The sequence below is a fragment of the Dipteris shenzhenensis genome, chromosome 12 (genome assembly GCF_047967505.1).
Source record: "Dipteris shenzhenensis isolate YYH24624 ecotype China chromosome 12, Dip_SZ_1.0, whole genome shotgun sequence".
Classification (NCBI taxonomy): domain Eukaryota; kingdom Viridiplantae; phylum Streptophyta; class Polypodiopsida; order Gleicheniales; family Dipteridaceae; genus Dipteris; species Dipteris shenzhenensis.
The window spans coordinates 3,582,832-3,654,920 of record NC_141607.1 but is presented as its reverse complement, the minus strand read 5'-3'; the positions used below and the strand labels follow the sequence as shown (position 1 = coordinate 3,654,920).

Below are 72,089 nucleotides of genomic sequence, written 5' to 3'. Positions count from 1 at the left end.
ATCAAGGATACCCACAAGGAGAGATGTGGATGAGAGGATCCCACAAGTGTTGACTATTCTAAGGGCACTCTCTATATAAGAGGCCTATCATGTATTGTTGAGTGCACACATTTGGAATAGATTGAGTATTACCTACCATGTGTCTCTCTCATGGAGTTTCTTCTATGGTTTGATCCTCCATGATCTTTATGCTCATTGAGTGATAGATTAGGTTAAGTACAATCCGCACTTTGTCACCCCAAACTATGGTCCACTGTCTGTCTCTTTTGACATAGTCATAGCTTCCATTATTTCACAATTTCAATGTCCTCACACTTTCCATAATCTCCCATGATGCAGGCACTGAAAAAGAAGGAAACATGTTATGTTTTGAGACAAAAATGGATACATCAATCATGCATTGGCCCCTAGCTATGAAAGCATAGAATCGCAGGTGATTGATCATTGTTATGCTCAGTCAAACTTGTAACTACCAACATAAGAAATTTGCTATTGTGGCTAGGTTGGGGGTTTCTTTTCATGTGTTGGGATTGGGACTTTAGACTACACTGCACACATAACACATTCAATGTATCTTACATAGATCCCTAACTGGAATCAACACAGTTGTTGTTATTTCAACCATAGCACTTGGAAAAAAGTATTGCCTCTCTCTCTCTCTCTCTCTCTCTCTGTCTCTCTCTCTCTCTCTCTCTCTTTGAGAAAAAGAAGATTGGTTCATTCATATATCATTTGTACATCATTATAATCTACATGATAAACAAAACAAAAGCTTTCCAAAGGAAAGCAACATTACTAGAGATCCCAGTTTCTAGCAAATTTCTTAAGGTCCAACAAACTAGTAGCAGATAGTAGTTAGTCCTCTCCCTGATTGACTTTTGAGGTACCAGGATTCTTGTGTAGCTTGGGTGACACATCATCTTTAACTGTGGGAGAGCCTCTAGCATCCGCAGGCATTCGTGGGGGGTTGGTACCTTAAAAGTGCACATGGAGGGGCAGCCTCCAAGTTAGGAGAAGCAACATCATTGCATATGACCTTAGATGAAGGTATATCTATGGTCAAAAGGGTTCTCCAATTCCACATTTAGTTAGGTGTGGGCCTTGTTGTAGACTACTATGGCCTTATCAAGCCTTCTTTGTTCTTGTCTCACCATTCCAAAAACATCACATCAATAAGTAAAATGACATTATTAAACTGAATTTGTTTCTAGCTAGCCAAATATAACACACAGCATGAGCTCTAATCTTATGAAGATGACTACCTCTGATAAAGTCTTCATTATTTAGGTAATCACCCTTGAAAATAACCGAAGCCCAGAGAGTCCAAGGCCATAAAGGCCTCTTAATCTCTTGAAAACCACAAAGGGCTCACCTTCAAGCTACAATGATCTAGACAACATAAGGAAAAAAGTAGTGGATATCTCTTCCATTTTGGGGCTCTGATCGGTCTAATATGTATGGTGTGCCTGAGAAGCAATTGAGCCCAATCATCCAAAGGATTCAATATAGATTTAAGGATTCATGAGGTAGAGAGTTTCCTAGTAGCTTGACGTATGTCTATGAAACTAACCCCACTTTCCCCTTTGGGCTTGATGTAAAAAACCCATCTTACCTTGAAGATTCTTAAGGTTCCTCCCTACACAAAGGACCTAAAAAGATTAATGAGCTTCTCAAGGCCTGTCTTTGAAGGGGAACAACATGACAGGTAAAAAATGGCAACACAAGATAAGCAATTCTCTTAGACCCACTGCTTGCCAGCCAAATTTTCCAAGAAATGTTAGATATCAATGCTCCACTCTCATGTAACTACACGGGAACCACCTAATTCTACTTGTAAGCCCCCCATATGAGGAGAAGGTATTTGAGTAGCTCGGTTATCCGGTAGGTCCTTCATGTTCTACATACGATTCCTACATGCATGTTCTACATGGAAGTCCTACATGCAACATGCAACTCCTACATGCATGTTCTACATGCAAGTCCTACATGCAACATGCAACTCCTACATGCATGTTCTACATACGATTTCCTACATGCCACATGCAACTCCTACATGCATGTTCTACATGCAACATGCAACTCCTACATGCATGTGCAACTCCTACATGCAACTTCTACATGCAAATTCTATATGCAAGTTATACATGTAGAGAGAAAATGTCCTATAATTCCTACATGCAGAGAGAGAAGCTCTCCAACTTGTATAAATACCCCATAATGGAATGAAGCCCACACTCTTTGGGGCATTGTGTTGAGTTCTACTTTGGTATTCCAAGCAATTATCTCCAATTATCCATGCTTCCTTGCACTCCACATACAAAAGCGTGTCCTAACCTTGCAACTCCTCCTCCCCTCTCCTCCAACCTTGCAACCCATCCTCTCCTTCTCCTCCTCCCTCCTCGCCCTCCTCCTTCTCCCTCCTCCTCCCTTCTCCTCTCTCTCCTTCCCCCCCATGATCTTACACCTTCTTCCTCTCCCACTCCTATGCTCCCCCTAAACCCTTAGTCCCTCAACCCTTAACCTCCATGATCTACGAGGGAGACAAGTTCTCCACCATGTACTCTACCATGAACCTTGGATCCTCCTTCTAGCCCTTAAACCCCTTCTGAACCCTGGAACCTCTTCTAAACTCTGGAACCTCTCTTTAAACATTGAAACCTCCTTCTAAATCCTGAACCTCCCTCTAACCCTTAAACTCCTCCTAAACCCTTCAACCCCTAATGAAGGCGAAAGCCTTCATTACCCCAACCATGATGATGCACATTCCTTTCACACATGCATGCACTATGTTTGCTTACCACAATTAAGCCTACGTCCCTCACTGGAATATGACCCAAGGTCCTAAGCTACACTTATACTACAAACAACACCACCAAAATATATGTAGGTGACAAAAAGCCTCAGAAACCTGCATATTGAGAATACCCTACTCTTCCTGCAAAAGTTGTGGGAAAGAGCGAACATTTGGCACTGCCGCCGGAGAGACTAGCATCTCAAGTAATGAGTAAACATACGTAAGTATGTGTAGAAAACACACAACTACAAACTTTCATGAACATAACACTCAAAGGAAAGGAGAGTGAAAAAAGTTTCCAACTCAAGCCAAACATATCAACCCCAAGCATCAACCTTGGGTTACTACCTTAAGAAATTTTCTTTATTTCTATTAAATCAGACATTTGAAAAATAAATCAAGCTAGGTAATGGACACCACTACATAGATCTCACAATTTCAAACATTTCACCTTTTTACAGAAGAGCGATCTGAGCTAACCATGAAAAGTTATGGCCCGGGAAGAGTTTAGGGTTTAACCCTAACCCTACACCCATTCCTATAAAAACCCACTCCACCCCCTCATTCTTCTTCTTCCACATGTAGCCTCCATCCTCTTCCCCCATTCCAAGCCCTACGGAAGACCCTCCTCCCTCTCCATCGATCACCACCTTAGTCCCATCCTCACACAGTGAGTTATTTAATGCCCTTCTCAGAGCGATAACCTAGCCATCCACCCACCATCCATTCACCCTCAACCATCTTGTTACATCGAGAAAGACTTGGAGAGCATTGCAGGTGACCATCTCCTCCTCCCTTTAAATTTTTGTTTGTCAAGTTTCCACCACCACCCCCCCCTCTCTCCACCTCCTTCCCCCCTCTCCACCCCCCCCCCCCTCCATTCCCCCCCCAACCACCACCAAGCCCCCTCCCCCCCTATCACCCCCCCCTTCCTTCCCCCCTCCCACCCCCCCCCCTCCATTTCCCCCCCCTTCTCCACCACCCCCTCCCCTCTCCCCCTCCGTGCCTCCCCCCCCCTCCACCCACCCCCACGACCACCACCCCTCTCCACCCCCCCTCCATCCCCTCCACCTCCTCCCCCCCCCTCTACCTCCATCGCTCCACTCCCCCCCCGCTCCACTCCCCCCTCTGCTCCACCACCCCACAACCCCCCCTGCTCCCTCTCCACCTCGTCCCCTACCCCTAACCCCCCCTCCCTAAATTCCTATCCTAAGGGCCTAAGGCCCTTGCTCTACAAAGGCAGTCGTAGTGGTGGCGTGCCTGCCTCGCCACTCACCTCCGCACTTGCACCTCTGCTCCTCTGCGCTCGCGCCCATCGACCTCCCTCTAGTCGCCTTTGCTCCACCGGCTCCTTCCACCTCCTCTCCTCTCTACACCCCCTCGACTCCTACCTCCCCTCCTCTCCACACCCTCCCCCCCCCCCTACTCCCACCTCCATCCCCTCATAGCCCCCCCTAAGCCACTGTGTCTAGCTACGACACCCCCCTCGAGCTGCTGTCACCCAGCATTCCCCCCCCCCATTTTTTTCCCCAAAAAAAAAATAACCCTAAAATTAACCTAGGTTAGGTTAGTTAACTAGGCTAGGTTAGTGAATCAAGTTAGGTTAGAATTAACTCTCCCTTAGTTAGTTAGGCTAACAGTTAGGTTAGAATAACCTAGGGGGGTTTAGTTACATTCTGGTTAGGTTAGACTAACTGCCCTTCAATTTGTAGACTAACTGTAGTTAGTTTACCTATTCAGTTACCTCCCACTAAAGTCCATTCACACTAGGCTTAAGGAAAACCCCTCCCAAAAAAGGGCCACATTTTCCACCTACTTTTACCCTTTGTAACTCGCCTGTTTCACAGCCAAACTGGATCCTGTTTCAACCACGGTTTCACATACAAAAACACCACGCTACATAGTATTTTTCCAACTCATTGCAACCATTTTGGCATCCCTAGTGCTTGTTAATTCATGCCCCCGTGTGGGCCCCTTTTTGCACTAATTCACTCATAAATTTTATTACCCCCCTGAAATTTAGCAAATCCCTTTGACTACTCCATGACACGACATGGCCGAGCACTTGTCGCGATGATGGGGACCTTGAACTCAAAGCAGAGGGGAAAATTTTCTTTAACCCTCACAACAATTAAGGCAGGTGTCCCCTGGGAAAACTCAAACTTCCCAAATACAATGGTAGGGGCGATCCAGCTTGATTCCTCTAGCATTTTGATGCTGCATGCCGAGCTAGTGGAGATCAATCCAATGAAACTAAGGTCACATGGTTACCCATGGCCTTAACCGATGAAGCCTCAGAATGGTACCTAGACCTCCTAGTGAAAGAAAGAGAGGCGCTTACAAACCAAGAGACTACAAGATGATCCCGCTCTCTAACTAAGCAAGCTCAAACAAGGTCACCGAGAAGATGTACGCACATACTTGGTCAAGATGAAATGCTTAATTGCCAAATGTGACCCATGCCTCGATGCTAAGTACCTCACGGCTTGGTTCATTACAAGCCCAAAGAAGAAAATCCGCAAAGACATGAAAAAGATTAGCAGTTATGAAACATTCCATAATGCTCATGCAGCATCCATTAACATCAAGGATGGCATGACTAACTCTAACACCAACAGCAGCAGTGATGATGGAAGAGCCAGCACGAGATAAGCACTCTAAAAAGGAAAAATCCAAGTCCACTGCCGAAACATCTAATGAAGATTGCTTAGAGTCCCATGACCATGAAGCTAAAAGAAGAAATGATGCAGGCCATGGAACAAAAGCTTCACATGTCTCAACCGCCACCTCAGACTTATCCACGATGAGAAAATGTATGGTGTCCACACTGCATGGCCAATCATATAGCAAATGAATGCCTGGTCCTAAGATCTAGGATCACTGCATAAGCAAATCCACCACCACGGATGTGGTGCCATATCTGCATAGTCGGTGGCCATGGTTGCATCTTCAACATGCGCAACAACCTACTCGACCTCAACAATACCAATTGGCACCCATCCTAGTGTATAGGCAACCGACACTTGCATAAACACCCCTAGCTCCGAGGCTGAATCCTGTTCCCATCGGGACCCAAGTCCCATAATTACTCAAGAATTCAAATCCACGACCATATCTAAGAGCTCCAAATCCATCTCCTCCGGCAGTTCCTATACAACAACTTCAAGTCGAGGAAGTGGATTTGCCATTCGACTATGAAACTGAGTACCCAATGTACTATGTGGAAGGAGCAAAAGGTTTAATACTAGTCTATGCGAATCAAGTTCGGCCCAACACATATCAAACACCAATCAAGTGCTACGATTGTGGAGAGAATCATCGGATCACAAAGTGCCCTCATCGTGGTAGCCCCACTACTTTCCAACCACTCTACAAAGATTGTGGCATTGGCCATGCCTATATGGATTGTCCCATGAAAAATAAGGTCCCACAACAAACTGAGGCTAAGCCTGACATCCTTATTGGGGTGGATCATCAAAGTCTAGGGCCGGCAAGCATAATATCACCACTTGTGAATGTAATTACACGCTAGCAAAAAGAGGCCACCAAGGGCCCTAATATTCCAATTCAATCAAGATGACCTCTGCCAAGCAATGAGCAGCCAAGCTCATCCACATCAGCTCCCGAGCCTCAAATAAAGGAAGCTCCATACCCTAATGCAGAAGTGGAGAAGGCTCAATTTCAAGCACTTCAATGATGGGTGCAAAAGGAACAAGCTCAACTTGAGGCTAAGAAGAAAGCACAAGATCCAATCCCTGACTTGGCCCCATCGAGTATTGACATTGTACTTGAGCCTCTATTCCAACAACAAAATCCACAATATAATGTACCACCATGCCAACTTGAGGATGCCACACTTTCTAACATTCTAAGTTGCCCTGTGTCAATTTCCATTGGAACCCTCTTACAGAATTGTCCCAATCTCTAGGAGAGTTTCAAAGGATGGATTGAACTAGCAAATCCCTCTCCACCTATAGAAGACATACAAGATATCCCTGTGTGGATGGGTGAGAGAGATGACATATGCAACATCATTGTGCCTTTGATTCATAAGGCATATGATGAAGTCCAAGCCATTGTGGATGGTGGAGCAGGTATAAATGTCCTATCCAAGGAGCTCTATGATGAATGGGGTCTCCCACCAATGCAAAAGGCTAATTTCAACATACGCCTTGCCGATGATTCACAAGAAAAGCCCTTGGGAATAGAGAATGAGGTGTCAACAAAAGTCACAGGAGTCCACTTTTCCCTTTAATTCACAATCTTGGATCTCCCCAAGAAATCCTATCAAATCTTGCTACTAGGACGTCCTTGGTTGCGTGAAGCATCAATCCTCCATGATTGGGGAACTGATAGGCTGACAATCCAAAACCACGACACCACAATAAGTGTCAATGTGGGGACAGGAGCATTAAAACCAATCGTTCCTAAATCATTGGATGAAACCTCTTCAACAATGATCTCAAGCAAATCAGCCCCCCTACAACAATATGCCATAGCGGCGAGCAATACACAAAGTAATGTCAATAATTGGATCCAAGAATTGGCAACCATTGACAACTACCATCCCATCTTCTCGCAGATCGATGCTAAGGTCTTGCATGTAAATCCTCCCCTCACACATGAAGAACCAATCGATGTAGAGGTGCCATTCTTTATGGTGGAACAGGGAACTTGAAGATGCTATCCATTCCAATAAGGACTCGGATTTTCCTTGGGACCTTGAAATTAAGGCTGAGAATGCTCAATTTGAAGATCAAGTCTTTGACTATGACTTAGCCATTCTGCATGCCCTAATGGTGGTCGAGCTTCCCAAAGTTGAAACTCCAAAGTTGAATAAAAGTAGAAGATCCCGTAAGGTTGAAAACTCCAAAGTTGAATAAAAGCAAAAGATCCCACAAGAAAGTTAGAGGATATCGTTGTTGCAAAGCCAAGGCCGAACACTTCAATGAGTTTGAACAAGTCCCAACTGGATCATCAAATTATATCTTACCAAGCTAGCTCCCTCAAAATTTGAGCCACCTCCTCTTGAATAGTCCCCTGATGGACTTAAAGGAGTATGCACATCCAATGAACCCTTACTTGGGAATACTTTGCAAGTGGAAAAGCTACCCCACAGTTCCCAATGCAAGAAGTTTTAAAAGTATAAGCCACATGTGTGGATGAAGCTCGATAAAGCAACTTCAGAAGAAGAAAGTCCACAAGAGCCTAAAAAATTGGTTAATAATAATATGCCACCCAGTATCCATAGCACATGTCAGGCTAGTTCAACACCATTAGAGACTGAGGCTAGAGTATTTCAAGCATAAGTGGTACTGTCCCCATAGCAATGCCAAGACCACTAAGAGAATCTGAAGTTCAAGAAATCGATAGCATTGGACAGACTCGCACAATAAATATCACGCATCAAGGGGAGGAAGAAAATTTGGTATTCATTGGGAAACAACTTACACAAGAAGATGAAACAAAGCTCAAAGCACCCCTAATGGAATACCAAGACTGCATAGCATGGTCATACAAGGAAATGAAAGGTATTTCACCAGAAGTGGTAGTACACAGGATACCTATTAGCGAAGGTGCCCACCCTAAGGTATGTGGACCTTATCAAACAAATCCAAAATATGGCACCATGGTTTATGACGAATTGGAAAATCTCTTAGATGCTAGATTCATATATGAGATAGAGCACCCTGATTGGGTTTCACCCATCGTCATCATGCCTAAATGCAACAAGAAGCTAAGAATATGCGTTAACTTAAAGAATGTGAATGCTGCCACAATCAAGGATCACTATCCCCAGCCCTTAACAAAAACAGTGTTGGAAAAGGTGGTTGGATCAGAGATATATAGCTTATTGGATGGCTTTAGTGGCTATAACCAAGTACAAATTGCTCTTGCAGACTAAACAAAAATAGCATTTGCAACAGAATGGGGTATATTTGCGTATAGAGTCATGCCATTCGGCCTTTGTAATGCACTGGCCACATTCCAGAGAGTCATGTTCATAGCTTTCAAGTCATTTCTAAATAAGTTTCTACAAGTGTTCTTGGATGATTTGTGCATCCACTCAAATAAAAAAGACCACTTCAAATGTCTTGAAGCAGTTCTAATCAAATGCGGGGAGTATAACATCTCCCTAAATCCAACAAAATGCCAGTTCATGGGCACCCACGGAGTTGTTTTGGGACACATCGTTTCTCAACATGGGATTCCAACTGACATGGACAAAATAAAAAATCATCATGAAATTGTCTCCTCCTACAAATTCCAAAGGCGTACAAGTCTTTATGGGACATGCCAGCTATTATAGAAGATTTATCTTGTGGTATGCCACGATAGCCAAACCACTTTATAAATTATTAGTGGAATTTTTATGGATAGAAGAGTGTGACCAAGCCTTTGAGATTTTATAGTGGATATTGATTTTCATGTTCATACTGATGGATCCAAGTATGCAATTGGGAGTGTGCTTTGCCAACCTGGTGAACATAAGAAAGACTACCGATTCTACTTTGCTAGTCAATGATGTAGAGATCAACTATACCACCAATGAAAGAGAAGCCCTAGCAATGGTGTATAGTGTTAAAAAATTTTGACACTATCTATTGGTAAATGATTTTGTCTTCTACACCGACCATCAAGCATTGCTTTATCTAGTAAACCGTCCATGTACGAGCCATGTACAACAGGAAGAATAACCAAATGGCTCCTCTTGCTTCAAGAATTCAACTTCAAAATAGTGGTCCACAAAGGTGCTCAACACTACATTACCAATCACATGTCTCATGTCAAGTCGGGAGAAGAAGCCACTAGAGTAGACACTGACTTGCCAGATGCCACACTATTTTAAACAGATGCTGTTCCAGATTGGTGTGCATATATCATTAGGTACTTAATGGCAGGAAGACCACCCTTGAAATGAAAGCATTGGATGCCAGAAAACTAATTTTAAAAGCTGTACCCTATCAACTCATTGCAGGACAGCTATACAAGATGGGCAAGGACCAGGTTTTAAGATGTGTAATGCCTCATGAGATCATGCCAATCCTTAGTGAAGTCCATGAAGGCATTGCAGGAGGACACTTCCAAGGGGAAGCCACAGTAAGAAAAGTCCTCCTCACAGGATACTGGTGGCCAACACTTTGATGTGTATGAATATGTCAAAAGCTGTGATGTATGCCAACAGACTACTAAACCACAACACAAGGACTTCAATCCCCTAACCATAGTTGCTGCATAAAAACCATTTGAAGAATGGGGGATTGATTATGTGGGTCCCATCCATCCCCAGTAGCAATGAAGTGAACACAGGCACGCTACACCATTATGGCCACTAATTACTTTACCAAATGGGATGAAGCTAAAGTAGTTAGAAAGGTTGATGCCAAAAGCATAGCAAGATTCTTATACGAGAATGTGATCACCCTATTCGGATGCCCCATTGAAATTTTGTCGGATAGAGGCACGTATTTTGTCAATGAGGTTATCTAAGAACTCGTATGGCTTTATGGTAATCCACAGAAAAAGCACACCCTACTACCCCCAAGGGAATGGGCACATCGAATCCACCAACGAAATATTATGCATTATCCTCACCAAGGTAGTAGAACCATAGCATTATGATTGGGCAGAGAAACTAAATGTAGCCTTATGGGCATACTGAATCACACTCAAGGTTAGTACAGGGAATACACATTTTCAATTGGTGTACGGCCTTAAAGCTGTGGTCCCACTAGAACTTGTAATACCAAGTTTATGCATAACAGTACATGAACGCATGGGAGATCATGCATCCTTAAAAGAAATACTCTATCAATTAGAGAAGCATACAAAGACCAGATTGGTCGCCTAGCATGCCATGACAATAGAAAAACGCAAAAGAAAGGCATGGTTTGATAGAAACCTTAAAGCCAAAGACATTAAGAAAGGTGACCTAGTCTAAGTATACAAGGGAAAACTCAAGTATCTAGGTCAATGACCCAACCGAGTACAAAAAATGAATCCCATTGGAGCTATGATGCTAGAAAAATTAGATGGAGTCTAATTCAACACAACCATAAACGGGAGTCGACTAAAGCACTACTACTTTAACACACAAGCCATCCTCGACAAAAATGAAGTTTTGGGAACCCCAAGTCTTCAATAGTTAGCACTAATTGTTACACGCACACTCACTAGCATATGCACGCACACTCACTGGCATATGCACGTTTTTGCACATATAGGCAGCTACCTAATCAACAAATCACGTGCACTCACACAATTTTGCATAGGCACCTAATAAATTGCATCAATAATAGTATCCCATGCTTTCATTCCATACTCTCAAAGCATGCAATGAATTCACAACAAGCAGGACAAGAAGCTATGCCAAAACTCAAGTTGAACCGACAAAAGATTCTACAGCCTCAACAATAGCGAGACCCCTGCCAAACATCACAACCGTCTCTTAAATGCACAAATATCACACTTGCATACAAACTTATCTATACAAGCTCAATGATACAAGTGCAATCACATCCAACATGTATGCAAGATAGCAAGAAATGCCAGCCTTAGCAATGAGACTCCTGCTAAACCTCTTTCCAAGAAGATTCGATGACAGAGTCCGCAGCATTAACAACGAGATCCCCTCCAAAATTCACAGCCGTCTACCTCTCCTCAAGAGGAGATAATCTTCCTGACTATAGACCACAAATTGTATGGTGCAAAAGCATTACAACAGGAGCGACTGGCATGCCACAAGCTCAATAGCCACCACTAGGTTCATCCCAAAATCAAAATAAGCCATAACCTGAGGACAGGTAATAAAATGGATTCAGGAGTATGTTGTCTCTGTGCCAACATGGACTTAGGTAGCACAAAATGTGTGTGTAGAGTAGCGGCAAAGCTCCACTTGTACTTGCATAAGGCTAGGAATAATCCCTCTTAGGAATCCAACTTGCATGTTCTACATGCAAGTTCTACATACGATTCCTACATGCAACAGGCAACTCCTACATGCATGTTCTACATGCAAGTCCTACATGCATGTTCTACATCCGATTCCTACATGCAACATGCAAATCCTACATGCATGTTCTACATACGATTCCTACATGCATGTTCTATATGCAACACCTACATGCAACTTCTATATGCAAGTTCTACATGTAGAGAGAATGTCTTACAATTCCTACATGTAGAGACAGAAGCTCTCTAACTTGTATAAATTGGAATGAAGCCCACACTCTTTGGGGAATTGTGTTGAGTTTTACTTTGGTATTCTAAGAAATTGTCTCCAATTGTCCATTCTTCCTTGCACTCTACATCTAAAAGCATGTCCTAACCTTACAACTCCTCCTCCCCTCTCCTCCAACATTGCAACCCATCCTCTCCCTCTCCTCCTCCTCCTCCTCCTCCTCCTCCTCCTCTCTCTCCTTCTCTCCCATGCACTTACACCTTCTTCCTCTCCCACTCCTATGCTCCCCCTAAACCCTTAGTCCCTCAACCCTTGACCACCATGATTTATGAGGGAGACAATTTCTCCACCATGTACTCTACCCTGAACCTTGGATCCTTGTTCTAACCCTTAAACCCCTTTTGAACCCTGGAACCTCTTTTAAACTCTGGAATGTCTCTCTGAACTTTGGATCCTCCTTCTAACCCTCAAACCCCTTTCGAACCCTGGAACCTCTTCTAAACTCTGGAACCTCTCTCTAAACCTTGGAACCTCCTTCTAAACCTTGAACCTCCCTCTAACCCTTAAACTCCTCCTAAACCCTTCAACCCCTGATGAAGGTGAAAGCCTTCATTACCCCAACCATGATGATGCACGTTCCTTTCACACATGCATGCACTATGTTTGCTTACCACAGTTAAGCCTATGTCTCTCACCAAAATACAACCCAAGGTCCTAAGCTACACTTATACTACAAACGACAATAGGAAAGAGCCGAATGACAACTAGTTTGACAATTGAGAAATACATAATGCTACATATAAAAATTGAGTGGAGAAGACTTGCAAATTTGATATAATAAAAGATACTACAATAAAAGGTATGTGGAGTGACAACATGGATAAGAGTATATGCACTTTTAGCCACTTAACATATTCTCATAACCATCCCCTTGTATGCAACAAAGTTTGATGCAAACATTATACTCCTCAATCAGTTGTCATATTTGTATGCACAATAACACAAGATATGTACAAAGTCAAGATAGATATGAGCATATGCACTCTTGCATGCATCAAAATTGACTGAGCAAATTCTCATACCCATCACCTTGCATGCACCAAAATTCTCAAATCCATCCCTTCACATGCATCTGCACTTCCAATCGGATTTTGCTCAACTGCATTTTCAAGTTAACATGGTTCGTTTCGTCGGGGAGATCGCTCAGCATTTGCAAAGATTCTACCAATGGTTTCCACAACTTTTCGACAGAGGACAATGTGATGAAGAATGAAGGTGCCCCTAATTGGCATAACATTGCAAAGAGATTCTTCTTCACATAGTACTTGTAATCAAAAGATGTGCATAGATGAGAGAAGTCTCGATATCCTATGTTTGATTGCAATAGTTTTTCAATGTTTGTATCCAAAAGTGCATCTTTTACTTGTAGAGTTCTTCCATTTGTTTGTGCCTTTCGTATTCAAACCCAAGATGATGATAGTACTTGTCAGATTAGTATTTTCATTGTCTTGAAGAAAAGATTTTCTATGCACAGTGCAAATTGATGATCTATGTTGGTTAATTCCCAACAAGTAATCACTTGGTATGAAGTACATTCTGGAATAGCATAATTTCTAGGACTATCAAAGAACAATTTTGGAAATGCAAGTTCTTCACAATGTTTGTCTTTGAAGATACTCAAAGGGGAGTATCCTTTGGAAGGAGCAATTGCAATGGTTTGGTTTTCAAAATCAACAACTTGCTGACTTCTGTATATTCCATGAACTAAAGTATCAGTTTCAATTTCTTCATCCATTATTTCATTGTATTCGTCGTTTTTTTTCATTTTCAAATTCTTTTTCTTGGAACGATTTTACATGTTTCTCCCAAAGAGTATTTATGGGCACATTGTATTGTATATACAAAGTGCTTTTCAATAGCTCTTTTAGAGCAAGCATTGTGAATGTAGGACGAACAAAGCCACTCATGTAGTTGTGTTTAAATGAAAATTTTCTCTTTTAGAGCAAGCATTGTGAATGTAGGACGAACAAAGCCACTCATGTAGTTGTGTTTAAATGAAAATTTTCACTTGATTGCAACTGCAACTGTATCGTTTTCGTCGAGGAATCTGGGCAACACTTGTTGTGCTCTATCGATGTCTGCAAATACATTAATGACACTACTGTGCAAGCCATATTGACCCTCATATGCCAATTCTCGAATCTGAGCAAATGGTATCCTAATAGAAACTAGGCGTGCTTCAACATTATTAAGTTTTGTTGTATATGTTGTTTTAGGAGACATCTTCATGTTTTTGGAATATAGCAATGGTAATTTATTATTGTTGATGTCTTTATAGCAAATAGAACAAAGAGAAAGATTTGAAGTGGGAGAATTGTTTATATTAATACTATTGCTTTTCAAGAAAATATAATGTTTTTCCTTTACTTTACACAATGTGTATTTAAATTTTAATGATCCACAACAAATGCATGGATGGGTAGGAGTATCTAATATAATTGTTAGATATGCTCAATGCCCCACCTTCCTAGTAACCACCAATGGTCCAAGGTGCTCAAGTTGTAAGGCCCCCATATGAGGAGAAGCATGTGTGAGCCCGAGACACCGGATGGATCCTAACTTGCATGTCAGATAAGGTCTATCAATGAGACCGTTGATGGTAGAAAGGTGATTGTGTGGGAGCCCCTTATTCTTACTAGGGCCTGGGGGCTACTTGGCCCTCAGCTGGGGGGTTTAAGGGTGACAGCCCCCGAGGTAATAGTATAGGGAATATTTCTTAAATATTCCATGGACGACTAGTCGATTACACCGACTAGGTTGACTGGTCGGCTTCACTGACTAGGTTGACTGGTTGGTTCCACTGACTAGGTTGATCCGACTACCGCCCTCATAGCTATAAAGAGGCGACCTCCCCAATCCATTGTACCAAATCAGATCTTCCAACAGATATCTTCTAGCTAGTAGCTCTTCACCTAGTATCTGTCTCGATCACCATCTAAGCTCCACTGTGGGAGCGTACGGGTTGATGGAGTCATCATCTGTACTATATCAGTATTGAAGGAAAATTTTTTTCATCTCCAGTTTGCTGTGTACTCTCTATTCTTTGTTCAGTTTTTGTTCCGCTGCGCCACGTAATTTAACATGGTATCAGAGCTTAGGCGGCTCTAAGGATCAAAGAATAGAAGAGAGGCAAGGCCTTCAACAACATACGGAGTGATGGCAACAGGAAGCGGCTCGAGTTCTCAGCACCTACTACTGCACCAATTGAGGATTTGCCCACCAACCTTCACTGAAGGCAAGCTAGATGGTACGAACTACGCTGTGGAAGTTTAAAATTATTGCTATTTTGGATTCATATGAGCTTCTGGAGACAATACTGGGGACTTACCCAGAAGCACAAGGAATCCTCGACCCAACAAATCTGGGGAGTACAATACCTCCTAATGCCGACCTTCTATGAGCTTGGAAACACAGGAACACAGATGCTCTGTGTGCCCTGGTTACAAGTACTACTGATAGTGTTTTGACCTTGATTCAGCATACATCTAAGGCAACTGTGGCCTAGAACATATTGAAGAGTCAGTATGAGATGCAGAATCAGACAAGGATCCAGAACCTAGAGAATCAACTTGTAACTAAGAAGTTTGATGAAGGAGAGACAGCAGAGGCGTTCATAACCCGAATCAAAAATCTGTGTGACCAAATGGTGCTAGGATACAAAAGACTAGCAAAGAGCTAGCTCAATGGTGTCTCCGGATATGCCCACCAAGGTTTGATGGACTAGTAACAGTGCTTAACAGTCAGGTGAGACCCCAACCATTATCATTTGAGGAGTTCTATGCTTTACTTATGGAGGAGGAATTGAGGCTTAAAGCTCGAGATGGAGGTGGCAATGGGGATGCTACATTCTCTACCACACTGGGAAAGGCAAAGGTGGTTCCTCTACCAAAGGTGAGTCCTCTACTAGTGGTGACAAAAAGAAGAAGGGCAGCAAGAAAAAGTTTCAGGGAGAATGCTTCTACTACAAGAAGAAGGGCCATGTGATTGCAGATTGCCCGGTCGAGAAAGCAGATGAAAAGAATGGTACCCTGAAGAAGACAGATAAGGGGAAAGAGACAACTAACACAGCGGAAGCGGAGTTGGATCTATTTCTGGCCATTGAGGAAGAGTGTTCCTCAGTTCAAGAAGCATCAACCACTAATTCATGGGTGTTGGATAGTGGTGCCTCCTGTCACATGACCTACAAGAAGGGTCTATATTGTTCCATGCAGCCTCTACAGGAACCCATCATCATGACAATTGGAAATAACACAAAATGCCCTATTGAGGGTACAGGTACGGTTTCATTTGTTTCTGTAAATGGAGATGTTAAGAAACTATCTAATGTGATGTATGTTCCACAAATCAAGAGAAATTTGCTATTAGTTGCTTCCATAACTGACCTTGACCATGAGGTGAGGTTCTACAAGATAGGAGCAAAAATTCTGGATAGTGCTGGCAATCTTGTTGGCACATGAGTAGGAAGGAACAACCTGTATGAGCTAAGTGCTCTTACAGCCACCGCTGGAGTGGGAACAAGTAGACTTTGGCACGAGAGATTCCACATCGGATTTGTAGTGCTGAAGGAGATGCAGAAGCAAGGTATGGTTGCTCACTTACCTACAGTAGAGCAAAAATCAAAGAACCATGTGAAGCTTGCATGATGGGCAAGCAACAGAGAAAGGCATTCCCACAAGAAAGCAAGAACAGAGCAAACGCTCCTCTAGAGTTGCATGTTGACTTGTGCAGTAAGATGCCTACACATGCCTTCGGGGGATCTTCCTATTTTTTATTAATTGTTGACGACTATAGTAGGAAGATGTGGGTGTACTTTCTTCGTGATGAAAAGGCTCAAGCTTTTGGTAAATTGAAAGAATGGCTACAACTTGTTGAAAATGAAACAGGGAGAAAAGTAAAGAAAATTAGATCGGATGGTGGTGATGAGTTTGTTTCTACAAAGTTTGGAGATTTTTGCAAGAGCAAAGGGATCAAGCAACAAACGACGACACCACATATGCCTCAACAAAATTCGGTTGTTGAACATCGAATGTGGACCATCGTGGAGATGGGGAGGTGTATGTTGAAAGGTAATGGACTACCAAACCACTTTTGGGCTGAGGCTGTCAAAACTACGGTTTACATCCTTAATCGTAGCTATACAAAGGCACTCAAAGGTAAAACACCACATGAGGCTTTTTGCGGTAAGAAGCCATCTGTCTCCCACTTTAGAACGTTTGGGTGTGAATGCTATGCACATGTACCAGACAAAGAGAGAAACAAGCTACAACCAAAAAGCACCAAATGTATCTTCTTAGGCTATTATGATGAGAAGAAAGCCTATAAGTTGTATGACCAAGAGGCAAAGAAGATCATAGCGAGCCGCGATGTGGTGTTCAGGGAGCAGCCACATGCAGTGGAGGTAGAGAAGAGCTCTTCCACTTTATCATCAAGTGAAGAGGTATTCACTATGGACGTGTCCCAGGAGCTATAAAGGAGGAGAAAATATCAGATAATGAAGGTATAAGTCACCAACCTATTGTTACACCACTGGAAAAGCAATTGCCGCAATGGGTAAGGCAACTCTACGACCATGATAACCAGATGCCTATGTCTGTTGAGCAGCATGCATATGGACCAAGGCAGTCTTAGAGAATCGAGGAGCAAAGGAGGGCTTATGCTCACATTGTCAATATGGCCTTAATGGTGGCTGAGATTATTGCAGAAGTAAAGGAGCCTGCGAGTTTGGAGGAAGACTTGCAGACCGAGATTGGAAAAACGCTATGCAAGTAGAATATGACAGCATCATGAAGAATGAAACTTGGGAGCTGGTAGATCGACCACCTAACATAAAGGTTATTGGCACCAAGTGGTTTGGAAGGTAAAGTACAAGGCCAATGGGACTTTGAAAAAGTACAAAGCCAGATTGGTTGCATAAGGATTTTCGCAAGTTGAAGGGTTTGATTTTTAGGAATCTTTCGCTCCGACTACCAGAATGACCACTATTCACACAATACTATCAGTGGCTGCTCATAAAAAGTGGCCAATTTATCAAATGGATGTTAAATCAGCATTCTTGAATGGTGACCTCAAGGAGGAGGTGTACGTGGCTCAGCCACCTAGGTTTGAGGCCCCCCATTCTGAGAACAAGGTATATAAGCTGAAGAAGGCTCTATACGAAGCAGGCCCCGAGAGCATGGTACCAATGGATAGACAAATTCTTTCATAAATTAAACTTCAAAAGATGTGCCTTAGATGCTAACTTGTATGTGTACAGGAAAGGTGGAAAATCTGCTATTATTGTTCTATATGTGGATGATCTCCTTATGAAGACATGATCCAATAGACTAGAAAGGCGTTGAGTACAGAGTTTGAGATGACAGACTTAGGCTTGATGCACTACTGTTTGGGGATTGAAGCCTAGCAAGAGCCAGGCAAGATCTTCATCTCTTAATAGAAATATGCAAGGGAGATCTTGAAGGCATTTGGTATGTCCACGTGCAAGGAGATAGCTACACCTATGGAGGTAAATGCGAGGCTGTCTATGGAGGATGCCTCACCACCAGCAAACATCGGGAGGTACAGGAAGCTGGTCGGCAGTCTCATCTATCTGTGAAACACCAGACCGGACATCAGTTTTGCTGTTGGCATTTTGAGCAAGTTCTCCAATAAGCCCCGAGAGAATCATTGGAATGCAAGGATGAAGGTGCTCAAGTATGTGAAAGGCACTCTTGATTATGGCATCACTTATGGTACGGGCACTTCCTTGGCTAGTCATTGTGACTCAGATTGGGGGTTGGAGATGTGGATTCCAGGAAATCAGTTTCTGGATATTGTTTCTCTTTAGGTTCAAGTATCTTCTCTTGGATCAGTAAGAAACAACCAACAGTGGCATTTTCTTCTACCCAGGCTGAATACAAGGCAGCATGTTTTGCTACTTGTGAAGCAGTGTGGCTGAGGAGGATCTTATGGCTCATGGGAGTGCAAGAGGATGAGGTAACTGTGTTGAGGTGTGACAAAAAAAAGTTGCATGGCCATTCCTAAAAATCCAGTGTTTCATGCGAGCACAAAACATATAGAGATTCAGTATCACTATGTGCATGATTTGGATAGTGGAATTGGTCTACTGTCCAATAGAGAAAAATGGAGCAAATATCTTTACCAAGGCACTCGGGAAGGATCAACTTCAGGGTCATCTTCAGAGACTCGGCATTGGGCCAAGAAGGTAGTTCACCTATGGGTGGACATTGAGGGGGGGGTGTTAGATATGCTCAATGCCCCACCCTCCTGGTAACCACCAATGGTCCAAGGTGCTCAAGTTGTAAGGCCCCCATATGAGGAGAAGCCATGTGTGAGCCCGGGACACTGGATGGATCTTGACTTGCATGTCAGATGAGGTTTATCAATGAGATTGTTGATGGTAGAAAGGTGATTGTGTGGGAGCCCCTTATTCTTACTGGGGCCTGGGGGCCAGTTGGCCCCCAGCTCAGGGGTTCAAGGGGGGCCAGCGGCCCCCTTGGTGGGGGTTCAAGGGCGAGAGTCCCCAAGGTGATGGTATAGGGAATATCCCTTGAATATTCCATGGACGACTAGTCGGTTCCATCGACTAGGTTGATTGGTTGGCTTCACCGACTAGGTTGACTGGTTGGTTCCATCGACTACGTTGATCCGACTACCACCCTCATAGCTATAAAGAGGTGACCTCCCTAGTCCATTGTACCAAATCAGATCTTCCAGCTAGTAGCTCTTCACCTAGTTTCTGTCTAGATTGCCATCTAAGCTCGACTGTGGGAGCACACGGGTGGATGAAGCCATCATCTGTACTACATCAGTATTGAAGGAAAATTTTGTTCATCTCCAGTGTGCTATGTACTCTCTATTCTTTGTTCAGTTTTTGTTCTGCTGCACCGTGTAATTTAACATTAATTGCATGTTGTTCTTGTGGAGTTGTTCGATTCCGCTTTCGTTTTCGATAAGTTTGAGCAAGCATACTTGGAGTTGGAATTAGTAGTTCTATTGTAGTAGTAGGGTTTGGAAACATAGTTTTTCTCATTTTGTATATTTTGTTTAGAATTGCTTGTAGGGAGTATTTAATGTCTAAAACATTGCTATGAAACAACAATGCTATATCTTTTGCACACAGTGTCGGATTATGTAGAATAAGAGAGCACAACAAGTTTTCATCTTTTTCCATCCATACATTGTATGTGCACTTTTGTTTGAGATGACATAGTGGAATTACTCTAAAAATGTCCATTGACTCATCTAAAAGTAAGGCTTTAGTTAGTGCTTGTTTTGACTTACCTATAATAATTTTCTTTGTCAATTTTATTCCATCATAGCATATCAAAGAGAACGATGTTCCAAAGATAGCATGAAAATGTTCAAGTATATCTACGATGAGTGCATGAGAAGTGGCGGAGTTTTCTATTAATTTTTGAATGTTTTCCTTTGCTAACACTACATCGTTATTCTGCATACTCAACTTGTGCCATGGTGTATTTCTTGATATAGAATTCACGCAAATGTTCTCACAAAGTGTACTTAGTAATTGTTCATAACTTAGAGAAGGGTAGAATTGGAGAAGGCAAGTGAGTGTGTTTGTGTTCATTGGTTTATTACATGTAAAGTCTTCATCTATCCTAAGCTACTTTTGTTCAAGACACTCAAAATTATTCATGTTGTTCCACTAATAAACGTAAGCCAAGATAAACTAGAATTTCAATTTGAAGATGGTAAAGTAATGTCAAGTAATTGAAAAGTTACATAACACAAGGGTGGATGATATGCATTCAAAAAGTGAGATACATCATACATTTGCTTCGAAAGCAATAATAAAGCCTGAACTATCTATTGTAAGCTTCTAGTAGGGTTGATAGTTCTAAGATTGCTTTGAGCCATCATGAGATCTTGATCATAAAGTTCCAAGAAAGGGACTCCTAGGCATAACACAATGTCTACATAGGGTCCACGAATGTGCACATGAATTTGTTCACCAGCACGTTGAACTATCTCTGCTGTCAATGAAGGGATTTGGGCAATGGCTTGAGCACTCTTGCAAGAGAAGCAATCGGGTCGAAGAAGATCTTGGCTCACACGAACTCTGCCACAAACCTTGCATACGTATTTCAGCAAATCGGCATTGATGTTGGTGAAGTGAAGTGTACCAAAGACCTAAAGCAAAAAGAAGACAAGATTAGCAACTTTTTTTAAGCAAATGGACTTAAATTCAAATGTTGTTACCTGTGTTCCATAGCCAAGACGAGCCACTCGGCTAACAAAAGCTTGCTTGAGATTGTCTTTGGTTGGTCCTTCTGGAACCTCCACCAAGTTGGTGAAATCGAAGACACAAATTGTTCCCTTTGCCTTTAAAAATAATACATTCTTCAAGATGTACATGACAACTCCCTCTTGATTGAACTCTTGGACTAGTTGAGTAAGAGTGGGTTTTCTTTCCTTCACAAAAGATAACTGTATAACAAACTTTAGGATTACATGTTTTTCTTAGAACATGTTATGAACAAAAAAACAAAAAGCAAAGAAATGTCAATAGAAAAGTTAACTTACAACAGCTCTGTCTTCATCTCTTGGTCCATCTGCAACTATGATTTGGTCTGCCATACCCTCATCACTTGCAACTTTGGTAATAACTATTGCAAGTGTCCCCATAACATTGGAAACCAATAATCTTCCAAAGTTGATATTTTCTGCAACCCAACACACATATGTGTGAATGCTATGATCGGGCTCTAAACGAAGGTTACCTTCAGAGGGCTCCCCTCTAATGATGCAAGTTGTTGCATCAACAAGCAGTGAAAACTTAGAAGTCCCCCCTTCAGTTGGACCTTTTGTCACAATAGTTGCACCCTCTATTCTATAAAATTCACCAATTTGCAAGAAGTTGACAAATTGGTCAATGTATGTAGATGGATTGAGCAAGGTTATTGTATGCGAACAAAATTTGTCGGTTAATTCGCCTTTCAAGAAAGTGGGGTACTTAGGATTGATGACCTTGTAAGTACCATATTTGCAAAGCAGTTTCCCCTCAAAGACAAACCTATAGGGGCACAATCTGATAGTTGTGTAATTCCTAGAGACACTAAAGAATTACCACCCCCTACAAAGTTTTCTTTTGATGGCACAATGGCTTTTGTAGAACATGCTAAATTGTGTGGTAATGCAGTGTATGAATTTACTTCATCATGTTCTTCCTTGGATGCAAGTTGCTTACTTGCTGTTGCTGCAAATGCAAGAATAAGCAAAGTAAGTTGCAAGAATTTAACTTACATATGATGGATATTGAGTTTTCTATTTGTACATTACTTGTATTCATTAACTAGTTTTACTTAACAATTGCAAGAAATAGCAACAACATCAACATCTTTCTAATTGCAAACAATGTAATTTATGTTTTTTGCAAAACAAACTCCAACACCGATATTATTTAACTTGAAAATAATTCAAACATAAGGTCTTCTACAAAATACATAATATGTTCCAAGAGAAGATAATAAACATAGATTTCAATCCATTGAATGTTCAATCAGAATCTATGTTGATCACATCAGTTGGTCCTTTTTTGGGTTGGTGATTCTTCTCCACACAACGACTCTTGTGTGAAGGCTTGCTTGCATGTTGTACACGAGATGTGATAGTTGACTTAAAATTTACATACTCCGATTTCTCTCGTATAAGCTTTTTCACTGAATACAACAAAACAAAAACAAAACTAATCACGTGGTGCCATTTTAAGTGTAATATTTTAAAATAAGATGGTCATTACCTTGGGCGTACACCTCTTGAGCCACCTCTTGGAAACAATTCTTGAGCGAGCGTCATGGTGTCTTCTTAATTGGAGAATTCTTCAAGAGATTCTCTTTAGGGGGTCTACTTGGGGATGCAAGTACAAATGCATTCGCTTTAGGACTAGGTGGGGATGATGTTTTCTCCACATAAGAGCATGCTGATATGGCTATTGTGGCTGCAAAATATTACGATAAATTAAAATAGAAAAATAGTAATATTAAAATAATGCAAAGACAATGAAAAATATCACATTCTAAGTTAATTATAGCTCACAACATTATGACCTAAATTACTGTGAAATAAATCAAGTTCTTTATAACAAAAAATGAACAGCCTATCTAAGTCGTTTCCTGCATGTTTTACATCCTACAGAACAGAAAACATAATTTTAACGCTCTCAAATTCATAATAAACAGTGTACCACAGTTAATCCATGCTAAAATAAAAAGAGTCTATATACTTACTAGTAATAGTACATATTAAATGAAAGCAAAAGAAACAATGAATACTAATCTCAGGAGTTCATGCTAAACAATGAATCCTAAACTGAACTTTACTCAGAGAAGACAAAACATTAAAATGGACGCTCCATATAGTGTATTTGCATACGAATTCATCCCTACCAATAGACCTTCAAAGACTACTCTCATGTTCCTGCAGTAGACGAACAATGAAATAGAGAGTGACAACCTATACCCTTACGTGCATCCTCTACATGGCGTCATCCCTTATGTGCATCCCCTATGTTGGAACCATTGGAAACGTTGTTCGCACTCCGATTCCCGACTGCATGCACGTCACAAACGAGGAAATCGTCTCTCATAATTCGCCAGATGAATTAAACCTCCATTCAATGCGAATTCGTCCATCGAATGTGCACTAGAATGCGATGCATGCACAACATAAATACCCATATGAAACAGCCAATCAGACGCATCAACGTGTGTAAAGGAGACGTGGCATGCAAAATGCCATTACAAAATTCCATCACAATTTCTCAAAAATTTATAATTCCCATTTTTGGCTTTGCCAAATCTCGGGGGTTGAGAAGGCTACCGCGAGGGCAAGCCAAAAAGACTAACCTATCCATCACTAAGGACGCTTGGAGGGCCAAAAATGCTAGCAATGCCATGCCCTCCCATCCCAAGTAGGCAACAATAATAAGGAGCAGTGAAGCTGCAATAATCTTTGAACAAAGTGACAACCTGAGATGCTCGCATTTCTTGTATATTCTCTTCCGATAGCATTAGCATATTAAATGCCTCTTGAAGTTTGGAATGCTCTTTGATACTCTCTCTCTCTCTCTCTCTCCGTCTCTCAGGCTCTCCTTCGCCCAACTCCATCCTGCACAATCTATCCTTCCCGCCCCCATTTCCCATTCGCCCCACTCGTTTTTCAAGACTCCAGTCCCAGGATTTGTCGGCTTCCAACACATTCTGCCTCAGTTGAATCGAGATTTCGCTCGCCAGCGCCATCGCAGCTTGGCGCACCAGACACAATTCCATTCTAACGGGCTATTTCAATTGGGTCTTCGTGGCCATGCCTTGATGGCATTTGTTGCGAACCCCTTGTCCCTTAGCATTCCTCCTGCCACCTTTGAGGCTTGGCTGAGAGAGAGTGGACACCTGGAAGTTCTGGATAGATGCGCCATTGATCCTGCTCGCTCGGGAGGCGCGGGAATTCTGTCCTCCATATTAAGTTTTATCGTGAATCCCTTCGGGAACCTTACTGTGGAAGATTTATGCAAACAGCCTGTGCGCTGGACGGGTGAGTTTTGGGATTGTGGACATGGACTTCGGGAAAGTTATGGGTGGCCTCTCACTGGTACGCAATTGAAATTACGAACGGCGGAGAATATGAAGAGATATATGGGCAACTACCTGCGGCTCAGCGTTTTAATATTTGCTTGTTTTGTGTAAGTCTCTCTCTCTCTTTCCCTTCTCTCACTCACTCTCTCTCTCTCTCTCTCACACACACACCCCCGTCTCTTATATTTGATTGCTCGTGAGACTTCACCCCCTGAGAGTAGGATCATCTCTCAAGTCTTCCATGTTTCCTCCTTTTATGGTCGGCCCATGGGCCTCATTGTTTCCTTGTGATTTACTTGAAAGTCCTGACTCCTGCGATTCAATACAGAAAACAACCAGGAGTAATATTTTGCAGACCACCTAGTATCTTTACGAAGTCCATAGGCATGAACTATCTATTAGCGTGGAAAGCCAGCTCTAAACTACAGAAAACAACTAAGAGTAATATTGTGCAGACTGGTTGATTGTTCGGAGAAAGAAATAAGGACAAAGTTTTTGCATATCTTTACCACATGTGAAGAAGCTCGCCACAGGAGGGAATTTGTAGAGAAATGGTAAACCATGTTTCATAGCGAATATATAACCTGCTCATCTTTTATAGTTTCACTGGCGCGCCTTTCAGTTACCTTTTCTAAGCTTTTTTGGTTATATTTTCACAAGCAGGTTTAGTTGGGATGAAGAAATTGTGGAGTGCTGGTTTATTATCTTTCTGTTACGTGCTACCTTGATCCAGTATTCCCTTCATCTTTCTGATAGGAACTCAAAGATCTTATCCATTTGCGTGTGTGTTTGGGTAAGTGCAAATGCGTGCAGTGTGTGAGAGCTAAGTACTTACACTGGTCTGCACCTACTGTTGGGTGGTCAAGACATTGGTAGGGATAGCATCCGAGCTACTATTGATGGAAGGATGACGAATACTGTGCATCCTTTTTTGGTCATGGATCTGAATGAAATTGTGCCTACCATTCAGATGTGAAGTGCAGTCAGCTAATAATATATGCTTTGTTGGACGAATCACGACCTTGCATGAAGGCTAACGACGTTAGTAACTGTACTGTTTGTTGGAAGACTGACACTGACGTTAATAACTATACTGGTTAGTTATTACTGGTTGCTGTGCATTCCATTATGACCTTGGACATCTACCTAGATGTATAGAACTAGAAGGAGAACAAATCCTATGCATCCTTTTTGGTCAGGGATGTGAAGGATTTCTTACCTGCCATATAGATATAAAGCATAGTCAGCTAATAATAAATCAACATGATGTGCTTTGTTGAAAGACCATGCGTGAATGCTCTAACAAACATATGGCTATTCTTGGAAGTTGCTGACCTGGAGGCTGGCATACGGCACTGGTTTGGAGGGACTGCAAGGGACTTATTCTAGCCTATCATCTCATCACAAGTGACTCTGTGAATCCCGCCCAAGCACTCTTCATGAAAGAATTTGCTTTAGTTTAGACTCAATTGTTGGATAGGTGGTTATGGATGCTTTCTTTAAATTTAAGCACCCTTGCTAGAGTTTTAGGTGCAATCATGGCCAGGGACTTTGTTGAACTTTGTTGATTTAATGTATTTCGAACTAGCCTTTGTTTGGTATCATGGGAGATACCTTTTGTATCTTTCTAGATACAGTACGTTAATGTGATAGCTTTCAAGAGATGCATGTAGAACTCATTCAGATCTCATGACAGGGATTAGTGTTATGGTCTCAGAGATCGTTCAGGTCAAAGGATCTCACTGTAAATACAATTCAATATCTTGTTTTGACATGCTGAGCCAAGTGTTGAATTCTTGCCTTGCAACAGCTTTTCAAAGTTGTATTGTCCTGGCTTGTTGAACATGAAGATTATTATCCGCTAAGAAATCAAACAAATCCCTTGCAAAGGGTTCCAATACTAAGAAATGTGATTTAAATGAAAAGTAAATGCAAAATAAAGTAAAGTAAACTAAACCAATGGAAGATGGGAGTATAAGCTAAACAAAGACAATATACCTTTGTACGACTAGAATATATCCAATCGTATAAGCTAAACAAAGACAAAGTGAAAAGTGAGCCAAAGTTTTGATTCCTGACTGGATAAAATAGTTTATGCAAGCTTGACTTTTGCTATTGCATAGTGAACGCTGGGTCCAATGCTATATTGGAAGCGATCTCCAACAAACTCAGAAAGCAAGTTGTTTTAGTTGTTACTTTCTGTAAACACACTTGTGCTTCTTTTTATCTTGGATTGTTGTTTGTCTTTTTCTTATCCTCAGCTCAAATCTGCAGGAATATTGTTGTATTTGTGTAACACTTTTGATTTGGCATAGGTGGAATAGTTTCTAACATAGTGGAATGGTTCATGTGACAGTTACAAAATGCCAATTGCTGTACTTGGGATTTTACTGGTATTATTGTTCTGGGACAGCTTGAGAATGCTTAGCAGGTCACTCAACCTTCAGAGGGAGAGCTTCCTTCATCAAATTCTCTTGTTACTTGGTAAAATAGGTGAAGCCTTTTATTTCATATCTATCTTTTCTTTTGGAGCAGAAGCTAGCAGAAGAGAGAGAGAGAGAGAGAGAGAGAGAGAGAGAGAGAGATTAACGTCCTTGGGAGGCCCGGGAGAGAGAGAGAGAGAGAGAGAGAGAGAGAGATTAATGTCCTTGGGAGGCCTCGCGGGCCTATGGGACAACGTACATCAAGAGAAAGTAACTGATATAAGCCTTAGTGGGCTGAAGCAAAGGGCGCGCTAGGGCCCTTGCTGAGTGCTATGCTAAGCGAAAGAGCTCAAGAGCTCAACCAAAACTCAAATGCAAACTGAAAACTGAAGGGCTGAGACTCAAAAGCCAAACCTGGCACCTTGGTGGCTCTCCGGTGGGCTGCAAAATTATCCCGGATGAAACTGGCCTCCAGCAAACTAAAGGGCAGTAATCCACAATTAACTTGTCATCCTCATTAGTTACAGCCATAATGCATCACTTTTGTCATCCACAGTAGTTACAGCCATAATGCATCACTTTCAGCCACTTCCTTTAGTAAAAAACCACTGAGAAATAAACTTTAAAACACTGGAAGGGAGGCTAGAATGCCCCTGCTCGAAAATACCTTACACAAAGGACACAGATTGGCTCCAAATGCTTTGGCGCCCCTTTCGGTATTTCTTTATTGCCTCTGTTAATGGAATATGCTTTTTACAACAAGGGCTCACCCTTGTACTTTGCTTTACTGACACTTCCAATATTCTAGCCAATTCCTGGCTTCAATAGGCATCCAAACCCAAGTACAAACTAGTCCCCAATTGCCAAGGCAAGGCTAGGACATAGTAATGCTTCTGTGACCAACTGAAAGCTGACTAATGCATTCCTTAAGGCATACAGTTTGCAAAAGAGTGTTTGACAGTCCTCAAAATCAAGTGTCCAATCTCTCAGGGCAACAAAGCAACATCACAAATCAGGAAAATGCACAAGTAGCCTCAAGGCGAGAGGAAAATCAAATTCGGCACACCCTCTATGTCTGGGAATCAATTTTCTCCTCGAATTTGCTAGGGAGAAATTTGAATAACAAAGAAGAAACAAATAGCTTCAAACGTGATCAAAAGCATCCAAAGGGAGGTCGGAACTTCTGTACCCGCTGTCCATGGAAGAGGGGCGAGCTCTAACCTCGCACCTCTTCACTGTCCAGGCCCTCAACGAGCACAGACGACTTCAGCCACAAGGGAGTTGGAAAACAGCCGCATATTGAGTTGAACCAGCCTCACGGAAAGTCGAACCAGGTCCGTGGAGGTCGATTTATGGCTGGATCACCCCAAAAGGGCAGCAGATCCACACACCTGCAGGTCGGCCACCCTGGTTGGATACAGCCCCCTATTTTGTGGGGGGGTGAGCCCTCTTTATAGGGCCATGGGCAGCCTTAGTGGTGGGTTGGCCCACCTAGGCTGGTCGGCCCTACTACTAGGGGTCGGCCCTCCTCTATCATAGCCGACCAGGCAAGGGGGGATGCCTATATATAGGCCCCCCATTCCAGCAGTATAGCACTGCAGTTCAGTTCACTGCCTTGTGGAGCAGCATATCTAGCCTTGTTGAGCAGCTCTAGGGCAGGATGGTGGAGCAGTTCATCCACTTCCTTGTGTGGTTGTTGAGCTGTCCGGTTGAGCTCTCGAGCAGCCTGTTTTTTTTAGAGGTTTTCCCCCAGTTGTAGCGGGGTTTTCTCCAAAGATCACTTGCAGTTCTCTTGTGCCTTTCTCTCCTTCTCAGTGTGGTGTGTGTGTAAGGCATGCTCTCTCTCTCTCTCTCTCTCTCTCTCTCTCTCTCTCATTCATTTCCGCTGCACTTCTCACAGGATCTAGGTACATTTACTAGGCCCAAATGCTAGGCCCAAGGCAAGGAATAAGTGTGACCAAAAAGAGTGGGTTAGAGGCATTAACGAGCTGAGAAGGTGACTTGCCATGTGGCAGCGCAGGTGATTGCATGTGCTTCCATGCATATTCTCTCTCTAGCACACATTTCGAGGTCTTGCCTGGCTGAGCGGCATCTTTCTCCTGCTACGTGATCATTTCCACACCCAATTTCTGCTCCTCTCCCTTCCAAGCTGCCGATTTCTGCTGCTGCCCTCTTGCGGTCGGCCCACCCACTGCTCCACAGCCCACGAAAGGGGCCCATAAGAGGTGCAAAATGAGGCACACCTGCCCACATAGCCTTGCACCTCACTTGGGAACCTCCGTGGCCTGTGTGGTTGCAGCTCGAATTTGCCAGGGAAGATATTCGAATTGTTGGAAAGGTCACCTCCCCATTTGTAAGCCCCCATATGAGGAGAGCGTGGGGGAGGGAGACCTAGGGCATGTGCCCAAAAGAAGAGGAGGGGCTGCCACATGGGCTGCCATGTGGATAGCACACCTCAGAACATACCTGGAAGGTTGGAGGGACTTTGGAAGCCTGGATCTACACGGATCTGCCATGAAGGGATTTGCAACAGTACGGAGATTTGGAGTTGTTTGTACAGAACAGTGGCGTGGGATCAAAGGGCTGGAAGAGCCTTCAATAGATGAGCAGGCTGGAGGCGCCTGCATGGCGGGCAATCTGGCAGAGAACATGGGCAGGCTCGGGGCCTGCATCAGGCGCAAAGGCAGCAGCCCAAAAAGGCCTGCCAAAGGCCCTTTTATAGGGCTGGTTGGACCAGCATGCTGACTGGTCGGCCAGAATAGGCATGGCTGGTCGGTTCTATCGCAGCCCCTTGGGGGCCTATAAAAGGAGGGCCTCCAGGCCCTCATATACCATCTTCTGGAGCAGCACTTCAGGGTGCAGGAAGGAGCAGCAGAGTAGGCCAGTTGGGCCTATGACCAGGAGGTGAACTAGGCTGAGGAGCTGCAGACTTAGCTCACAGAGGGCTGCCTACCTAGGCTGACACTTAGGGCAGCAAGGTTGAAAAGATCATTCTGGACGGAAAGTCTACAGACGCTCGAGGTGGAGCACATGGGCTCAAGTCTAGAGATAACTGGCAAATAGGAGGAGGACCTTGTGGTAAGATTAGAGGACCACACCATTGGTGGGACTCTTGATCTCTCTCTTTTGTATTGTGTCCATAACTTTGGACGGAAATATATAATTTTGGTGGTTTTTCTATCTGGCTGGTTCATTGTCTATTGATGAGTCTGCACATCTATTCTATGCACATTAAGTTAAGAAGTTTGTGATTCCACACCCCACACCTCTCTGTGTGAGCTCCTAGGCAATTCTATCAGTCTTTTGTTGTGTGTATCCTCTATTGGGTCATTTCTAACATGAATAACAGAGAAGAAACAAATAGCTTCAAACATGATCAAAAGCATCCAAAGGGAGGTCAGAACTTTTGTACCTGCTGTCCATGGAAGAGGGGCAACCTCTAACCTCGCACCTATCCTCTGTCCAGGCCCCCGGCGAGCACAGACGACCTTCAGCCACAAGGGAGTCGGAAAACAGCAGCAAATTGAGTTGAAACAGCCTCAGGGAAAGTCGAACTAGCGCCTTGGAGGTCAATTTATTGTTGGAGCACCCCAAAAGGGCAGTAGATCCACACAACAAGAGGGCAGCAACAGAAATTGGAAGCTTGGAAGGGACAGGAGCAGAAATCGGGCGTGGAAACGATCACGAAGCAGGAGAAAGATGCCGCTCAGCTAGGCGAGACCGTGAAATGCGTGCTAAAGAGAGAAAAATATGCATGGAAGCACGTGCAATCACCTAGGCTGCCACGTGGCAAGTCACCTTGCCAGCTTGTTAATGCCTCTAACCCACTTTTTTGGGTTACACATATTCCTTGCCTTGGGCCTAGCATTTGGGCCTAGTAAATGTAAATAGAACTAGACCTTGGGCTTGGCATTTGGGCCTAGTACATGTACCTCACTTTTAACATTGCTTCCTAGGGACTTTTAGGAGTTTTCACTTTCTATACGCTAGTCCCTTAAAGCCAAAGTAGTCACGGCTTGTTTGCATACAATAATGCCACATTAGTGGCTTCCAAACTGTTTACCTTCTCCACCAACACAAGGAAAATTTTGTGAAGATGGGAGATGACACCAGAGATACGTTGGGTGGTCCCCCTATGTGTAAATGTTTATGGCAACTTCCAAGGCTTGCTTTCCCCACGTGTCTTCTACCCACCCTTGTGTCGGCATAGTGTATGTGACTATTTGATTTTGATTTTTGATTCTGACAGTTCTCTGTTTGCTGTCTACTGTTTACTGCATGATCAAAATCCCTTTGCTGGAAATATTCACCTCTTGTTGATGAATAACTTCCCTCTGTTCAGTAATGCACCAGAAACTGAGCAGATTTGGCAGTTCTTGCTGGCATTCAAAGTTCTAAATCTGAGAGTGGATTCCTGTCTGGAGTTCTAGTTGATTTCCAGGCGCTTTCGTAAACTTGCTTGGGCTTTTCTTGGACTTTCTTGGAATTTGGAGGCCTGGCTATGACTTCGAGGTGTTCTTGACTGCAGCTTTGCGTTTCACCTTGCAGGTCAGCACTGAGGATTCTTGGTTCATGGCTGCAGAAGGCAAACAAGGCGAGAAAAATCTGAGTTACATCATGAGAAGAACATTCTTTGTAGGGGACTAAAGGTGTTCAGTACACTTCTAACTATCTGGTGCAATCTGAAGCTGGAAAATAAGAGCTGAATGTGTGCATGAAGTCAAGTAGATGGACCTTGTTGCTGTTAGAAATGAGGGCCTACTGAACAAGTAACCCTACCCAGCAGAATGATTTCAAACTCTCACTCCTCAACCTGCATTGCCTCTGAAGGGCTTTAGGGGGACCGATGAGTGTGCACCCCCCTCCTCCCCCCCTCCCCGTCCCATCCCAGTAGAACCCCCCCAGAACAGGCCGACTCAGCAGCAGGATCAGCCCGACCAGAAGGCTGCCGATCGTGACAGTTGCTGCTGTCGATGCAAACTGTTGCTGATACCAACCACACCCTACTGCTGGTTCTGGTTCTGCTCTGCTACCAGTCCTATAAATAGGCTCTGGCATTGCACAGCCATGCTGCAATGCTGCCACGTGTCTGCTACAATTGCTCTTTGTAATGAAGGCCAAGATTGGGCCAAGTTAGTGAGGGTTAGGGCTAATTTGGCTAGTGATGTTTAGGCCTAGAGAGGGCAAAAAGGAGATAAAGTGGAGGAGGGGACTACCCTTTGTAGGGACTTGTGATGTGACATCTAATCCTATGTACTCTCCTTCCTCCTACTTGGTTGCTCTCTCTCTCTCTCTCTCTCTCTCTCTCCTCACTTGTCACTCCTTCCCCTCTGGTGTCTCCTTTCTGCCAATTCTATCCCCTTTCTCTAATCTGCCCCTACCCCTTTTCTACATTGGTATCATAACATTGGTTCTGGCACTTTTGCTTTTCCCCCTCTCTTCAAATCCTTGCTTGCCCCAATTAGATAGCATTCTTGCCGGCAGTAGCAACATCAGCGACAATTCCAACTGAGCATGAAATTTCATGAGGAACTTTGCCATTGGTGCACTGCTGCTATACTTGTCATCATTGAACAGCATTCCCCTTAGTAATGAGCTGGGAGAGCAGCTTCTAACAACTCAAGGATAGATGCAAACAAGCAGCTAACCTAGCCTATAAGCATGCTGAATGTACAACTGAATGCCCACTAGAAGCAACCGACTCACTTGACCACGACGACTAGGTTAGAGTCAACAAAGGGGCAACAAGCAAGGCACTCCACTCAACACCACCGCACAACGTACATGATGGCAGACAAGCTAACATGGACTACTACAATGGACGATGCTACTTATGCGCATCTCCAAGCAGCCAGACTTGACGATGGACGACGTTGCTCACGAGTAGGACCGAGTTTAGTGGGGGTTAGTTAGGTGGGCTTAGGTTTAGCTAGTCAATTCTGGTTAGGCTAGGTTAGTTAGGTTTTGGTTAGTTGGGATGAAGCTAAATAGGGGTAGGTTAATGTTTAGTTTGGGTTAGGTTAGGCTAACTAAGTGTCCTAATAGTATAAAAGTCTTAGGCTAGTGCTGTCCAAACTGTCCTAGCTGACCTAGGACCCCCAATCAAAGTGAAAAGGGGGGGGGGGAGAGGGCTTTCCAACAACCTCATCATCAACCATCATCTTGGATTGGGCTGACATTTTGGAGCAGTAGGTTTGTTAGATTGGGTCCTTCCTACAAGGAGCTAGCCTCGTGCATTGCAGGCTGTGGGAATGCCATTTTCTCTGTAGCACAAAGGCCTATGCAGCCCATGCATGAGAGTCAATGTAAAGCTTTAATGCAAACAGATATGGAATCAGTGTGTAGCATTGATAAGAGACAGATGCAAAAAGGGTTTTGACAGGGTTCTTGATAGAGATGCAAGCAAATGAGATGAGGTTCTATGCTAGAAATGGAGATGTAAATGCCATGGAGCAACTAACTACTATTGAAGCTATGATCCCTAGAGCAGTTATGACAAACACTCAGAAGGCCAAACAACTACGGAGAATGCATTTTTGCAAATGCTTGTATGGCAGTTCAGCCATATTCTGCCACTCCTCATTGATGATGCCTTTGGGTGCAGGACAAAAATCTGTTGGGATGTCTCCTCCTCTTTTCCATAATAGGGGTGCCTTCGACTAGGCAAATGAATCTTCTCTTTCTTCCCAATAGCGTTCTGGAAAAGAGATAACTCTTGCAGAATGGGGGCTGCTTCACCCTGTGCATATATTCCTCGAAGGCAGATCTAGATAGTTGGTCACATGCGGCTTTAACTTTAGACTGCAGAGCACCTTCCCCCGTTATGCTAGCTTCGTTCAGACCCGAATAAAGTAATGTTTTCAGCAAGGGATTTGGAATGTCATCCCCCACCGGGAAAAGACATGTTTCCAGAAAGAAGGAGAGTAGTAGCCTCCCACGTGTGAGGTTCATTAGCTTCCTTTGGAAGCTGATTTGTATTGGTGCTTTTCAAGCATTAATAGAAGTTTCCTTTTCTCTGATTAAAAAAACCCTTGGGTGCTCCTGAAATGCTAGTGTTTGGTTCTTGTTGTCCATGTTCATTCTTGCTATTTCATTAGAACACTTATCCCCACGAAATCCTTTAGTAGTTGCACCTGGAATCACTTGACAACACTGGGGGAGGGTGCAGGCGTAGTGAGGACGTGCTATATGCTATTCCGCCTATTTAGGAGAGGTGAGAGGTACTACCCTGTACTATCAGAGGATGTGCCTTGTAAAGCAGCTTTTTGCTACCTCCTACAGGACTCCCCTGGGTCCCACTGAATATCTCGGGTAGGCGGGTCCCTGCCTAAGCCATAGGTGCCAAACTACTCCCTACGGGGCTGATAAGTGTGTCTGGAACAATGTGCCGGCCCTTGCCCAAAGGGCTGACTATCCTGATCCACTGCCACTCCAAACCATTGAGGGCCGCCTCATCCACACCATCTCTCAGGCAGATCACACCATCTCTCTTGTATCTGCCTGCAACAGTCCTCTCGGTCCCTGTTGGGGTAAAGGCACATTGCCACCCCTTTATTAAAGATAAGACATCTATGACTGTCTTAAGACAGTCATAGGGTAAAACCTAATCCTAATAAAACTAATGAGTTTGTGGTGTGGCTCATCACTTCACACCCGCACACTTGAGTCTTCTCTCTCTCACACTCTCTCCCTCTTGCTCTCTTCTTCCCCCCTTCTGGCCCTTCAACTGGTATCAGAGCCACTTCTCCCTCTACCCTTGCCTACCCAACCCCCTCGACCTCTACCTAGCCTCTTCACGGGCCAACGGGCCAGCAGGCGGCAACGCAGGTACGGACGTACGTCGTCTGTACATCTGTACGGACAGGCGTGGCAGGTCTGCAGGCAGCGACGGCATCGCAGCGCGGGGCACAGCGGCGCAGCGCGGAGGCGAGCAGGGCGCTCACGGGCGGCGGCAAGCGGAGCACCACGAGCAGCGTAGCTGCTCACGCAGCTAGCGCTACAACAGCAACTGCTAGCTGCTAGCCTGCGTAGGGGCAGCCAGTGCACAGCACCAGGCCGCGCGGAGTCAGAGCGCGCAGCGCGCGCTCAGGTACGGCCATCCGTACCTGCCGTACGGACGCCGTACAGGAGCCGTACATCCGTACGGACTTACGCTGCGCAGGTACAGGACGTGCGTCAGGGAGGACTTTCGAAATTGTTTTTTCAGATTCCGTACCCTGCACACGTGCGCAGGTACAGGAAGTACAGTAGGCAGAATTTTTTTTTGGGAAGAAAAAGAAGGAGAAAGAGCTCTCTGCTCTTCACTCAGGATCATCCTTCAGTTCTCAAAACTGTGTTTTCTTGAAAGTAGAGCAAATACCTTCATTTACCTCGTGCTTGAGGTGAAGAGAACCACAGTGTGTGGTTGATTGCACAGTTATCTGTTTTCGTGAAGGAAATGCCTTGATTTTGCAGAGGATTTTTATGCTTTTACTGGGCTTGAATCTCAGTTTCTGGGTGAGCAGATCATAGGGCTTTTGCCTGGCAGTTGATGCTTTGTATGCCTTGAGGTAGTGTGGTGCCAGAGAGCACACATTTGCCTCGATTTCCGCAGTGTGGAGGTGACATTTTCTTGCAGGTCACATTTCTTGTGCAACACTCAGAGAACCTCAGTTGAGCCACGCTTGGCCAGGGCGCATCGAGTTTACTCGGTCCCTAACTGTCCATCGTTGACAGTGCTCAAAAGGTTCCTCATTGAGTGTTTGTATGTTGGGATCTGTGTATGCCTTTTCTACACAGGGCAGTATTTGCATTACACTGTTGGTTGATTTTGTCAGAGAGATTTTCACATTGCATGCTACCTCAGTGTTGAGGTGTTCTTCACTTGGTTCAGGTGTGAGATCAAGGGGCTTTTGCCCAGATTTTGTTTGATAGCACTTGGGTTACCGACAGAGATCTTCAGATGCATTTTATCCCCTTGGCAGAAGGGTGATTGCTTGGGATTTATCCCATTTTCCGTTGCAGGTTTTGTGACAGGCTGAAGTGTCATTTTTTTTTTGGGGTGTATGCCAAGTGGTTTATGCATATTAACTCAGTGCAATACCTCATCTGAGGTGGGAGAAGTGATCAGTACAGCCAGTACAGCAGTGTTTACAGCAGTGTTTGTGCTTTGTCAGCTGATTATGCACTGTTAAAGCACTTGTTGAGCAGCTGCAGCATTCTGAAATTACTGTTTTTATGCCTATTTGAGCACGGTACAGTGTTTCAGAAGGTACAGTAACTGGGGGAATTTTCTGTTTTGCTGCAGATTTTCTGACAGTAAAAAAAACAGCACTATTGTGAGTGCTCCTGGCTCTTTATAGAGCAGGTTTTTTCTGAGAAATCAGAATTTTATTCAGTCTTTCTGGACTACAGGTACTTTCCTTATCTGATATGGCATCAGGGGGAAGTGAATCTTCAATTCTGAACATAAAGAAACTGGAAGGAGCACACAATTATGCATTATGGGCAGAACAGTGCTTGAATGTACTTCTGTTAAAGAAGATTTCTAAGCCCATAAGGGTGAAGGGTGTCAAGCCATCTGACATGGCAGCTGATGACTGGGAAGAGCTTGATTTGTCCGCAAGGGCAGCTATCATGCTCACTATTTCTGATACTCTTGTGTTCAATGTTCAGGCTGAAAAGACCTCTTATGGCCTATGGCAAAGGCTAGAAGAATTGTATGCCCAAAAGAGCTCAGCCAGTAAGGTTTATTGGTTGAAGAAGCTGGTTGATCTTCGCATGAAGGAAGGTACAGCTATGACCTCACACTTGAGTGAGTTCAATGCTATCTTTACACAGCTGATTGCACAGGGATTGAACCTTGATGAGGAGTTCAAGGCTACTTTCTTGCTGTGTACCCTCCCTAAGAGTTGGGACACTTTCAAGACCACCCTGTCAAATTCGAATGTCACTCTTATGTATGCTGATGTAGAGAGCTCTCTCCTTATGGAGGAGATGAGCAAGAAGAATAATGCGAGCAGCAAGTCTTCAAATGCCTTGCAGGTACAGGATAGAGGCAGGACTCAGCAGAAGGGGAGATCTGCTAGTAAGTCCAAATCCCGCAGTCAGTCCCGTGGCAAAAAGGATATTGAATGCTTTTATTGTGGCAAGAAGGGACATGTAAAGTCTAAGTGCTTCAAGTTCATACGGGATCAGAAAGCCAAGAAGGCTGAAACAAAGGATGCAGGCAATGGAAGCAAAGGCAAAGGCAAGGCCAAGGTAGATGACTTGGATGCAGTGAATGTTGCAGCAGAGGACAGTGACAGTGACATACATGATGTTTTATGCTCTTCTGCTGTAATAGCACATGCTTTGGTTATTGATGGCCATGACATGCACACCTGGCTCTTGGATTCAGGTGCTTCTTTTCATGTTACTCCTCATAGGGAGTGGTTTACTTCCTACACAGGTACTTATGGAGTTGTTCATCTTGGGAACAACTATGCATGTCAGATTGCAGGGATTGGCAGTATACAGATAGTATTCCCTGATGGACGCATATTTATGCTTGATGGTGTTCGCCATGTGCCGCAAATCAAGAAAAATCTGATTAGCACTGGCTTGTTGGATGACAGTGGTTACCACACCACATTTGGGGATTCCAAATGGGTGATTACTGATGGCTAGGCTGTAGTGGCTGAGGGTTTTAAGAGTGATACCTTGTACCCTCTTTATGTTTCCAGTGTGGGTAATCATGTTGTTGCCATAACCGAGCTGCCAAAGGTTTCATTGTGGCATAGCCGGTTGGGACACATGTCTGTTAAAGGAATGCAGGAACTGTCACGTTTGGGTTATCTGCCGTCTCTTTCTTTTTCAGATTTGCCTACTTGTGATCATTGCATATTTGGCAAGCATTCTGTGACTCCTCATAAGAGGAGAACTCCTCAGAATAGAGCACCGCTTGATCTAGTGCACACTGATTTGCGTGTGATGCCACAGTTATCACTAGGGGGTGCAAAATATTTTATTACTTTCATTGATGATGCCACACGCAAAGTGTGGGTCTATTTCTTGAAGCATAAGGGCAATGCCTTAGATGCTTTCAAGAGGTTTGTCGCTCAGGTTGAGAATCGGACAGGTCGTAGGCTGAAATGCCTCAGATCCGATAATGGGGGTGAGTATGTGTCACATGCTTTTGTGCAGTTTTGCGAAGCTAAGGGCATCAAACAGGAACTCACAGCCCCTCATAATGCATCTCAAAATGGTGCAAGTGAGCGGATGAATCGAACTATTCAGGAGAAAGTTCGATGTATGTTGTCTTATGCTGCATTACCCCATGGCTTTTGGGCAGAAGCCGTGCAAACAGCAGTTCACATTATTAACAGGTCGCCAAACAAGGCTTTGGAGTTGAAAGTGCCAGAGGAGGTGTGGTCTGGCAAGCCACCTTCATACAAGCACTTACGTGTGTTTGGCTGCGAGTGCTTTGCTCATGTACGCAAAGAACTGCGCACCAAACCGGATCCAAAGTCTATCAGATGCATCTTTATGGGTTATGGTGATGAAGGTGAAATGGGGTACAGGTTATGGGATCCCGTTAAACGGAAGATTATACGCAGCAATGATGTCATCTTTAAAGAGGATAGTGTACACAAGGAACCCGTGCAACCTGTGGAATACAGGAGGGTTATTTATGATGATGTTGGACAGCAAAGAATGCCCATTTATATGCAGCAGCAGGCTGCTGCAGATAACCCTATTCAAGAGGGTATACAGGCTGAAAATCAGCCAGATAATTTTGCCAATGATGCACCACTGGATATGCCAGCAGATGGGGCTGTAGAACAGCCAGATATGGTGGTACAGCCACCCGTCATGCATGACGAACAGGCTGGACAGTAGCCTAATCCGGAACATTTTGTTAGGAGGAGCACCCGTGTACAACGGCCTCCTGCCAGGTTTGTTCCAGGAGCCAATAATGTGGCTGATTTTATCATGCTGACAGATTGTGGTGAGCCTTCCAGCTTCAAGGAAGTTATGGGAAGAACAGAGAAAAAGAAGTGGGAGAAAGCCATGTAGTCAGAAATGGACTCCCTACTTCAAAATGATACATGGGACTTGGTGCAGCTACCTGCAGGCAGAAAGGTTTTGCCATGCAAGTGGGTTTACAAAGTCAAAGTGGATTCAAATGCTTTACCGAGGTATAAGCCAGATTGGTTGCCAAGGGATTTAAGCAGGAGAAGGGCATTGACTTTGATGAGATCTTTTCCCCTGTAGTCAAGATGACTACTTTGAGAGCAGTGTTAGCTCTTGTTGCTCATGACGACATGGATTTATGTCAGATGGATGTGAAGACAGCCTTTCTTCACGGAGATCTCCATGATGAGATCTATATGAGTCAGCCAGAGGGATATGCTACTAAAGGGAAAGAGCAGCTTGTGTGTAAGCTCAAGAGGAGCTTGTATGGACTCAAGCAGGCGCCAAGGGAATGGTACAAGAAGTTTGATGCCTTCATGCAGTCCCAAGGGTATCATAGGTGTGAGACCGATCATTGCTTGTACACCAAACGGGCAAAGGATGGCAGTTTGATGCTACTCATTCTATATGTGGATGACATGCTTATTGCCAGTAAATCTCAGCATGAGATTAGTGCTTTGAAGAAACAACTGCATAAGTCTTTTGACATGAAAGACTTGGGTGATGCAAATCATATTCTTGGCATGCGGATTACTCGTGACAGGTCCAAGGGACTTTTGTTTCTGTCACAGAAGGAGTACATTGACAAAGTACTGTAGCGCTTTAAAATGGAGGGGGGGAAGTCTATTAGTACCCCGTTGCCTCCACATTTAAAACTCAGCAGTAAGGACAGCCCCAGATCAGATGATGATAAGGCTGAAATGGCCAAGGTTCCGTATGCATTTGCAGTTGGATCTTTGATGTATGCCATGGTTGCCACTCGTCCGGATATTGCTTTTGCGGTGGGAGTCATCAGCAGGTATATGGCAAATCCAGGCAAGCGGCACTGGGAAGCAGTGAAAGGTGTCTTGAGGTATCTCAAGGGTACCAAAGACTTGTGCATATGCTATGGTAGGCAGGATGCATTGGTGCATGGTTTTACAGACTCAGACTATGCAGGGAATGCAGATAACCGGAAGTCTACTACCGGTTATATTTTCACATTTGCAGGAGGTGCTATATCATGGGTGTCTCGGTTGCAGAAATGCATTGCACTGTCAACTACTGAAGCTGAATATGTTGCAGCCACTGAGGCTTGCAAGGAAGCAATATGGCTTACTCGGCTGGTGGGAGACTTGGGCATTACAGGAGATATGCCAGTTTTGCATTGTGATAGTCAGAGTGCTATCATGTTGGCAAAGAATCCAGTCTTTCATAAGAAGACCAAGCACATAGATCTGAAATATCATTTCATCAGGGAGGTACTGGAAGACAAGCGACTTGAGCTTGTGAAGGTGCATACTGATGATAATCCTGCGGATTTGCTCACTAAGAGCTTGCCTACTGAGCGGTTTGCACATTGCCGCCACATCATGGGATTAGGATGAGACCATTCTTATTTTATGGTCTTGTATACAGTAACTGTATATTGCTGTAATTTTTATTCTTTTCTCCCCTTTAGGCACATTGGCCTTTAGGTGGGAGGTTGTTGGGGTAAAGGCACATTGCCACCCCTTTATTAAAGATAAGACATCTATGACTGTCTTAAGACAGTCATAGGGTAAAACCTAATCCTAATAAAACTAATGAGTTTCTGGTGTGGCTCATCACTTCACACCCGCACACTTGAGTCTTCTCTCTCTCACACTCTCTCCCTCTTGCTCTCTTCTTCCCCCCTTCTGGCCCTTCAGTCCCACCTTGTAAAACTTGCAATGAAAGGTTCGGAGGACTCCCGAAAAAAACCGAACCCTGAGAGGCACCCCCGTGTGCGAGAACTGCCCAGACCAGCCATGAGGGATCCATGGACTGCGCAATGCCTCCCACCAGGAAGCGGGGATCATTGTGTCGATTTCTGGCATCTGAATGCCTGCCTTTCTCAAATGCGCGAGTCTGCAGGGAGCTGCCTCCAAACCCTGAAAGATTTGGCTGGGCCACTGTCGCACTGCGCCCATCCAATGTGCGTCCGCTGTTGAACCGGCCTTAAGACTAACAAAAGGGCGGTAAAAGTAAATACCCAGCCAACACTCTCACATGAAATTCAGCAAGTAAACAGTCAACAGATTGGGAGCTGGAATGCTCCTGCACCAAAACAAAGACACAAATTGGCCCCAAACCTTGGCGCCCCTTTTGGTATTTCTTTAATATTTGAAACTGGGTTACACAATCGATACAATTCCACTCACATCAAAGGCATTCCACAGCCCATTAGGCATCAATACACCATGCATATTCCTTGCCGTGCACTGCTCTCACCAAGCATATCAATGGGCATCCATTTTCGTTCCAGATGGCTTGCACTAAGCCTGGGATTGTTCCTAGCAATCCATATTGGGTCACACAATTCCAACTAGTGCCTTCTTGGCCACTTCTATGTTCAGAGCAGAGATAGGAAGCATAATTACACAGCCAACATCAATGGAACCTTGAACAAAGGGTAAAACTTTCAACTGTGAGTCCTGCTGCACCACATAGGCCTTCTAAAGCAGTCCACAAGTAGGGCAAGGCTCCCTGTGTGACCAGCCTGCTCTCCAAGGTGGCTCGTGGCTGGCTGGAGAGCCCTCTGTGACCATGCAAGCTCCCTAAGCTAATTCGTCATATGAGGCCTGAGCCTTGGCCCTTGTAAGTAGAGACTCTCTTCCAAGGTAAGTCGTGAAGGCGGCTCTTGTGGACCAGCCCACTATCCACGAGCATAGTTGCGATGCTTTCTTGACCAGCCACGTGACCACAGTAACTGGCATCGTCAAATGGTGCTCACTGAGCAGTTAACCTCATCTAATCAGCTCACAACAATAGAGGTCCAACCAGCCCCTCACGAAACACTTTGCAGCGCTAGGTGTAGCTTTTATGGGCAGCCTGGCTTCCACAACCCTTTGTGAGACCAGCCACTTGATGAAAGGAATTCTGACCAGCCCACGAGCAGCCTTGTACGGAACAAATCTCCACCACCAGCCCACGGACCTTTTCCCAGGCGGAAATCCAACCAGACCAAAGCTGTGTGCTCCAGCTCATGCTCTAGAGAGGCGACGATCCACAACAGCCCGTGAGCCTCTAGACAGTGTAGGGACGAATCGTGGCCTTCAGCCCCCTTGGCAAGGCATCACCGTAAGGAATGTGTCTTCTACCCGTTGATGCTCACATGACGTGATCCCGATCCTTCCAGCAGCCCCTGCCATTTCCATATGCATGGACGTAGCATTTGGAATTTAGAAGATGCCATGTGGCAAATTTCCACGATTTCATTTTGCCTCATGCCCCCTCTATGGACCACTCCAATGGCCCAACTTTTAATCCTAAGGGTCCATTGTCCCCTCTTTGGTCCAAACAATTAATTCACCTCCAAGGCACATTCATTCCTAGGGGGCCTTTGCACACCTAACAACCCTAGGCCTTGCCCACAAGCAGGCTAAAGATATTCACACCTAAATTTCTGTCACATGCACCAGGGTCAAGCCCAAGTTGCAGTGACATTTGGCTGCTTTGGTCAGCAAATCCAGCATCTTTGGGAGGTTTTGGGGCTCCCAAAGTGCAGCACCAGGTGTAATAAGTGGGCTGGGGGAGGCGCCTTTTATAGGCAGCCTCAACCCCTTCCAGGTCAGCCCCTAGGGCAGGGTAAACAGTCCAACCAGCCAACTGGCTGGTCGGCCATTTAGGACTGCTTGGGGCTGCTAGAACAGGGCCTTCCAGCCCCTATATAACGAGGGCTTGGCCCCTCAATTCAGCACTCAGCTCCCACCTCCAGCAGCCCCTTTCAGCCAGCATTACGGGCGAGGTTGGATGTCCTGTTTCAGCAGCGTAGCTCTTCTCCCACATGTCACAATCTAGGGAGTGGTTTCAGCACAGTTTTGTATGCCAATTTGGCAATCACATACAACCGTAGTGCGGGCATTTATGCCATCAATATTAAATGAACCAGTGTACTATAGTTAGGTAGATCTCTGGTGAGTTCTTCCTTGTATGTTCATCTAATTTCCGCACAGCTAGTCCCTACATATTAGAATTTCACATTCTCACCTAGAAATTCACGTCCTCGTTACATACCCCCCTCTTGAAAATTGGCAAGTGATGTCGATTTCATCTGAGTGTGGCAAAGTCATCCATAAACTCAAATACTTGTACAAAGTGAACGGATAGTATTGGCATCCATTGCCATCATAAGCATGTTCCAACATGTATTGCTAGACCAATAATTGTCTCATAGTGACTAGTACTCTGATCATAGAAGTCCCAAGGCAGATATACTGTCAGCAAGCAGTACCTCGGGTGAAACATACAATGTCACCAAGCGACCTCTAGATATTTGAGCCTATGTGTACCAAAGCAATGGAGGTACAACCCCCCTCTTGAACATTAGGCACTTCTTCAAACCTACGCTCTGTTGAGCCTGAAGGAGACACAACTAGAGTTGGCTCAAGCTGAAATGCTTCCAGGCAAAGTACCAATAACTGTGGTGTATCTGGCAAATCACTCTCTTCCAGCACATACAGTGGCGAATAATTCCGAAACTTAACGAGAAAGCGGCGGGAAACTTCACTTGTGAATTTCCTTTCCTTATGCGTCAATATCTGCTTTGGAACTAGAATCTCATCAAGTTTCTCAACCTCTAGCTACATCTCAGAAGGCATATCCTCTGACACATCTCCCCGGAAAGGTTTGAGAAGGCTCACATGAAAAGCATTGTGAATCCTCCAATGATCTAGTAGCTTCAAACTGTAAGCTACATCATAGATCTTCTCTGAAACTTGAAAAGGCCCGTAGTACCTCATACTCAACTTGGGGAACAACTCGCCTTTGCCCCTCTTATTTTCCAGCCTTGCCTTTTCAAAACGCAAAGAATCCAATCATCTTCTGCAAACTCTAGTGCATGGCGTTGGCAATCAACTACTTTCTTTTGCTTTGCTTGAGTCTTTTGGAGAGCTTGCTTGACTTTCTGATAGGCTACATCCATGCTCTCTACATACTTATTGGCCTAAAAAATCTTGTGTTTTGTTTGCAAAATGGGGGGGACTTTCTTCCCACCTTCCACAATCTCAAATGGATTTACCCGGGAAGTATGCACGGTGTTGTTATAAGCAAACTCCACCAATGGCAAATACTGCTCCCATTGTGTCTTATCCTTAGACACATAGCATTTCAAAAGATCAAGCACAATGAAATTAGCCTCTTTGGACTGCCCATCTGTTTGTGGATGAAAAGAAAATGAGAACTTAAAAGTAGTGCCCATATTCTTAACCATATGATCCGTTGTTTATGTTCTTCCTCACCGGAATGAAATGCACTTGCTTATTGAATCTGCACATCGCAGTCCATAGGCCATCATTCTATGTAGGTGTTCTAGGAAGATAAAGAATGAAATCCAAAGCCATTAATGCTCTTCCACGATCTATCCAAAATAGGCAATAGATGCAACAATCCAGGTGCCTCTTTTGGTCATAGTTGACCTTTGATAGATAATACATGTCCTAACAAAAGCCTCTACATCCCGTCTCAAAGCTGGCCAATATAAGAAATGCTCAACTACCTTCAATATGGCATCAATGCCGCCTCTATGCCCTGCATACAGTGGAGCATGACTCTCTATTAAAACCTTAGGTCTCAATAGCTCTATGACACAAAGGGGACCGTGCACCATAAGAAAGCCATCTCTGAGAGTATGCTCATGATGCTGATAAAAAATCCTTGTAAAATCCTCATCATGTGCATACTGATCCTTCATTGCATCCAAGTCATGTTCGTATGCAATGGATACTGTTGAAACTTGGGGTTTCCTTGACAATGCATCAGCCACAACATTCAATTTGCCCTCAACATACACTATTTGAAAGTGGAACATGATAAGAAATTGGCCCAACGCATATGCTTCTCAAACAATTTAGACTAAGTGAGGAAATATCTCAAGGATTGGTGATTTGTCTGCACAATGAAATCAGCCCCAAGCAAGTAATGTTTCCATGTAGAAAGAGCATGGATCATAGCCAACATGTCTTTCTCATGAATCTCCAGTATCTTGCAAAATTCTACTTTCATAGGCAACAACCCGTCCATCTTGCATGATAACTGCACCAAGGCCGTTCTTTCCACAGGACAATAAAAGTTTTTCGGAGATTTGGCAAGATCAACACCGGATCCGAAGTAAGCTTTTCTTTCAGCATTGCAAATGTTGCCATTTCATTTTCAGCCCATGTACAAGACGCTCCCTTCTTTTGCATTGCATATGAATCGTCTGTAGTACGAGCATAGGCCCAAAAAGCTGCGCACATTATGCAAATTTCTCAACTTTGGTCAATTGTGGATTGCTTTTGTCTTCGTAGGATCCATACGCACTCCATCCTTGGAGACAATATGTCCCAAAAAGTGGATCTCAGGCATAAAGAACTCACTCTTCTTTGCATTTATGACCAGCCTTTGCGTTTTGAGTTCTGCAAACACTATTGCCAAATGCTTCTTATGCTTTGCCTCATCCTTTACACTATCATAGCATCAAAGAAAGTGCCCACAAAAAGATATGTACTCCCAAAAGATTCTATCCATCATTCGGTTAAAGGTGGTAGGAGCATTTGTGAGTCCAAATGGCATAACTAAGAACTCATACAGCCCAAAGGAGGTCCAGAAAGCTCTCTTAGACACATCCTCTAGCCAAATGCGTATCTGGTGATACCCACTCTTAATGTCTATACGGCTGAAAATGGACAACTGATCCAAGATATCATCGATTCTTGGAAAGGGGAATTGATTCTTGATTGCTATCTTGTTCAATGCACGATAGTCTATGCACATTTGCCATGAACCATCCCTCTTCTGGACTAACGACACTGGTGAACGGTAGGGAGATGAAGTAGGCTGAACAGCCCCTTTTCAAAAAATCCTTTACTTGGCTCATGATCTCTTCTTGCTTGTGTCTGTCACCGGTGTGCTTTCCAACCTGAGTAACATTGCCTGGATCAAAGGGAAAATCAGAACCTTTTGCGGCTCTAGCATTTGGAGCTTCTTCTAACACGTGTGCCCATCTATCTCATCCCAAGACACATCTAGAGACACATATGTATCCATCAACTCGTCTTTATCAGATAGCTCAATAATTATGCTAAGTTTGATATGCCACTATTTCGCATCTTGCACACCTCCCTATGCTCGGGAGTCCATTTGTCACCACACTTGAAGAAGGCTGAAGCATGAATTGGCCCTGTTTCTGTTGTCTGTGATAGCCTTGGTGTGCTGTTTTATTTGCTGATTTTTTTATTACAGCACTTGGTTTCCCTTATGGCTTTGCATCCGGGTGCCTATAAAGCTTGGCATATGGCATTTTGCTGCCCGATATTGTGGGAAACCTTGGAAACGGTGCTGCGGCAGCTTTTCTGTCATGCCAATCAAGCATCTTGGGTTACTTTTCACCCTCAAATGCAGTCCCATGTGGGCTGTTTGTAGCACTCTTGTACTTGTAGGCACTTGGGCTCGAAGACTTCCGAAAGCGGGCAACTTGCTCAAAGGTTTGAGGGTTGTGAGCCATTCAGGTGATTACTAGTCTTGAGTCTTCACAAGCTTTAGAAAGTCTCCAGAATTTCTTGCAAATACTCTTGGACCGTGCTTATCAGTTGAGATCGTGCATAAAATTCAGCCAAGTACTACTCCACTAGTCGGTGCTCGCTTTTGCACTATGGAAGCGCTTGCTCTTGCTGAGCAGCCTCAGGTGGTGGTGGGTCATTGCCAGATAATGACTCAAAACGAGGCACACACTTGGGAACTATCAAAGGCAGATAAAAGGCCATGGTAAAGCATAACACCTTGGGCAGAAGGTAGCTGAAAAAGGTGTTGGGGTTCCTCCCAAAGAGCCTCACTTGGAGGAACACAGCAGTGCAAGAGAGCAGGAGTTTGGGTAACTTTGTGACCTTAGATGTACCACTAGTGGAGCGCATTGCGCCGTCCACAGTGTGCAGGCTTGAGTCACCTATTGTATTTATACATTGGTCCTATTTACGGACATATCTATGCAGTTTTGTTGATTAACTATTCAACTACGTCGAATTATCTTACGCGGGTGCAGAAGCCCCAACAACTAAGAATTCTCAATTATTATTAACAAAAAATCCAAATTTGTATGATTGGATATATTCTAGTCTTACAAAGGTATATCACCTTAGCAGACATGCAAAATTTTTGGATTTTCATCCAAGTGGTGATCAGCTGTTCAACTACATCGAATTATTTTACGCGGGTGCAGAAGCCCCAACAGCTAAAAAATCTCAAATATTCTTAACAAAAAATCTTAAATTTGTACGATTGGATACATAAAGGTATATATATGAAGTTTTGTTATCTCACTGCCTATCTTCAGACTGTGAATTGATTTTGGCATACATGCTTGAACACATAGGATCTATAACCATACCTTATCCTGTGGGCTGGCTCTCTTTAAAAGTCATAATGATAGCTTATGGAGGGGGAATGCAGGGAGGGGAATGTGTCATTCACCATATTTAATCACAAGGGAACTTTCAAGTGAATCGTGCTTAATAATATTGAGAAGCTAGTCTCAGTCACAATGTATTTGCAAAACAAACTGGAGGCTTGTACCGTTTTTGACCACTTATAGCTTATTTGATACTTACGTGGAAACAAATAGGCTTCCAGCAGATCTGCGAGAGCAATCACACAATACGCAGCATCTCGGAATATTGTGGACTATATCACAAAATATCATGCTTCTACCTAACAGATTTCTGACCTCACAATTCACAAACTCATGCCAAGGGGCCGATCACTCACACATGGCCCTCCACCTAACCTTACCCCAGCCCATCTAGCCTTCACCATGTCCACATTGTTGAGGGCATGCTTTGTATATCTGAGTCATGTAATGCTTGAATTCAACTGTGTAAATCGACCTGCTTAATGCCTACAGTCTCATTCATGCTAATACGTGGTGGTGTAGCTTTTCTTACCATTTGGAAAGAATTCCGCCAAGTCTTTCCTTTACATTGGTGTCAGCGATTTTACATATTCTTGTGTATTATTGGTATCCTTACATACGCCTTTGCTTTGGTGACCATGTTTTTGCAGTCACTGCAGTTGTGATGATATACTGTAAAGTTGCTCTGGCTTTTTGTTGGGCTGGATTCTTTAGCTTTGCAGGTACGTTACCTCCTTATGTCTTGCTGGTAGCAAAGGCTGTCAGATGTCTTTTTATGTCCAACTGACTGGCCTTTATATCTTATTATTGGCAGTCACCATTATTCATAGTTCTTTACGAAGAATAACACCTTCAAAAGTACCCCAGTACCTGGAGCAAAAGCATTAGCATTTGTTTTTTCCCTCCTGCAGAAGAGATCCTTGTTTGTATCATGGGCATCCTAATTTTGCAGTGTCAATGTAAAGTCTCCATGTATCATGGGCATCATCCTAATTTTGCAGTACCATGAAGTTTTGAATGGCACGCATAAATAAAAGGCAGGAGCTCCTTTCTCTGAAGGGTCAATTGCTGTTGCTTTAAAGATGGTTCAAAAAAAGGTATGTCTTTACACGGAAGGCGTTTTCTGGGAAAGCTTATTTTATTCTGAAGCTTCTGCTGGACACATGGTTTGCCCTTTTTTGTGTTTCCATTCAGAAGTCTCGGCCCCATAAGGTTGAAGACAAGCACTTCAGTGCAGTGTTGTGAGCGAAGAGTCGCTTATTTTCTGTGCAAGCTTGAGATCTAATGTTGTTTAAGACTATGTTAAGTTCTTAGTTGTCTTGAGTTTAATGATGTATAGAGTGAACTGGGGTTATAGCTCTCTTTTACTCTAAAGCAATCGTGGTGGTTCAGGCAGAGTGCAGATTGTGTGAGATTATCTGACTTCATAAATTGTAGTTCGCAAGGCTGTTGAGAAGAAGACATCATAGCTGATGGACATGAAGTCCTGTCTACTTTTGTGCACTTAATGCATCTTTGATGGCATCTTTGGAGATAAAAGCGTGGATACCTTCATAATTGCTCAGTCCCTCCCATGTTTCTAGTAATAATCACATGATCTCATTCTTGATAAAGACCGCATGTGTATACCTTATTAATTAATTCTTGTAAATTGGAGATCATTCATAGATTAGTATTCATGTTTTGCAGCTCACAAGTAATAAATCTACGACTGATTCTTGAAAATATTGTCTTCGTGTGAAAGCATGGAGTGAAGGTCTCCTTACAAGATGGGTTGAAAAAAATCACAAAACTTGACAATAACCTTAAAGCTATCTTTAGTAAAGATCATTCTTAAGGGCACATGGAAACTTGGATTACTCAAACCGGGCTCAAATGCCACTCGAATAAACGCTCCCAAAAAAATAAGCTTGGTCTTGAAGATGAGTTTATATATAGTATCCTTGTTGAGAAGATGGATTGCCTTGTTTTGTATCACCTACAAGATCATGGCCAAATCCTTGAGGTACAATATAGAAGCTACCATCTCATGTGTTTGGGCATGTATTGGTTGGAAACAAAGAAATTTGGAGATGTTGACTTTTGGAGACATCGTAAGATATTTTGATTTGAACCCATTGTAGAAGGTTTGTCAAACTCGAGTGGTTTGTCGAGGCCTCCACGCTTGCATTGGGTTCTATTATATTTGTGCCCTAGTAGACTCTTGGCTTGCAAAGACGTGAGGCTTTAAAGTTGTGTAGATGGTCAGATAAGAATGTCCCTTAGGCCTTTATCTCTTATTTGCATGTTTGAGCCTCGGGTTACTTTTTGTAAACTAAATTGTATTTGTGCTCTAGCAGACTCTTTGTTTGCGAAGATGTGAGGCTTTAAAGATGTGTAGACGTATCATCTTTAAAACATGGCTACATCTTGTGTAGTAAATATAGAAAAGAAATACTAGATTAACTTTTTGTATAACATTGTTGCTATACATATACAGATAATTTCATCAAGAAAAAATGCTAAATTGTGTTGTTTTTTAATATCCTTAATTTTTGAGGCAACTACATATTCTACAACATTTTCATTCGCCTATAAGTTGTAGTATACGCGGAAGGATCATGCTTCGTTGCATACAAAAATGACATTATTCTAAGATTTATTCCTCTTCAATTTTATCAAATAATGCTTGGAAAATAGTGAAAGTAAAAATAATAAGCCCATACTACAATTCTAATTCTTTCTTGGCCACTTCTTTCATTCCCATGTAACAGTATTTTCATACCTATCCATGTGTCTTCACAAAATTCATAAAGTTTAGCTTTTTGTGCTATGCTTGCTAAAAGGGTTAATATCAAGAGTTTTTAAAAAGGTTTACATCATGGATGAAAGGAATTTAGATTTCAAAAATGAGATATTGTGTCTTTTGAACATCAAGGATAGTAAAGCATATAAGATTGTTGAACCTTGCACATAAACCGACAAGAAAGGGAAGAAGATTCACCTAGTCAATGCTTTTAGAGTCCAAATTTGAAATTGAAGTCCATGACCATCATGCCAAACCTCTCATGGGACTATTTTTTTTGCTAGGTTAGGTTAGCTCTAATTCATAGTTGTGCTCTCCACCTCCTTATCCAGTGTATCTACTAGCTCATCTACATCCTTGAATCTTGGAGTGATTATCTTAAGAGGTTGTGGCTCATGAGAGAAAGGAAGCACATTGTCTTCGTAGAATGTTTCAACTTTCAATTCCAACTCTTATAATTTATCAATCAAAAGGAGAGGGTGGCAATTTTTTCTTTATGTAATCACATTGTAGCTCATCCTTCTCCATATTATATTACAACCTTTTTGTATTGCGAAACTTGTAATTGTGCTTGAATTAGCAAAAGGATCTAGAATTGAATGATGTTTAATTGAAAGAAAGTGTGTGATTTGATGCAATAAGCACTTGAGGTTTCTAATATATACTTACATTTTGGCCTTTTGTAATATGTTTTTTTGGTCATTGCTTGAATAATCAAAAAAATTAATAGAACGAAGAAATCATTAATTGACCAATATGCAATGGAAGTGTATTTGTTACCAAAATCAAATGGTGGTTTTTTAGTTGTTTAACATTAAGCTTCATCTTACCACCACAAAACATGATGCTAGCTGTGACAAGCTCATATGTGCAACATCATTGAATTGAAGGTCTTCAAATGCATAATAAAAAAGGAATGATGGTCATGTGCCCAACATGCAACATTCATCACAATTGTTTTAGCTCTAAAGTGCAGGTCTAAAAGAGAGAACCACAAATCTTTAAAGTGTTTCCATTGTGACTGTGGAAAATTGTTCAACCAAACTCTTTGATTTGTTTTCTTTGTAAGGGACTTCATCAACTGTTCCTAAATCGATATGGGAAACCTCAATGAGAGTACTTGTTTTTGGGCACTAATTTAGTTAGGCCATTGTAGTCACCATGGGAGCATCTGATAATATGTTGGCTCCACATCTTTACCACATGGATGATTTGTTGTTGATGTAGTTTTCACTCTTTTTCTTTTTGTGAGATTTCTAAAGTTTGGAGGAATAGGGATTCTCTCATCCACTTCTTGTTCTATTCTAAAGTATGTATGCTATAAAGAAAATCGACAACTCCAGGATTTGAAAGAACTTGTATAAAGCAAGAAAGAAACAACACGTATGTATGTATACCAGATTGAATTACCATGCTTTTAAAAGAATGAATATATTGAGAAAGGCCCATTTTTCTCATCTCTGAATATCCTCAAAAGTAATGTTCTCCTATGGCATTCTCTTGTGGTATGTTCAAGATTGTATTCTTGCAATATCACACAAGTTTATTGGTTGTGAAAAAACATATGAGAATTATAAAATGAAGCAAAAATAAAAATACTCTATATGGAAAGAATGCAGGCGCTTCATCAAACTCAATTGCATACCAAAGTGAATTATAACACAAACAAAAATACTAAATACTTTATATGGAAAGAATGCACGTGTTTCTTCAAATGCATCTAAACGGTATGCATATCCATATATACCAATTGAATTACCATGAGGTTGAAAGAAGTGAAATATTGAGAAAGACACTCATTTTTCTCATCTTTGAATAGTCCTCAAAATTTATGTTTCCCTATGGCATGTTCAAGAGTGCATTCTTGAATCATCACATATATTTAGTGGTTGTGAAAAACCATATGAGAATTATAACTCAACCAAAAATAAGAAATACTTTTTGTGGAAAGAATGCATGTGCATTATCAAACACATTTGTGATCTCTACCATGACAAAGTGCCTACTACCAAACCTCCTATGCATATTGCTCGAAGTGTCAAACCAGCAAAATAGTACAATTGCATGTATGGTAAATTTAGATTGCACAAATATTGGATGATGACCTATCTTTTGGTTTTTGATCCCGTAATAACGAAGTATTATTATTCATTTTCATATGCTATGTGATGCTCTAAACATTTCTTAATAGGCAATTGCTTCCCATCCATGCACATGAAGTTTACTGCCACTAATGAATGAGGATTCGTCCTCATCTTTCATTTTGAGATTTTCAATATGGATTCCATATTTATTCTATAAAGTTAATGGTTGAAGGCCAATGATGGGATCCATAGGAGGCCTCAAGACATGAGTTATATACAACATAATGTTTGGCAATCTATAAAATTTGTTTACTATCAGGAAATCATGGGATCCATAGGAGGCCTCAAGACATTTGGCAACCTACTATTAAATTTCTTTTCTATCTGCATACATCACTAAGAAAGAAATAAAATTGCAATGTTAGAGGGACCCACTAGCTATTCTTTCTCATCACGCGATAATGTTTTGGAGAGATGCACCAGCTATTTTTTCTCATCACATAGATATCCTTTAACAAATCACTTGAAATTGGTAATTTCTTGTATGAAAAATGGTGCAAGCTTATTGGGGACGAATGCTTGCAACAGAAGAGGCAATGTGTAAACATTTTGCCCCGAGTGTCTCATATAATCAACTAAGTAATGCATCAATGCCCTCACATGCAACATGCATGACCAACCATTAAGAGGCCTAGTTGCACCATTTGAAAATTCTACATGCAACAAGCACCAATAAAAGCATGCTGGTCTTCTTCGCTCCACAATTGTCAACTTGCAGAAGTAGATCGTGTGGAAGAGTTATCTCTAGCATCTATTTGGATATTTTAAATATATAATTTTGGAAGACATAACGTCTTGTTTTTTTAAAATCACTTTTGCCCACATGTGGCTATTGAATCCATTTCTATCCAATAGAGGAGAGAATATTTACTTTGTTCTTGCTACAGACCTTGTCATATATGTGGTTGTCCTTTGTGTCAAGGATGCATAAGGACAATCCAAGTGAACCCATTGTAAAAAACGATTGGCCTTCCAAAATTGCAAAGCAATATTCTCATACACTATCTAGCCTGGACACAGAACTCGACTCGACGAGCTGAGGTGGTAAACAATGTAGAAGTAGCAAAGGTCCAGGCGGTGCCGACAGGAAGAGCTCCACAAATTTTGAGAGAGGGCAGGAATCCAAGAGCAATGACCAATAGTGGAGCATGGTCCACCAAGTTAGCTAGAACAGTTTTAGAGGGCAATGAACTCGTCTAAAGTAGTTGGCAAACTCCTATTTAGATAGATGGTTCAGAAGTATTGGATATGGAGAGATACATAGACTGTTGTGAGACTATCCCGAGACTAAGTACAGAGTCTAGGTCAGTTCAAGGGCCCATAAAGATTCTAGCCTAGAATTGTTGTGAACTGTGCAGCCACGAGCTGTTGTAATCAAAGGGCTACTTGATAATACAATTGGAATTGGATTTCCCTAATTGTTTATCTCTTTTCGCTCGAGCACCTTGTGCTTGTCTTCATACAGTTTGCTTCCTCGATGTGCCGCACTATGTTAGTATTTCGATGTCTCTCTCATATTGACTCATAGCCCTACATAGGAACCCATGGACTGCAAGAGCGAGGATCTTCATTTGTTAACTCATGTACATTGAACTCGGCCAAGGGAGACTACTCAAGACTCAGAAATAGAGAAAATGACCATCAACATTTGGTGATCTGTTGGGGATCGATGCACTGAAAGTGTTGAGTGGGATTGAAGCGGATAAGTATAGAAGTCTATAGCACAGTTTCCACCAGCACTCGTCTAAGTTGGCCCAAGTTGAGTTACAGTCGCTACTCAATTTAGCAAATTACTACCAACAGTTTATCTCAGAACAGTTTGAGGCTGTCAACAGCTTGCGACCCATGGGAGCTCCCTGGTCTATCATATTTGGTGAATCTCTACGGCCTCTTTGCAGGTATTCCTCTCAGCGTGCCATGTATGCTCACAGAGCGTATGTCAGACATTCTACCAACAATTGAATGATTTGTAGGGTTGCCTAAGACCAGTCTCACCAATTGTCAAGTAAAGTACGAGATGACCAATGGGATTGAGCAGAGGATCCAGGGAACCGCTTGCGGTGATGAGCTCAAGACAGACAAGGACTCGACCACGAGCAGAGAAGAGTTATTCCTGGATATCACACGGACACTAGAAGTGAGCCAATTCTGAGTGTACTACCAGGATAACCTGAGCCTTTCAATAGAGAGGAACTTTTTAGGCACTGGCGAGAAGATTTGTAGTAGTCATCCACAAAGAGTCTCCATTCTAAAGAGTCCAATACGTCACGATGCAAACCGAGCTAAGAGCACATTCCTCCAAGACTAAGAATCTAGATTTGAAGCTGGACATGTTTCCAGCAGGGAACAACGACAAAGGTCCACAATTGTATCAGAATCAGAAGAGCAGGAGACTCAACGCAGTCATGGCCGGGCTTCTGACTAGAACTCAGAGCGAAGTCATAGAAGTGATGCGTCATAACGGTAGTCATTGTTACCCCGATATCAAATATCAGGTTTGGAACCAGTAGAGATGCAGCCATACACGCCGTCAGAGACCAAGGTCAGTAATACCCGAAGTTTCGATGACTAGTCGTGAGACGGATGCCAACTTCTTTAGCGATAAAGAGACACCGCCGCAAGCACGTCCATACAAGGGAGTGCCACCATTAAAATGACACTAGGAAATACCAAAACAAGGTGAATCGGATTCAACGGGCCTGCCCAACCACAAGGAGATATGAATGACCAAAACAAGATGAATGCTCATAAAGCATTCAAAAGGCCTGCCTCAAAAGACTACTTCACTCTCCATGAAGGAGAAGAGGGGGAGAGAGAGAGAGAGGGGACTCGAGGTGGGCTTGCCTTCAAATAGAAAGAGAGAGAAAGAGGGAGGAATATGTGGAGATAATGAATCATAAAAAACAAAAAACACACAAGTGGACCAATCAACAATTCACAATAAAAACTTTAAAAAATTCTGAATTTTGCCCATCTCAAAATTGAAGCCTTCACTAAGGCTACCTACGGGAGGCCAAAAAGAATGATGCTAAACAATCACCACAAAATGAAGATGCCAAATAATTAGGTAGAAAAAAAAAATCCGCTTTCCAGTTTGAAACTCGTTTGCTAAGACCTAGGCCAAAAACCCGAGTTTCTTGCTGTTAAGTTCAACCTGGCTACTCCAATCACGGTCAAATTCCAAGATTTCAAGGGGACTAAGATGAAGATCCTTACAGAGTTTTCTAGGAGTTTTCCATATCAATGGCGCAATGAGAAAGGAAGCGTATATGAACTACTTCACGTGCATGTTGGCTAAGAAAACTGAACGTTGGTTTAACCAATTCCCTATTGGATACTTCAAGAATTGGGAGCAAATATCGGGTGTATCTAAATTGGTTTATTGGGCAGGACCCTTGGGACTTACTTGCGAGGATTTTCTTAAGAGGCTTTGAGAAGAGATCAATGAGAAAGATGTCTGCACCGAACTCATTGACCTTAAGCAGAAGAAAGACGAGTCTATCCAATAATTTTTTTCTCAGATAAAGAGCTTTTGATTAGCTAGGTCAATGCATCTCTAGATGACAAGTCATTACAAGCTCGAGTTGTACCCAAATTGATCTATGATCCCCAAGAATAGTCAATCCAACAAAGAGGTTTGAATTGAGCTATTGCACTAGAGAAGAGTGCACTCTCTAAGAATAAGCCCAAGAAGAAGATAGAAGCAAGTGATGGCAAGGACAGCTCAACTAAGCCTAACAAGCTGAAGCCTATGGTGAAAAAGTCCTTGAAGGAAATGGGTTACCAAGAAAAACCGAGTCAAATCATGTAATAAGTGCTCGAAGAAGGGACACCAAATGAACTCGGAAGCTCTGCTAGAATTGCTTGGCATCCTGCGTCTACCTCTCATCTTTCTCTGTTACTTTGGAGCAATTGAATGGCTTCTGCCACAAAGGGCATTCACCCTTTCTGTGGTTGCCATTATAGAAGTAACAATAAATCTGAGGGTCCTTGATTCGTGTCCTTCCCATTTTTGCCTTTACCTTTGCCTTGCTTAGGATTTGGTGGTCATGCTTCCTTGTTTTTGGCAACCTGATGCACTTCTAGCACCTTGTTTTTAGCATACCAGCAAGCAAGACACATCATGTTGTATTTGGAGAAAATCCCAGAATGTTTTGTCCTACAGTCATCTTGATCAGTACACATAGTGACTCGGTAAAAGTTACTGTGATGAAGAAGGATCTACCTCACCACAGGTGATCTCATTTGAAAGGCACAAAAGTAGGTGGATGACCATGTCCCTATGATTATAGTAAAAGTAAAAAAGCAAAAGGTTTCAAGCATTATTGTATGTGACGGTTCTAAAGTCAACATATCATTTTTGCAGCTGTGGAGAATACGTTGCAATTGAAGAATAGGAAACCATCTCCATTCTGAGTTTGAATGGTTGATCAATGACCTATGGAGCCTATAAATATTATTTTTGATGTTGTTCTGACTATTGGTGAAAATTATTTTGTTGGTTACTTGCATGGAAGAGAATGCATATCCCTTATAGCTAGGAAGACCAAAAGTGCAAGGTGCTACATAATTGGGGAACCGAGTTGATGACAATCAAAGCTAGAGATAAAGAAATCCAGATTCCAACCAATCCAAGTATGGTGCCTAAGAGTTGCAGACCTCAAGATCCGAAAGTCGAGGATCAGTTTTCAGAAGATGTTGAAACTTTGCTTATGGATTTGCAGATCTTTACCAGTGGGAGAGCTTGATATATTCTAGATAGCTATTGATCTCAAACAAATTATTAAGGAAGAAAAGATTGTTGCATAACAACACTTGTACCGTAGTAATTTCACTAAAGATATGGTTGGGAAAAGAGACAATTCTGAACTTTTGTTAGGCTTTGAGTAGTTGCTTCTAGAGCCAACTTGAGAATTAAGTTTAGGATCAACATAGGAAGCTAAAATAGTAATCATTAGTGCTTATGTTATGGATGACTATTTGAAAGAAGTTAAGAACATGTTCATGCAGTGTATAAGAATGTTTTGGCATGGAGCTATACTGATTTAAAGGGGGTTCCTACAACAATTTTGCCAGCATAAGATTCCCTTCATCGTTGATGCCAAACCTTTTAGTAGAATGAACCCAAATTCAGCAAAGCAAGTCTAAATAAGCTCATTCAAGCATGTTTCATTTACTCTATTGATAGAACTAATTGGCGTATTCCAATTGTGGTAGCACCTATGAAAAATGGGATGCTCTGAGTTAGAAAGTTAAATGCCCAGACAATGCCATACCCTTTTCCTATTCCATTGATAGACGGTATACTTAATCAAGTTGCAGGAAATGAGATGTACTCATTCATGTGATGCTTTGAGTTAGAAAGTTAAATGCCCAGATAGTACTAAACCCTTTTCCTATTCCATTGATAAATGGTATACTTGACCAAGTTACAAGACACGAGTGTAGTCATTCATATATGGCTATAGTGGCTATAATCAGATTTCTGTTGCATCAGAAGATCAAACTAAAACTTCCTTTATTACTGAATGGGGTGTGTATGCCACTAAGGTTATGCCCTTTACACTCAAGAATGCACCTTCTACTTTTTGGAGATTTACCATTGAAACTTTCAGGGATTATTTGACTAAGTTTCTTACCATTTATTTAGATGATTTTTGTGTTTACTCAATTGTTTCTACTCATTTGCAATATTTGAGTAAGGTATTTGATAGGTGCAAGTTTCTCTAAATCCAGCAAAAATTATTTTTTGTATCTGAGTTGGTGTATTGCTTGGTCATGTGATACCTAAGGATGGAATCAAAACTAAACGTAGTAGAAAGATCAAAGATAGTGAGTCTATGCCTAAACCAACCACTTTGACTCAACTTAAATCTTTTGGTGGGTTTATCAGCTTCTACAATCCTTTCATTCGATATTTTGCTAAAATGATTACCCCATGATATGAGCTCACTAAGAAGGATGTCAAGTTCCAGTGAACTCTTGAGTTGTCCAAAGTTTTTCATGAACTAAAGTAGAAGGCTTCTAAAACTCCAATTCTTGGACAACCAAAATGTGATGTCATATTTCATGTGAATGTGGATGCTTTTGGATCTACTAATGGGATTATTTTATCCCAACTTTAAGGGTAAGGTGGATTGTGTAGTTTACTATGCTAGTAGACTATTGACGGACCCCAAGTGCAATTAGAGTACAACTCAATGAAAAGATTTGGGAATCGTTTACAGTGTTCAAAATTTTTGTCATTATTTATTGGGTAATCAATGTTAGATATCAGTGCTCCATTCTCGTGTAACTACACAGGAACCAGCTAACTCTACTTGTAAGCCCCCCATATGAGGAGAAGGCATTTGAGTAGCTCAGTTATCTAGTAGGTCCTGGTTTGGACACCAGATGGGGGCCATGTGTGACCTGATGGCTGGACGGCTTCAGATAGAGTTGACACACTGCCAACTACACTACATGCAAGTGCGGGAAGGCATCCCATGACTGACCGCACTGAGGGTAGATGGAGCATCTCCCGGGGCAGCCCACTCTCGGGTTGCGGGGCCCGTTTGGAGCCCCTAGATGATCTCGGATGGCTCTAGCTCTATTCTGCGCCACGGTTCTAACGTGTGGTCGGTGGCCTATTTTGGGATTGACAGTCGGCTGTTTTGGGCCGACTAGGTCAGTCTCCAAGTTGGGTCTAACCGACTATGACTGGTGGCTATATAAGAGCAAGCCCATGAAGCCCATCATCATCACTGGCTACAGCAACCTTGATTCCTTAGCATCTAGCCTCCGTCCTCTACTGTTTCCAACATGCCATCGAAGCTTCTCACATAGGAGCGTATGGCTGGGAGGCAGCGCCATCACTGTGGAAGTTCAAGATGAAGACCATCCTAAGCGCATATGAGCTTTGGGATACTGCTACTGGGGTGGACGTGAAGTCAGTTGCGAGATGAATCTAGCCAATGCAGGACAATAGATAGTACCAACTGTGGATGAGATTCTTGCATGGACAGGAAGAAATGCAGATGCGCTATGTTCTAATATCTACAGTGTAAGTGATTCTGTCATGGCGTTAATTCAACATGTCACCACAGTGGAGGAGGCATGGACGGTCTTGAAAAATCAGTATGAGACCATGAATCAGATGCCGATTCAGAATCTAGAGACTCAACTCGCGAACGAGAAACTATCTGAGTCTGAAACAGTAAAGAAGTTCATCACCAGGGTAAAGAATCTGCGCGATCAGATGACTGTGATTGGTATCACCATCACTAGCGAGAATCGAGCACGAAGGTGCATACGGATTCTCCCACCAAAGTATGATGGTCTTGTTAGGCGCTGAATATGCAGAATAGAAATCTGCCCCTCAACTTTGACGATTTTAGCACGATGCTTCTGGAGGAGGAGATGCGTCAAAAGACGAGGACTAGAGAAGATACGGCTTTCTCGACTGGATCAAAGAAAGGTAAGGGTAAGGACTCTAGTAACCCATCTTCTTCTGATGATAAAAAGAGAAAGAAGAAGATCAAGTGCTTCTATTGCAACAAGGCAGGGCACAAGCAAAATGAGTGTGGGAAGAAGATTGTAGATGAGAAGAATGGAGTAAAGAAAGAGTCCAGCAATAGTGTGCAGGTAGTACCAGTAGAGCTATTCGTAGCAATTAAGGAGATTTGCATGGAGGAAGTTCATGTACTTGCGGATGAACCTTGGATTATTGATAGTGGTGCATCACGCCACATGACCAGTTGGAAGGATTAGTATACCTCTCTACATTCGGTAGGGAATGACATCCTGGTAGCAGTTAGCAATGATGCAAAATGTCTAGCAAAAGGAAAAGGTACGATTGCTCTCAAGTTAGATGGAGCTGTAAAATAGTTGTTCGATGTTCTTTATGTGCCAGATATCAAGAGGAACTTGTTGTCCGTTTCTGCGATCACAGATCGGGACCTTAAAGTTCACTTCAATAAAAATGGCGCACAGATTTTGGATCTTCAAGGGAAGGTCATTGGTAAAGGTACACGGTGCAACAACATCTACGAACTCTTAGCTTTCAGTGCTCGAGCTGATGTGAGCAACACTAAGCTGTGGCATGAGAGGTTTGGTCATCTAAACCTTAGTTCTTTAAAGAAGATGCATAAAAGTGGAATGATTACAGACCTACCGGAAATTATAGATCTGTCGGATGTATGTGAAGCTTGCATGATGGGCAAGCAGCATCGGCAGCACTTTCCTAAAGAGGCCAGTAGGGCAAAGGCTCCTCTAGAGCTCGTTCACACGGATCTCTGTGGAAAGATGGAGACGGAAGCTTTGGGTGGTTCCTACTACTTCATGACGTTGATCGACGACTACAATAGAAGGATATGGATATACTTCCTGAAGACTAAAGATGAGGCTTTTAGTAAGTTCAAAGAATGGCATGTAATGATCGAGAAAGAAACGAGGAGGAAGGTGAAGAAGTTGAGATCAGACAGAGATGGAGAGTTCACATAAAGTGAATTCGAAAGTTACTGCAAAAGTCACGGGATCAAGAGGCAGAAACCCCCGCCATATACATCACAGCAAAATGGAGTAGCAGAGTGCAAGATGCACGTCATTTGCAAAATGGGCAGGAGTATGATGAAAGGGAAAGATTTGCCAAAGACTTTGTGGGCTGAAGCATGTAATATGGTAGTTTACATTCTGAATCGTAGCTACACAAAGGCTGTGAATGAGATGACTCCACTGCAGGCATTTTTTGGTAAGAAACCTTCAGCTGCACATTTCATAGTTTTTGGATGTGACTGTTTTGTGCATGTCCCTAATGCTAACAGGACCAAATGGGAACCGAAGAGCTAGAAGTGTATTTTCTTGGGCTACAGTGAAGAGGCGAAGGATTACCGTCTCTATAATCCTGTTACCAAGAAGGTAATAGTAAGTCATGATGTGGTCTTCTTAGAACAGCCGCATCAATTGGAGGAGGATGCTTCCTTCCTAGACAACCAAGACCAGGATATCCATCCAATACAACCACCAACAATAGACCGAACTCCCCCAACGGTGCTTGGGAGGATTCAAGATAAAGAAGAGGAAGAAGCGCCTATAGAACCACAACAACAACGACCATTCTCGAAGTGGGTAAAGTAGCTTTTGGATGGCAGAGAACCTCGAGCCATTGAGGAGGAACCATCTGAACAACACCAGTCCAAGAGATTATAGGAGCAAAGAAGGGCGCAAGAACACTTGGTCAACTACGCTTTGGTGACAAAGGTGATCCGTGCTAAAGAACCTAAGTGTCTTGAAGAGGCACAAGGTGATGATAGGTGGATGGAGGCTATGTAGTCAGAGTATGGCTCCATAATGAAGAACAACACTTGGGACCTTGTGGGTTGACTACCAAAACGCAAGGTAATTGGCACCAAGTGGGTGTGCAAGACCAAGTACAAGTTATAAGAAAATAATACAACATCTGTGCTCAACAGATAACAGGATCTCGTACACGAGAGAAAACAAGATAGTATGGAGAATAAAAAATTTGATTTCTGTAGAACTGATACAATAGATGGCGCTGCCTCCCAACCATGCGCTCCTGTGAAAGAAGCTTCGATGGCGTGTTGGAAACAGTAGAAGACAGAGGCTGGATGCTAAGGAATCAGGGTTGCTGTAGCCAATGATGAAATGGGCTTCACAGGCTTGCTCTTATATAGCCACCAGTCGTAGTCGATTAGGCTCAATTGGGTAGCCGACCCAGTTCACCCAAAACGATCAACTGGGGGTCGGTCCTGAAATAGGCCATCGACCATACGATAGAACCGGTGCACAAAACAAAGCAACTAACCTACGGATTCCGTTCGGCCCACAGCCATCCGGGATCATCTAAGGCTCCAAACGGGCCCTGCAACCCAAGAGTGGGCTGCCTCGAGAAATGCTCTGTCTACCCTCAGTGCGGTCAGTCAAGGGATGCCTTCCTGCACTTGCATGTAGCCTAGTTGGCAGTGTGCCAATTCTATCTGAAGCCGTCCAACCATCAGGCCAGACATGGCCCTTATCTGGTATCCAAACCAGGAGTTACAAGTAGTTGTAACTCCTCATATGGGGGGCTTACAAGTAGAGTTAGTTGGTTCCCGCATAGTTACATGAGAGTGGAGCATTGATATCTAACACCCCCCCTTAATGTCCACCTGCAAGTGAACTTACTTTTTCGGTCCTCGATGAAGATGCCTCTCCAGCAAGTCTCTTCCAAGAGCCTTTGTGAAGATGTCCGCAACATTCTCTGTAGTCAGACAGTACACCAAGTCGACCTCTCCATCCATGATGAGCTCACGTACAAAGTGATATTGAATCTCAGTGTGTTTTGTATGAGCGTGGAACACTGGGTTCTTTGCAATCGCCATGCAACTCTGATTGTCACATGATAACTGCATAGGCTTGTTCTGCACTGCACCCATGTCCCCCAAAATCCTCCTCAACCACACTGCCTCGCAAGAAGCAAAGCATGCAGATTTGTACTCGGCCTCGGTAGAAGAAAGAGCAACTATGGGTTGCTTCTTGCTGACCCATGACACAACACCAAATCTAAGTGAGAAACAGTACCCTGTCACTGATCTCCTGCTGTCCACGTCTCGTGCCCAATCCGAGTCACAGAATCCAGTCAAGATGTTGCCCTTGGTATAGGTGATGCCATAATCAAGTGTGCCTTTGATGTATTTAAGCACCCACATCCCTGCCCTCCAATGGTTCTCCCGAGGCTTATTGGAAAATTTGCTTAGTACATCAGTCGCAAAACTGATGTCCGACCGTGTCTTGCACGGGTAAATCAAGCTGCCCACAAGCCTTCTGTACTATGCTTCATCCACCAATGGTGATGAATCCTCGCTTGAGAGCTTCGCGTCAACCTCCATAGGGGTACCAACTGTTTTGCACTCAGTCATGCCAAATGCCTTCAGTATCTCTCTAGCATACTTCAGCTCTAAAATGAAGATCTGTTTCGGCTCCTGCCAAACTTCAATCCCCAAACAAAAATGCATCTGTCTGAGGTCTGTCATTTCAAACTCTCTTCCTAGCAAATGCTTCATCTGTGAGATCTTCTCTTCATGGTTCCCTGCTATGACAAGGTCGTCCACATAAAGTAATCATACACCTGCCTCCTTCTCTGAAGATATACAAATTTGCATCCGATGGGCTCCTCCTGAACCCGTTTTGCAGATAGTAGGCATCAATTCGCTGGTACCATGCTCGTGGGGCTTGTTTCAGCCCGTAAAGTGCCTTCTTTAGTTTGCAAACTTTACCTTATGAACCAAGGATCTCAAAACCTGGTGGTTGTTCCACGTATACCTCCTCCTTGAGATCTCCATTCAGAAAGGCAGATTTCACATCCATCTGAAACAAGGGCCAACCTCCCTGGGCAGCTAAAGCCAAAACACTGCGAATTGTGGTTAGTCGAGCTATGGGAGCAAAAGTATCTTGATAATCAAAACCATGTACCTGTGCAAATCCTTTTGCCAGGAGCCGAGCCTTGTACTTATCCAACGTGCCGTCGGACTTGTACTTGGTTTTGTATACCCACTTGGTTCCAATTTCCTTGCATTTTGGTGGTCGATCCACAAGGTCCCAAGTGTTGTTCTTCATTATGAAGTCATACTCCGACTGCATAGCCTCCATCCACCTATCATCACCCTGTGCCTCTTTAAGACACTTGGGTTCATCAGCACGGATCACGTCTGTCATCAAAGCATAGTTGACCAAGTGTTCCTGCACCCTTCTTTGCTCCTCTAATCTCTTGGACCGGCGGTGCTTGGATGGTTCCTCCTCAATGGTTGGAGGTTCTCTGCCGTCCAAAAGCTGCTTTACCCACTTCAGGAATGGCTGTTGCCATTGTGGTTTTGCAGGCTCTTCTTCATCTTCTTTGTCTTGAATCCTCCCAAGCATCATTGGGGGAGTTCGGTCTACTGTTGGTGGCGGTATTGGATGGATATCTTGGTCCTGGTTGTCTAGGAAGAATCCTCCTCCAATTGATGCGGCTGTTCATAGAAAGAAAATACACTTCCGGCACTTCGGTTCCCATTTGGTCCTATTAACATCAGGGACATGCACAAAACAGTCACATTCAAAAACTCTGAAATGTGCAGCTGAAGGTTTCTTACCAGAAAAGGGTTGTAGTGGAGTCATCTCATTCACAGCCTTCGTGTAGCTATGATTGAGGAATGTAAACTACCGTGTTACATGCTTCAGCCCAGAAAGTCTTTGGCAAATCTTTCCCTTTCATCATACTCCGGCCCGTTTTGTAGATGACGTGCATCTTGCGTTCTGCTACTCCATTTTGTTGTGATGTATGTGGCGGGGGTTTCTGCCTCTTGATTTTGTGACCTTTGCAGTAACTTTTGAATTCAGTCAATGTGAGCTCTCCACCTCTATCTGATCTCAGCTTCTTCACCTTCCTCCCTGATTCTTTCTCGACCATTACATGCCATTCAATAACCTAGCAAAAACCTTGTCTTTCATCTTCAGGAAGTATATCCATATCCTTCTACTATAGTCGTCGATCAGCATCATGAAGTAGAAGGAACCACCCAAAGATTCCGTCTCCATCTTTCCACAGAGGTCCGTGTGAATGAGCTCTAGAGGAGCCTTTGCCCTGCTGGCCTCTTTAGGAAAGGGCTGCCGATGCTACTTGCCCATCATGCAAGCTTCACATACATCGGGCAAATCTAAAATTTCTGGTAGGTCTGCAATCATTTCACTTTTATGCATCTCCTTCAAAGAACTAAGGTTAAGATGACCAAACCTCTCACGCCACAGCTTAGTGTTCTTTCACATCCGCTCGAGCATTGAAAGCTAAGAGTTCGTAAATGTTGTTGCACCGTGTACCTTTACCAACGACCTTTCCTTGAAGATCCAGGATCTATGCACCATTCTTATCAAATTGAACTTTGAGGTCCCGATCCGTGATCGCAGAAACAGACAACAAGTTCCTCTTGATATTTGGCACATAAAGAACATCAGACAACTGTTTTACAACTCCATATGACTTGAGAGCAATCATACCTTTTCCTTTTGTTGGACATTTTGCATCGTTGCCGACTGCTACCATGATGTCATTCCCTACCAGCTATAGAGAGGTATACCAATCCTTTCGACTGGTCGTGTGGTGCGATGCACCACTGTCAATAATCCAAGGTTCATCCGTAGGTACATGAGCTGCCTCTGTGCAAATCTCCTCATTTGCGACAAACAGCTCTATTGGTACTACCTGTGCGTTGTTGTTGGACTCTTTCTTTATTCCGTTCTTCTCATCTGCAATCTTCTTTCGGCACTCATTTTGCTTGTGCCCTGCCTTGTTGCAATAGAAGCATTTGATCTTCTTCTTTCTCTTTTTATCATCAGAAGAATATGGGTTACCAGAGTCCTTACCTTACCTTTCTTTGATCCAGTCTAGAAAGTCGAGTCTTCTCCAGTCCTCGTCTTTTGATGCATCTCCTCCTCTAGAAGCATCGCGCTAAAATTCTCAAAGTTAAGGGGTGGATTTCTGTTTTGTGTATTCAACACCGTAGCAAGACCGTCGTACTTTGGTGGGAGAATCCGTATGCACCTTCGTGCTAGATTCTTGCTGGTGATGGTGATGCTAATTGCAGTCATCTGATCGTGCAAATTCTTTACCCTGGTGATGAACTTCTCTGTCGCTTCACACTCAAACAACTTCTCATTTGCGAGTTGAGTCTCCAGATTTTGAATCCGCGTTTGATTCGTGGTCTCGCACTGATTTTTCAAGACTATCCATGCCTCCTCTGCTGTGGTGACATGTTGAATTAACACGATGATGGAATCACTAACACTACAGACAATAGAACACAGTGCATCTACATTTCTTCTTGTCCACGCGAGAATCTCATCTGCAGTTGGTACTATTTGTTGTCCTGCATTGGCTGGATCCAGTCTTGGAACTGGCCTCATGTCCACCCTAGTAGCAGTGTCCCAAAGCTCATATGCGCTTAGGATGGTCTTCATCTTGAACTTCCAGAGAGGATAGTTAGAGCCGTCCAACTTTCTGCTTTCGCCGAACAGTGGGATTCGCAGTCTTGCGGGCTGGGCCATCTCTCACAATCTGCTCACAAACAGAAACACACTACCAAATCTTCTTGCTAGAGTCCAAGCTCTGATACCATGTAAGGAAATAATACATCTGTGCTCAACAGATAACAGGATCTCGTACACAGGAGAGAAAACAAGATAGTATGAAGAATCAACAATTTGATTACTGTAGAACTAATACAATAGATGGCGCTGCTTCCCAACCATGCGCTCCTGTGAAAGAAGCTTCGATGGCATGCTAGAAATAGTAGAAGACGGAGGCTGGATGCTAAGGAATCAGGGTTGCTATAGCCAGTGATGAAATGGGCTTCACGGGCTTGCTCTTATATAGCCACCAGTCGTAGTCGGTTAGGCTCAATTGGGTGGCTGACCCAGTCTGCCCAAAACAATCGATTGGGGGTTGGTCCCAAAATAGGCCACCGACCATACGATAGAACCGGTGCGCAAAACAGAGCAACGAACCTACGTTCTTCGTTCAGCCCACAGCTATCCGAGATCATCTGAGGCTCCAAACGGGCCCCGCAACCCAGTGGGCTGCCCCGAGAAATGCTTCATCTACCCTCAGTGTGGTCAGTCAAGGGATGCCTTCCCGCACTTGCATGTAGCCTAGTTGGCAGTGTGCCAACTCTATCTGAAGCCATGCAGCCATCAAGCTACACATGGCCCCCATTTGGTGTCCAAACCAGGACCTACTGGATAACCGAGCTACTCAAATGCCTTCTCCTCATATAGGGGGCTTATAAGTAGAGTTAGCTGGTTCTCGCATAGTTACATGAGAGTGGAGCATTGATATCTAACACAAGTCTGACGGCACGTTGGATAAGTACAAGGCTCGACTCATGGCAAAAGGATTCGCACAGGTACATGGTTTTGATTATCAAGATACTTTTGCTCCCACAGCTCGACTAACCACAATTCGTAGTGTTTTTGCTTTAGCGCCACTGGAAAGTTAACCCGTGTTTCAGATGGATGTAAAATCCACCTTTCTGAATGGAGATCTCAAGGAGGAGGTATACGTGGAACAACCACTAGGTTTTGTGATCCTCGGTTCAGGAAAAAAGTCTGTAAACTGAAGAAGGCACTTTATGCACTGAAATAGGCCCCATGAGCATGGTACCAGTGGATTGATGCCTACTTTCTACAGAACGGGTTAAGGAGGAGCCCATCTGATGCAAATTTGTATATCTACAGAGAAGGAGGTAGGTGTATGATTGTGGTCCTTTATGTGGACGACCTTGTCATAACAGGGAACCATGAAGAAAAGATCTCACAGACAAAGCAGTTGCTAGGAAGAGAGTTTGAAATGACAGACCTCGGATTGATGCATTTCTGTTTGGGAATTGAAGTTTGGCAAGAGCCAAAATAGATCTTCATCTCACAGCTGAAGTATGCTGGAGAGATACTAAAGGCATTTGGTAGGCTAAAAGCAAGACAGTTGGCACCCCTATGGAGGTTGACGTGAAGGTCTCAAATGAGGATTCATCACCACTGGTGGACAAAGCAAAGTACAGAAGGCTTGTGGGCAGTTTGATTTACTTATGCAACGCACGGCCGGACATCAACTTTGCAACAAGTGTACTAAGTAGGTTTTCCAATAAGCCCCGAGAGAACCATTGGAGAGCAGGGATATGGGTGCTGAAATACATCAAAGGCACACTTGATTATGGCATCACCTATACCAAGTGCAACACCTTGACCGGATTCTGTGACTCAGATTGGGTAGGAGACGTGGACAGTAGGAGATCAGTGACAGGTTACTATTTCTCACTTGGATCTGGAGCTGTGTCATGGCTCAGCAAGAAGCAACCCATAGTTGCTCTTTCTTCTACCAAGGCTAAGTACAAATTAGCATGTTATGCTTCTTGTGAGGTAGTGTGGTTGAGGAGGATTTTAGGGGACATGGGTGCAGTGCAGAACAAGCATACACAGTTATCATGTGACAATCAGAGTTGCATGGCAATTGCAAAGAACCCTGTGTTCCATGCTCGCACAAAACACATTGAGATTCAATATCACTTTGTATGCGAGCTCATCATGGATGGAGAGGTCGATTTGGTGTACTATCCGACTACAGAGAATGCTGCGGACATCTTCACGAAGGCTCTTGGAAGAGACTTGCTGGAGAGGCATCTTCATCAACTTGGCATTGGGCCAAAAGGGTAAGTTCACTTGCGGGTGGACATTGAGGGGGGGTGTTAGATATCAATGCTCCACTCTCATGTAACTACACGGGAACCAGCTAACTCTACTTGTAAGCCCCCCATATGAGGAGAAGGCATTTGAGTAGCTTGGTTTCAACAACCTCAAGTGAACGAGTTGCTAGGATTTTACATGTACAGTTTGATTCTCTAAAAGATTGTGGATGTGGGATAATATTTGTGTGTTTTGACATGGAGATCAAATCAATATTGCTCTTAAGCACCATAGAGAGCATTGGCAAAGTAGAGAAGAAAGTGCTTGAAGAATCCCAAAAAGTATCTTGGTCTCTTTATGGATGGTATGGATCAAAAGAAGACCGATTTTCCTCACTTCATAGAGCTCCAAAAGATGTTAAAGAAGAGACATTTATAAAAATGCATCTCATGGGACGTCTCTTGTATCACAAAATGCTCCAAGCTAAGATATTTTTCAATTATCCAAATTTGCATAATGATACAAATCTATCAATCACAATAACTCATCGCATTTCCACATCATGGGAAGGCTTTTCTCCTTCTGAGAACACATTATATCTAGCTTGACAATACAGCAATAAACTAGACATTTCTTATGTACATGTGTATGCTTGTGGATAAGGGAGTTGTTGATAAGATCAAAGTTGGATTCCTCACTTTATAAGAGCTCCAAAAGATGTTAAAGAAGATACATTTGTACAAATGCATCTCATGGGATGTCTCTTGTATCACAAAATGCTCCAAGCTAAGATATTTTTCAATTGTCCAAATTTGCATAATGATACAAATCTATCAATCATAATAACTCATCGCATTTCCACATCATGGGAAGGCTTTTCTCCTTCTGAGAACACATTATATCTAGCTTGACAATACAACAAGAGAAAACAAATAAACTAGACATTTCTTATGTACATGTGTATGCTTGTGGATAAGGGAGTTGTTGATAAGATCAAATTTGGATTCCTATCGGTTGTTCATACTCATGTTCAAATGTTTAGTACATTCTCTAATAAGTTTGGAAGAAATACTGCATTCACTTTGGTAGAGATGATGGATCTTACTCTGGGATCCAGAAGCAAAGAAGATCATACGCAGCCATGATGTGGTCTTCAATGAGAAGAAGATGCATAAGGCACCCATGAGGGATGTGGAAATGAGGAGAATCACTTTCCAGGATGTGAATCCACCTGCATATGTTGATAGACAGCAAGCTGTCCATGCACCAAATGTGCAAGAAATGGTACAACCAAGTACTCCCACAGGTATACAATCAAGGGTAGATGATGGATCATCTATTAGTGGAAATGATGAGCCAAATGTGGCTGATATGCAAGTGGGACAGCAAGCTGAAATGCCCTTGAGAAGATCATCTAGAGTGTCTAGACCGCCTGATAGGTTTGTTCCAGGGGTAGACTATGTGATGCTTACTGATTGCAGGGAGCCTTCTTGCTACAGAGAGGCTATGATGCGTGAGGATCAACGCAAGTGGGAGTATGCTATGCAATCAGAGATGAGTTCACTTATGAAGAATAAGACTTGGGACTTGGTTTCTTTGCCACATGGAAAGAAAGCATTGCCATGTAAATGGGTCTACAAAATGAAGGTCACAGGTGATGATATGCCTAGATACAAGGCCCGTTTGGTTGCTAAAGGGTTCAAGCAAGAGAAGGGTGTGGACTTTGATGAGATATTCTCTCCGGTTGTGAAGATGACCACACTTAGATGCATGCTTGGACTAGTGGCATCAGAGGATATGGAGCTTATGCAAATGGATGTCAAGACAGCTTTCTTGCATGGGGATTTGCATGAGGAAATTTACATGGTGCAGCTGGAAGGCTTTGAAGAAAAGGGCAAAGAGCATTTAGTTTGCAAGCTGAAGAAGAGTCTCTATGGTCTTAAGCAAGCACCTAGAGAATGGTATCAGAAGTTTGATGCTTTCATTCGGTCCCAGGGTTTTAGAAGGAGTGAAATTGATCACTGCCTCTACACTAAAAGGGCTAAGGATAGTAGCCTGATAATCCTGGCACTATATGTGGATGATATGCTATTGGCTAGCAAGAATACTTATGAGCTAGATGCATTAAAGGCCAAGTTGCATGAGGCCTTTGATATGAAGGATTTGGGATTTGCAGGTCATATTCTTCGTATGCGCATCACGCGTGATCGGAGTAGGAAACTCCTTTGGCTTTTACAAAAAGAGTATGTTACAAAAGTATTACAGCGTTTCAATATGGAGGGGGGGAAGGCAGTGAGTACTCCATTGCCTCCATATGTGAAACTGAGTCATACAGATAGTCCCAAATCAGATGAGGAGAGGGCCATGATGGCCAAGGTTCCTTATGCATCAGCAGTTGGGAGTCTTATGTATGCTATGATAGCTACTAGACCAGACATTGCATTTGCAGTGGGAGTTGTTAGCCGGTACATGGCTAATCCAGGAAAGAGGCATTGGGAGGCAGTTAAGTGCATCATGAGGTACATGAAGGGTACCAAGCAGATGTGCATTTGCTTTGGTAAAGGAGACATGCGTGTACTTGGGTACACAGATTCAGACTATGCAGGGCATGTGGATAGTAGAAGATCCACTTCCGGTTATGTGTTCACCTTTGCAGGTGGTGCAGTGTCGTGGATGTCTCGTGCACAGAAGTGCATTGCTTTGTCTACCACAGAGGCTGAGTATGTTGCAGCCACAGAGGGTTGCAAGGAGGCTATATGGCTTGATCGGCTAGTGGGAGATTTGGGGATTCATACAGGTGTACCGACATTGCATAGTGATTCCATGAGTGCTATTCAGCTAGCACGGAATCCGGTCTTTCATGCAAAGACCAAACACATTGAGGTCAGGTACCATTTCATCAGGGAGGTACTTGAGGACAAGCGCATAGAGCTTGTCAAGGTTCATACAGATGATAACCCTGCAGATATGCTGACGAAGAGTCTACCTAGTCAGCGGTTTGAGTATTGTCGTGTATTGATGGGCATTGGATAGTATGCTCATTGGTTGTTCTCCCTTAAAGGCACATTGTCCTTTAAGTGGGAGGTTGTGGGGGCTAAAGGTCACTGTGCCTTAACCCCAGTTATGTACAATACTCAAACACATATATAAATGAATGAAAAAGAAGATTAGGGTGGTTCTGCACCCACCAAAACTTGTGTGGCTCTCTGTCTCTCTCTCTCGCTCTCTCTCCCTCTTCCGTTCTTGCTTCCGTTGAGAGCACTCTCAGAGTATGCCACAACTCATCAATGTTATGGCCACAAGGTTGCCGGCAAAGATACACTAGATTAATTACGACAACAAGAAACAAAGCATGTCGAGTTATGGAGTGTTGATGGACTCTATCTAG

General features: G+C 43.1%; 1 protein-coding gene across 2 annotated transcripts; it reads left to right on the top strand.

The window, feature by feature from the left end:
• The first annotated feature begins 24,028 nt into the window (after positions 1-24,028).
• On the top strand, positions 24,029-49,092 carry PRA1.H (prenylated RAB acceptor 1.H). 2 transcript variants are annotated; one of them, XM_087382833.1, is made up of 4 exons: positions 24,029-24,732; positions 26,982-27,109; positions 48,235-48,306; positions 48,399-49,092. In XM_087382833.1, the coding sequence occupies exons 1-4, from the start codon at positions 24,095-24,097 to the stop codon at positions 48,470-48,472; spliced, it is 912 nt and encodes a 303-aa protein (XP_087238959.1). In that variant the 5' UTR covers positions 24,029-24,094; the 3' UTR covers positions 48,473-49,092. The 2 variants fall into 2 exon arrangements, with proteins under 2 accessions (XP_087238959.1, XP_087238958.1); XM_087382832.1 differs by having other exon boundaries at positions 26,982-27,118.
• The last annotated feature ends 22,997 nt before the right edge of the window (positions 49,093-72,089 follow it).

Bases quoted from the DNA above. Each gene is read 5' to 3' on its own strand.
- PRA1.H (XM_087382832.1), top strand. From the start codon at position 24,095: ATGCTCTTTGATACTCTCTCTCTCTCTCTCTCTCCGTCTCTCAGGCTC. The intron at 24,733-26,981 runs GTAAGTCTCTCT...TTCATGTGACAG, and splicing joins TTAATATTTGCTTGTTTTGT to TTACAAAATGCCAATTGCTG. The intron at 48,307-48,398 runs GTACGTTACCTC...TATTATTGGCAG, and splicing joins TGGATTCTTTAGCTTTGCAG to TCACCATTATTCATAGTTCT.